At 32.3% G+C, this 72,089-nt stretch overlaps 4 protein-coding genes and 1 pseudogene across 7 annotated transcripts in view; 3 read left to right on the top strand and 2 right to left on the bottom strand.

The window, feature by feature from the left end:
- The window catches only part of LOC145934299 (uncharacterized), a 31,243-nt gene extending 27,028 nt beyond the window's left edge, over nucleotides 1-4,215 (top strand). Inside the window, exons 3-4 of the mRNA XM_083034661.1 lie at nucleotides 3,846-4,046; nucleotides 4,199-4,215. Of these exons, the coding sequence (XP_082890787.1) occupies nucleotides 3,846-4,046; nucleotides 4,199-4,215 (218 nt within the window). The remainder of the gene's footprint in view (nucleotides 1-3,845; nucleotides 4,047-4,198) is intronic.
- A 10,233-nt stretch (nucleotides 4,216-14,448) lies between these two features.
- Nucleotides 14,449-16,501, top strand: LOC145933387 (uncharacterized; annotated as a pseudogene).
- A 19,922-nt stretch (nucleotides 16,502-36,423) lies between these two features.
- LOC145933381 (uncharacterized) lies at nucleotides 36,424-62,174 on the top strand. 3 transcript variants are annotated; one of them, XR_014424847.1, is made up of 9 exons: nucleotides 36,424-36,593; nucleotides 37,263-37,395; nucleotides 37,473-37,665; nucleotides 37,994-39,159; nucleotides 39,862-40,519; nucleotides 41,511-41,679; nucleotides 41,771-42,172; nucleotides 59,634-59,802; nucleotides 59,906-62,174. XR_014424847.1 is itself a non-coding variant. In XM_083033033.1 (8 exons), the coding sequence occupies exons 3-7, from the start codon at nucleotides 37,552-37,554 to the stop codon at nucleotides 42,169-42,171; spliced, it is 2,508 nt and encodes an 835-aa protein (XP_082889159.1). In that variant the 5' UTR covers nucleotides 36,424-36,593; nucleotides 37,263-37,395; nucleotides 37,473-37,551; the 3' UTR covers nucleotide 42,172; nucleotides 59,634-62,174. The 3 variants fall into 3 exon arrangements, 2 of the variants coding, with proteins under 2 accessions (XP_082889159.1, XP_082889160.1); XM_083033033.1 differs by having other exon boundaries at nucleotides 59,634-62,174; XM_083033034.1 differs by lacking the exon at nucleotides 36,424-36,593 and adding an exon at nucleotides 36,613-36,763 and having other exon boundaries at nucleotides 59,634-62,174.
- Nucleotides 62,175-62,417: 243 nt separating this feature from the next.
- Nucleotides 62,418-66,100, bottom strand: LOC145933389 (ubiquitin-conjugating enzyme E2 G2). Of its 2 annotated transcripts, none has more exons than XM_083033053.1 (4): nucleotides 65,806-66,100; nucleotides 65,637-65,718; nucleotides 64,119-64,237; nucleotides 62,418-62,714 (listed from the first exon to the last, which is right to left on the bottom strand). In XM_083033053.1, exons 3-4 carry the CDS (start codon nucleotides 64,150-64,152, stop codon nucleotides 62,458-62,460), a joined length of 291 nt encoding a protein of 96 aa, XP_082889179.1. In that variant the 5' UTR covers nucleotides 64,153-64,237; nucleotides 65,637-65,718; nucleotides 65,806-66,100; the 3' UTR covers nucleotides 62,418-62,457. The 2 variants fall into 2 exon arrangements, with proteins under 2 accessions (XP_082889179.1, XP_082889178.1); XM_083033052.1 differs by having other exon boundaries at nucleotides 65,875-66,100.
- A 5,488-nt stretch (nucleotides 66,101-71,588) lies between these two features.
- LOC145933386 (uncharacterized) overlaps nucleotides 71,589-72,089 on the bottom strand; it is a 1,441-nt gene continuing 940 nt past the window's right edge. Inside the window, exon 4 of the mRNA XM_083033046.1 lies at nucleotides 71,589-72,089. This exon is cut by the window's right edge and continues 65 nt beyond it. Within this exon, the coding sequence (XP_082889172.1) occupies nucleotides 71,801-72,089 (289 nt within the window). The 3' untranslated portion in view covers nucleotides 71,589-71,800.

Below are 72,089 nucleotides of genomic sequence, written 5' to 3'. Positions count from 1 at the left end.
TCTATCCCTATCCCCCCTTTCCTCTCGCTTCCCCCCCTTTTCTCTATCTCCCTCTCTCAAACATACGATGTATGGAGATTAATGTTACAAATGATTTATGGCTCTCTAAAGGAATTCGATAACAACTAAACGAAGACCGTCTTTCAAGAAATTTGAGGCATATTTGTCACAACAGATATATATGCTTGACTTAGACACTCTGTGTCTTCTTGTCGGTTTAGGCCATTTATCTGGCGCCTGATAAACAGCATCTCTGAAACAAGTCTCTTCCTTAGAAACGGTTCCTCATCCAAGATCTCAACGTTATCCCAATCAAATTCGTGGTTATTCAGTCTGTGATCCGTGATCACGGATTTTTGCGCGGTGTTTCTTTTTATGTGATTTCTGTGCTCCCTAATGCGTGTTCTCAACTGCCTGCTGGTCTGACCGACATAAGAGGCATTACAATTTTGACATGAAATTTTGTATACAACGTTATTATGCCAGTCTTTCTGCAGTGTGTCTTTATGCACGCGGATAAACGAGCGTAACTTATTCAAATCTGTGTAGGACATTTTTACATCTAGATCACGGACCACATGGCTAAACCGCTCGGACCATTTGGGTATGTATGGGACATTAAAATATGCAACGCGAGCCGAATTAGTATCAGGTGTTCTGTTAGCGTCACCTGAATTATTATTTTTATTTCTCGCAAACAAAGTCCTAAGCCTTTCGTGAAATGTTTCAAAAATCAGTTGTAATGCATACCCATTATCACGTAACACCCCAATGACCAATTCGAGGTTCTTTTGGTGATATCTTGGATGTGATAACCAGAAAGCCCTATCTATTAGGCCAAATATTGTGCCTCTCTTGTGGCAGAGAGGGTGACAGGAGTAATAATTCAGATATCTTCCCGAAAATGTTGGTTTATGATACCAATCAAATTCAACGTATCCCCGGTTTAGAATGAATGTAACATCCAAAAAATCGAGTCTATTGCCCTCCTTTTCCAAAGTAAACTGTAATCTATTATGACACGCGTTAAACTGTCTTAGTATCTCCTGGCTCGTCCTGGGAGGGACGGCCAACGCGATATCATCAACATAGCGTACGTAGATCGGGAGTTCAAAAGGAAGGTCTCCTATCACCCTGCTCTCCAAATCGCGCATGGTTAAATCAGCTACTATGGGAGACAGCGGAGAACCCATGGGCGCTCCGAAGGTTTGTTGATAGATTATGCCATCAAAGGTGAAAAAAGTTGAGTGAAGAACAAGCCGGACTGCCCCCAAAAATTCCACGCGTGGTATCGTACAGTTATTTTCTATGAAATTCCACCTCGCGGCTATGCCGTCGACTGCCAAATCCAATGGGACGTTAGTGAATAGAGAGACCACATCCAGTGAAATAAGTTCACAATTATCACCAACGTAAGTTCCATCGAGTTTGTTGACCAGTCGAAAGCTATTCTCCACATGACTGTCCGCCGCCGGGACCGACTTGTATATGATTTTGTGGAGAAACGTCGCAAGACGGTGCAGCGGCGTGTTCAGTAAGGAGACGATGATTCGCAGGGGGCAGCCCGACTTGTGAATCTTAGGGAGCCCATAGGCTCTCGGCAGTACTCCCTCCGAACAATTCAACGACCTGTATGTCGTATCGGATATATAATCTAAGTTTTTCCACCTTGTAAGCAATTCATGCAAACTGTTGATAATTCTTCTGGTGGAATCCTTCTTTACTCTAATGTAAGTATTTGTATCACCAAGGAGGACTTTCATCTTGTCCAAATAAGATGTCTTTTCTAAAGCGACTGTTATATTGCCCTTATCGGCTCGCGTAAAAATGATATTAGGATTATCGCGTATAAACGTTCTCGCTGCTAGGGACGCGCCCGAGAGCTCCTTATCAAACAAAGATTCTTCAGGGTTGCAACTGGTCAACTTGTTAACAATTGCCGACGACCTCTGGCGAACCAAAGGCCGAACGCCAACTTCCACTCTGTCGATACTATATTCTATACTTTTGATAAATTCCATAAGAACTCGATCTTTATTCTTACTTGGCAAACAAAAGTTGTCGCCCAGTTGCAAAACTCCCTGTATTTCTAATGGAATATCTGTTGAGGAAAGGTTTTTAAACCACTTCTCCCTGATGTGCAAAGGGGAGACTGTGTGGTTGTCAAAGGATAAGGGGTTCAAGTTAATAGTAAAGGAGGAGGAAGTAGAAGGAGCGTTTAGAGGTGTGAAGGAAAATTCGGAACCCCCGGACGGTCGCGCACGACGCCCGTTAAACGGGATCAATGACGCGCCAAGATTAACTCCTCCCTGCTGATCACGTGCCACAGAAAAATATTGGACTGGACGAATATTAGCTCTAATCAATCGTTCTTTTTTGGCAATGAGCCAATTTAATTTCTTATCCAGTCTGCTACTTTCACTCACAAAGTGGAAACGAAGAGACCTGTTTTGTCTAGCAAAAAACTCATTGCAGATGGTGATTGGTAGTGCGCGCGCGACGCTACGTGCCAGTCTGCAACTATGCGTACGCATCGCCTGAATACGCCTATGAGCATTACAGATCTCTACGTGTGTCATACTTTTGGTAAACCGATCAATAATATGATTCAACTTATTTATTGATCTAAAATGGTACAGATTGTTTTTGTAGCATGCACCTCGTTCTAAGTGCGGCGGTGTAATGTTGTAGTTGAGGCAACTTTTTAGAAATTTAATCCCCAATCTAAATTTTGAAATAGACTTCTGTAAGTCTATCCACTTCTTCATACGCGTGGCTCCATATAGCCTCCTTTTGAATTTGTGATATAATTAATCTATTAGATTTTTATCTCTAAAAATATATGTATATATTAAAAATAATTTTTTTGTTATATCTGACATATACTATGCTATCTATATGCGATGATTTATGAAATATTATTTTAGTTTCTACTCCATAGAATTATTTTTATCAAAAATTTTTTATGGATAACTGAAAAACAATGATATATCATATTTATGTTATGGTCGGCTTTTTATTTGCGATCTATCGTTTGTTTGAACCAATACGCATGTGTATTGAGATACCGCCAACCATGCGCGTGCGGTACAGTGAACAGCGGCACGCGGCACGAGGCACAAGGCACAATAGCCCCACGAGCCACGAGCCGCACGAGTCACAATACAAGCAGCATCCAGCAGTACGATTCACGTTGAGTCGGCGAGTAATCGCAATGATAAGTACAGCATATCTCTATAAAGTATAATTATTATATATATATATATGTATATATATATACCTATATATATATTCAATTCCTTGAGCAAACAAAAATCTGAATTATCAAAAGGTTATTATCGAAAAGCAAATAAAACAAAAAAAATAAAAATCTTATTCGCTCTCATGTTCATTTCATTCGATTTTTATAATAAACCATTGACAAAATTAAAGTAAAAACTGTAGTTAAAACTAATAAAGTCGACAATAAGTCGAGGATTATTAATTTGATGGAACGTTGTAATCTCAATTCGAGATACCGTGCCGAAAAATTAGAAATTAATTTTCGGGCTTGGCTCTGTGGCCGATTTTAAGAATCACATTTTAGTTATTAAAAACTAATAAACTATAGTATTCACAATTTTGTCAATGGCTCATTAAAGTGAAATAAAAACGAGAGCGAATAAGATTTATATTTTTTTCTTTTATTAATTTTTGATAATAATAAGCCTTTCGAAAATTTAGATTTGGTTGCTCAAGGGATTTAATTAGTCATAATCTTTTATCGACATAAAATGAGACATACTTTTTTTACTAGGCATTTTTAGTTTACAGTAATTTATATATTTTTTCCAAATTTTTGTTAGGAAACAATGTCTGGGTCCACGACGTCGACGGCGGTGCCGACGGCAACATTGACATCGACGGCAACATCGACATCGACGGCGGTGTCGGCGGCAGCATCAACGATAACATCGGCATCGTCAACGGCGGTGCCGGCGACAGCGTCGACGTCGACATCGTCGTCGGTGGAGGCGGCGACGGGAGGAGAATTAATGACATTAAGTGTAAGTAATTTTATATATTTCATTTAAAAATGCATTATATATTTTATATATAATAATACACATTATATATAAAATATATAATGCATATTATATATAATATTTTATATCAAAATAGAAGATTTTATTAGAATTATATTTTAAATACATTTCAGTATTAGAGAACGCGTAAAACATTTTTTTAAATAACAATTTCTTTTAAGTCACATATATTACACATGTCTTTCTGGTTTTAATTAATATTATTTATGCTATAATTATTTGTTGTTATTAATTTAAAGAAATAAATCTTTTAAAATAATTATTACAATTTTTCTGCTTTTTTTATTATAGAAATTTTATTGATAATATATGAGCTTTTTCGATTAATGTATACTTTAGATATTTTGTATAAATTGCCAATTTCTTTAAGTATCGACTTGTTAAATTATATTAATAATATTTTACATACGCCAGCAATGCAAGAAATAATTATACCATATTTATAATTTTACAAGTCGATACAACTAAATGATAGCAAAAGCAAACTTCTGTCATTAGCTGGTATAATTGTTATATAATTATATAACTTGGAAATGCTAAATTACTTTTCTGCGAGCAACATATAATAAAATCTAAGACAACATATTTTATATGTTTTTATTTATACATGTCAATACATTTGTTAGGTGTCTTTTTATATTTATTATAATATATTTTTTTTGTTTTTGTTTTTGTTTTTTTTTTTTGTTTTTGAAAGAAGAACTTGGCACGCTAATAAACTCTGCAGTAGAAAATGCTTTAAAAAAAGGACGCGGAGGATGGAGAGGACGTGGGACGCGAGGAGGAAGAGGACGAGGTAGAGGAGGACGAGGAAGAGGAAGAGGAAGAGGAGGACGAGGAAGAGGACGAGGGGGAGTTTCCATTAATTTTTACAAATAAGAAATCTATAATGTCTACAAAAAACATATACGCAGCGGATTCTGACATTAATAATGAAAGAGGGGTTTTGGCAAAATTTTTTAGTTTCATGTTTTTCTTTTGGTTTAGCCTTTAATGCAGGATAACAAAATTCCATTTTAAATTCCTTTTGTTTAAAATAATTTTTATATTAATATATTAAATTATATTAATATACTAAATTATATTAATATATTAAATTATATTAATATACTAAATTATATTAATATATTAAATTATATTAATATACTAAATTAATATTATACTAAAAATTGAGCCAAAGAAAAATATCAAACTAAATAATTTTTTTCAAATAATATAAAATTTTTTATTTTTTTACATCTTTGAAAAAGTTTTTTTATTTAAATAATTTTCATTGACTGTTTAACTGTCTGTTAAATGTCTTTATTACATATTATTTTATCTTAAATATCTTCAAGATATATATAAAAGGTCTGTTCGTTTTCGATTAACTAACTTGTACTGGTTGTATTAGTTCAGAGGTTGTCTTTTTTGCTCGATATTAGAAGGAAAAAGACAACCTCTGAACTAGTGCAGTCAGTGCAAGTTAGTTCATTGAAAACGAACTGACCTAAAATCTGATCGAAAATTATTATTTTTTTTTTTTTTTAGAAGAAAGAGGTTTTTTAATCCCAAAGTCCCCTTTCAAATCCACACTAGCGTACATACACATATAACATGTTTAAAAATACATATAAAAGAGGCACACATATATAATAGAGACACATTACACTCCTATTATGTGTCTAAATATATATTTATATATATATATAAATAAAAAAATATATTGATAAATTTGATATAATTTAATACCTTCCTATACATTCCCTTTCTTTTCTCTCAATAATTCGTTTTTCTATCAGTCTCTATGAGAAAGAGAGAGAGAGAGAGAGAGAGAGAGAGAGAGAGAGAGAGAGAGAGAGAGAGAGTGCGTGCGTGCGTGCGTGCGTGCGTTCCGTAGAAAGAGGCTTTTCTTCTGAAAATTATTATTACATTATATATTATTGTATATAAAAAAAATTAAATTATATGCCTTTAATTTCAAAAATTAATATTCTTTAAAAATATTATTTTTATTTTTAAATCGCTCGTTAAATATTAAACTCAAATTTTTTATTAAGATAAAATTCGGCAGTACGAGCCATACGCGGATGTTCTTGCGCTCAGCGAAAATAATTTTTTCGCTATGATTCATTGGAATAAGAAATCCTATGGTTGGGATTTTAGGATAGTTGGTAAGAGCAGTCGCCCGGAAAGCGAAAGACGCGGGTTCGATTCCCGCTTCAGCGACTTTCGGACCAATATTTTTCTCGACTACACCTTTACAGGGGGTTTAGAGGGGAATTAGGAATTAAAAATCCCAACCATAGGATTTCTTATTCCAATGAATCATAGCGAAAAAATTATTTTCGCTGATTAGCGCAAGAACATCCGCGTATGGCTCGTACTGCCGAATTTTATCTTAATAAAAAATTTGAGATTAATATTCTTAATTTATTCTTTTCTTAATTTATATTCTTTTTTGTTTCCACATGTTTAATAAATCCTCTATATTTTTATTGATTTTTTAATAATTTTAAATTTAATGAACATGTAAATATTTTTCAATTTATGAATAAAGAATATTACATTTAATCAATTGCTTTATTTTAATTTTATTATTAACAACTATATTCATTTCATTGACAAATATTTCAACTCAATTAACATTATTTCATTAGTTTATTGTTTTACAATTTACAATTTACTTATCTATATGAAAATCTAAATATCTATACTTAATTATATTTTTTTTATTTATAGTGCTCTACTTACAATAAATATTTTTCTTCATTTTTTTAAATTAAACTTTAATGAATAAATTTTTAAATTTAATAAATTTTTACTTTTATTTAGAATATAATAATTTTTATATTATTAATTTATAATTTTTATATATGTATATATACATATATATAGTATTAATTATACAGCTTTAATTTTTTAATTAAACTTTTAATTTAACAAACTTTTAAAATTAATTAAAATATTGTTTCAAAATACTTAAAATCTTTATCTGTATCCGTTAAATAATTACAAATAGTACAACAAACTATGCTTTTATAATTATACATTAATTTTAATTATTCTTCAAAATATTAAATTGGGTTAATTAATTCTTAATATTAAAGGAGCCACAATATTTTTCATCTATATATGGTGCATATATTTTCACGTTTTAGGAGTCCACCTAAAAATGAACTGCTTGGGATCTTAAATAATCTTGAAAACATATGTTAATGCACATATTGTATAAAGTTAGAGATAAAAAAAGTATTAAGTATATGCCTTACAAGATATTGGAGATATGTTTTATTTTTAGAAATTTTTCATTTTTTGACTTTTGTAGCTAAAACCATAAATTGATTTTATTCCCTTTATTCTATCTTTTATTATAACAACAATGATAATAATGCACTTATTTTTTCTTTATATAAGAGGTTCATCTAATCTCCTACAAACAAATGGACATTTAAATAAAATTCCTTTTCATATTTATTTTACTTCAAAATATATTATTGGTTTTATACTTTTAATTTTTTATTTTTCTTTATTAATCTTAAATATTCTTATTTTTAGAGACTTTGAGAATATGCTTACTGTAAATTCTATAATAATCCCAATTTATATTCAACTATAATCATACTTTTTATTCGCATACAAACGCTATTCTTCGCAATTCTTATTCCTATCATTCATAAAATAAATAATTTTATAACAATAATTAAGTATAAAAGCATTTTTTTCTATTTTATGTTTCTATTATATCAAAAAATTATACATATATGTACATCTTTTTCTCTTATTTATATCTTTCTTTTATTTATATCTTAAAAATAGATATTTTTAAAATAAATATTCTGTATTTGTCAATATTTTATGTTAATTTTGTTTATAATTTTTTTTGATCATAAAAAGTTTAATTTTTATTATAAAAATTTTTATAATAATTACATGCATAAAATAATATATTCGAGCGAGTTATGTAACTATACAGGGTGTCTCAGACCACCCGTATCACCCTATTATATCGAAAACTGAGCGCGGCAGACAAAAATGTTTCAGACAAAAGTTGTAGGGCTTCAAGTAATGCATTACATAGTAATATTAGTATGACCTTGAAGAGTGTTGTCAAGGTCATATAAAAATGACCTTGAAATTTTTAAATGGAAGTACCTATATTTCATTCCATATTCTTGTAGCTTATCTCAAGAGCTTTTCAAAACACTATATGTAAGTCTCTTTTTATTAAGTAGTTTTCGAGTTATGGAGCTTGAAAGTTACAGTACCGCCGGCGTTAGCATTACTCAAAGTCTACCGCGCGGAGGTTGCCCGGTCGGATTTACATTTCTTTTGTATGTGCGCGCGCGTATGTCTGTGTGTCTGTGTGTGTGTGTGTGTGTGTGTGTGTGTGTGTGTGTGTAAATGTATGGCTAGATGCTACATGTGATTAGGCCTGATGTTCGAAATGTTTACCGTTTACTTCAATACAAGCACGTATTCTTTTCTTGAAATTATTTGTTGCATAAAGAATATCATCGGCATCTAAAGAACGAATAGCGTCGCGTATTCTATGAATCATATTATCTCTTGTCGTTGGGGGTTCGCAGTATACCAGATCTTTTACTCTTCCCCACAAATAGTAATCGAGAACACTGAGGTCCGGTGATCGTGCTGGCCAATGATGTGGGCCATATTTGCCTATCCATTTGTTTGGAAACATATTGTTCAATCGTTGACGAGCAACTATAGATGTATGCGCTGGGCATCCATCTTGCTGAAAAAACATGTTTAGGCGTAATTGTAGAGGAATATTTTCAAGCAAAAGCGGAAGATTATTTTCAATGAAATTGGCATATCGAGCACCGTTTAAGTCCTCTTCAAAGAAAAACGGCCCAAAGAAAAACGACATGTTTTTCAATAATTCCGCATCAAACATTGACTTTCCAAACATGTTGATGGTCAATTTCTCGGAACCAATGAGGATTTTCTTGTGCCCAATAACGACAGTTCCAAGTATTTACAGACCCGTCACTTTTAAATGTGCTTTCATCAGAAAATAAAATTTTCTGTTGAACCGGATTTTTCATGAAAACAAGCTGCATCCGTACAGGATGAGTCTTCACCAAGCATTGACGATTGTCGATTTTAGAAACAGACTTGAATTTTGCAATTGGATACGTCAACAACATCCTGTACGGATGCAGCTTATTTTCATGAAAGATCCGGTGGATCGTGGCACGACTAATACCAGAATCTCTTTCTCTACGCCTTAATGAATCGTGGGGATACAATTGAGCAGATGCAAGAATTTCTGGCGTCCTTTCCTCTATAACTGGGCGTCAAATTTGTCTACCTTTATTGTGATCAGGTTGAATAATGCCTTTATTAATAATTCGTTTACTTAAGCGAGAAAAAACATTGTATGAGTGAGGAACGCGATCTGGGTATCGTTCTCGCCACAATCTTGCAGCTGCTCTAAATTGACCACCACATTCACCTAAAATAAGCATCATATCCGAAGCTTCTGCGTTTGAATACGACATAGCTGATTAATGAGAATTTCGTTACGTGCTTTTCTGCAAGAGAAGATCATTTTTCTTCGCTGGAGAGCCTGTTAATAATTCCGCTTAAGTGAATTTTATGTACAGATTAATTGTTACGCCATGCGCCGCCTAGCGGTGCTTTTTGCCGATGAAATTCTTTATGCAACAAATAATTTCAAGAAAAGAATACGTGCTTGTATTGAAGTAAACGGTAAACATTTCGAACATCAGGCCTAATCACATGTAGCATCTAGCCATACATTTACACACACACACCCACACACACACACACAGACACACAGACATACGCGCGCGCACATACAAAAGAAATGTAAATCCGACCGGGCAACCTCCGCGCGGTAGACTTTGAGTAATGCTAACGCCGGCGGTACTGTAACTTTCAAGCTCCATAACTCGAAAACTACTTAATAAAAAGAGACTTACATATAGTGTTTTGAAAAGCTCTTGAGATAAGCTACAAGAATATGGAATGAAATATAGGTACTTCCATTTAAAAATTTCAAGGTCATTTTTATATGACCTTGACAACACTCTTCAAGGTCATACTAATATTACTATGTAATGCATTACTTGAAGCCCTACAACTTTTGTCTGAAACATTTTTGTCTGCCGCGCTCAGTTTTCGATATAATAGGGTGATACGGGTGGTCTGAGACAATATGACTTTCAATATACATACAAATATATGACTTGAAATTTTGATTTGTTTTGTATTTTATAAAAAATTAATTTTGTTTTTTTTTACAGGAAATTTATTTTGTTTTTTTACAGGAAATTTATATTGTTTTTTTACAGGAAATATAAAATTAGAAAAATGGTCTGCCAGTTCTCTTCGACGTGCGGGATTGTGCGAGGACCACTTTTCCGAAGATTCGTTTACAAATACTGCTACAAGATCATTAAAACGCAACGCAGTGCCGATTCCTTTTGAATCTTATAATATTAATGTAATTAATGAAGGCAATATAGAAAATAACGAAAGCAGAAAAAGAAAACAAAGAGAGCAAGTGTCTCATGTGCAAAAAGAACAAATCTATGGAGAAGAACAATGCATGGAAAAAAGTATTGCATCAACATCATCTGCTACTTTTATTAACGAGAATATAACGGAGAATGCAGTTATAGAACAACGTTCACTGCGATGCTATCGCCCGGAACATTTAGATTTTAATATTTCTATGGAAGAAGAAGATTTTACGGAATGGGTGCATCTTGAGCCATCGGTGCATCTTGAGCCGTCTGTGCATCAAAGAATCCCTATTACGCCTATTTTGTCGAATAAAAATATAAGAAGTACAGAAAATAAGAGTACAGAAAATAAAGGTACAGAAACTAATACAGAAGATACGAGGGTTGTCTGAAAAGTTTCCGACCTAATAAAGATACAAGACATTTTTTCTTCAAATTAATTTTTATTTTTCTACATAGTCTCCTTGTAAGTCTATACACTTCTCACAGCGATGCTCCCATCTCTTCAACCCGTCCAAATAGTACTCGGCGTCTTTCTCTGCAAAATAGTTGTTTACGAAGGTGATGGCCTTCTCATTCGACAAAAATCTCTGTCCTCCGAGCGCAACTTTTAGCTTAGGGAACAAAAAAAAGTCGCTTGGGGCTAGATCTGGTGAGTAAGAAGGGTGGTCAAGCAGTTCAAACCCTAATTCGTGGATTTTCGCCATGGCAACCGCTGAGGTATGAGACGGCGCATTGTCTTGGTGAAACAAAATTTTTTTTTTTCTGCAAATGTGGCCGTTTTTCCGCAATTTCTGCCTTCAGCTTGTCAAGTACTAATGCGTAGTATGCTCCTGTAATGGTTTTTCCTTTTTGAAGATAATCGATTAAGATAACTCCTAAGATGACTATCCCAGAAAACAGTTGCCATCACTTTCCCAGCCGAAGGAACAACCTTTGCTTTTTTTGGAGCCGATTCCCCCTTCGCAGTCCACTGTTTTGACTGTGTTTTTGTTTCTGGAGTATAATGGTGTATCCAAGTTTCATCTACAGTAATTAATCGGCGCCAAAACTCTGATTTATTGCGCCTAAACTGCGCCAACAGAGCGTTGGAAATGTTCATTCGAACACGTTTTTGGTCCAAAGTGAGCAAACGCGGCACCCAACGCGCGGACAGCTTTCTCATGCCTAAATCTTGATTCAATATGTGACAAACACGTTCTTTGGACATGTTCATAGCCTCTGCTATCTCTCTAACTTTAATTCGACGGTTGTCTAGCACCATTTGGTGAACTTGAGCGATATTATCGTCAGTGGTTGCAGTTTTTGGACGTCCCGAACGTTCATCGTCACCCAAGCTGATACGGCCACGTTTAAATTCAGCAGCCCAAAATTTCACGGTGGTAAATGATGGTGCAGAGTCCCCGTACACAGCGTCCAACTCGTCTTTGATTTGCGTAGGCGTATTGCCTTTCAAAAACAAATATTTAATGACAGCTCGATACTCGATTTTTTCCATTTTCACAAAAACACTCACATCGACTCACTCAAATGATTGTCAAACAACAACTGCGCGTCCAAAATGGCTGAAATTTTGGTGAGTACCTTTCAAAGCATGCGCAAACACATTCCCCAACTTTTGTTTACGAGTGCTGCCATCTTCATGTTGAGGTCGGAAACTTTTCAGACAACCCTCGTAATAGTATAATAATACATAAATTATATATAAAAGTTCAATCTCTAAACTCTGAAAATATTCGTTTACGAAAGCAAGTAAGAGATTTGAAATATCGTTTACGTCATAACCCACGTAAACTACATAAAACACCAAAAAAAGATAAACAAAAGAAAAAAATATTAAGGGGTAAGGCCACCTTGAAATTTTCAAAAAATCGAATTTTTTTTTAGCTTAAAACCTTCCTTAAAGCCTCAAGAATACGGTGCAGGCATCGCAGATTAAAGGTATACTATACTTTTCGACCGTAAAATGTTACTTAAAACTTTAAACGCGTTTTTCTCAAAACTGCATTTTTACAATCGGGCGTAACGATAGCGGCTACAAATCTTTATCGATTGCCTTCAAATTTGAAGGGTATCTTTTTACATATATAATCTAAAGTAGTACGTAGAGATTTTTCGATATGTTATAAACTTTTTTTTTTATAAACAATTAATTATGAAATTTTTACGTGAAAAAATGAATTTTGGGTTCATATGCTCACCATTTTCCGAAAAACCGGTATTTTCACATTTCCCTACGTACTTCACTAGTTTATGGTATGTATTAAAAAAAAATGTTTGGGTTTTTGTTCCACATTCAAATCTGCGGGAGCAAACGTTACGCCCGTTTTGGACCTCGAAAAAAAGGCATCATAGAAACCGGATCCTGGAGCCGCCATTTTTTAATAAAAATTTTTTAAAAAAATAATTTTTAATACCTCAAAACATGTATAATAAAGAACTTTATACGAAAATTTGACAGCATTTACTATACTCTTTAAAAAAATTCCCAAAATTGGCCTTTTTTTACTGCCCAAGGTGGCCTTACCCCTTAAAGAAATTAATAAACGAACAAGATTTACATCCTGTTGCGAAGGCGATGATAAATTTGCAGCTGCATGTACCCAATGCACCATATACAGAAGAAGAGAAAAATCTGTCAAGACAGCTATATTATTATTCAGCCGCTGCTTTCTGCCGTTTAAGAAAAGCGGGTTGCCAATTTTCCTGGCCAGCGAACTATTCAAAGATGGTTAGAAGAATATAATGTACGGCCAGGATTTTGTAACTTTATATTTGAAAAATTGAAGGAAAAGATTTCCCAAATACCAATGGAGGAAAGAATATGTGCTTTAAAATGGGACGAAATGGCCATAAAACCTTATGAAGAATATTCGCGAAAATTAGATCAAATAGAAGGCCTTGTTGATCTTGAACCTCTAGGAAGAAAATCGGAAAGATCAAAATGCGTATTTGTCTTTTGCTTAGATAGTTTAAATGCGCGTCACCCATGGCGACAGCCTTTAGCATATTTCCTCCCTGGAAAATGCATGAAAGCAGAAGAAATAGTAATATTACTGAAAGAATGTTTAGACAGATTGAGTGCAACGGGTGCTGATGTACAACTTGTAACATGTGATCAAGGCACATGTAATCAAAGCGCTTATACTCAACTCGGGATTAGTGCAGAGAGACCATTTTTTATATTTAATGGAAAAAAATATAACGCATCTTTTGACTTTCCTCATTTAGTAAAAAGATTAGCAAGTTTTCTTAGAAAACATAAAAATATATATTGCGATGGAAAAATAATCGCATCATTTTCAGATTTTGAGATGACATGGTCTATTGACAATGCCACAACAGGAGGTTCAAATTTATTGTCCCACATAACCGAAGCACATATTCGTCCAAATAATTTCCAAGCGATGAATGTAAAAAGAGCTTTTCAGTTATTTAGTCACACCTTTGCAGCTGCAATAAAAACAGCCGGTCAAGAAAAAGAGTTAAATACAACTACATGGGAAGCGACAGCTAATTTTGCACAGCGTTTGAATAATATTATTGACGCTTGCAACACTTACAGCCTGAATATTACATTTGGCGGAAAACGACCCTTATTCCCCAAAAATCCGGATATTGAAAAGCTGTTAACAGATTCTATCGAATGGTGCTCAAGATGGTCTAAATCAGCAGAAAGCATAGTTCAAATTCCTTGTTTCAAAGGTTTTCCTTTAACTATTCGAGCTATTCTTGCAACATATAAAATACTTGCAAATCAATACGAAGGATTTGAACTTGCAACAGGATTGTGTAATCAAGATTCTGTCGAACATTTGTTTTCTAAATTGAGACAACGCGGAGGTTTTAATCCCAATCCAACCGCAAGAATGATCCGATTATCCATCAGACATATACTTTCCACGGGATATACGAGGGTGGTTTGAAAAGTCCGTGCAAAGTCAGAGAGATGGCACCACTGGTGCGTATCGGGGTTATTTTTAGTTAGTAGCATCTCTTGGAAGAACACACACCAAGTTTCAGCCAGATCGGTCTATTTCTCTGTGTTTGGCGTTTGTTTGAATCGAGAAAGTCGAGTGATTTCCAAAAAATGGATGAAAGAGAATTTCGTGTGTTGATAAAACATTACTTTATGAAAGGCAAATCGCCTCAGAAGACTAAGGAGAAGCTTGGTAAACATTATGGTGAATCTGCACCTTCGATTAGAACAGTTTATAAGTGGTTTCAAAATTTTCGGAGTGGCCATATGAGCACAAGTGACGCTGAACGTTCTGGACGCCCTATTGAGGTCACTACTCCAGAAATCATTGATAAAATCCATGATATGATGATGGATGATAGAAGAGTGAAGGTGCGCGAGATTGCTAGTGCTGTGGGCATCTCGAGTGAACGGGTACATAATATTTTGCATCAACATTTGGGCATGAAAAAACTATCCGCAAGATGGGTGCCGCGATTGCTCACAGTTGACCAAAAACGAAATCGTGTGAGGTGTTTCAAGGACGGTTTGCAGCTGTTTCAGCGGAATCCACAGGACTTTAAGCGTCGTTTCGTCACTGTGGACGAAACATGGATACACCACTACACGCCTGAGACAAAGAACAGTCCAAACAATGGGTTGCCAGCGGGGAGTCTGCACCAAAGAAGGCGAAGACCGTTTTTTCGGCCGGGAAAGTTATGGCGACTGTCTTTTGGGATTCGCAAGGAATAATCCTCATCTACTATTTGGAAAAAGGTAAAACTATTACAGGTGCATATTATTCATCGTTATTGGACCGTTTGAAAACCGAGCTGCAAGAAAAACGTCCACGATTGGCCCACAAAAAAGTCCTTTTTCATCACGACAACGCATCAGCTCACTCATCTGTAGTTGTAGCCGCAAAATTGATGGAATTAAGGTTCCAACTCGTTCCGCATCCCCCCTATTCTCCAGATTTGGCTCCCTCGGACTACTACTTGTTCCCCAATATGAAGAAATGGCTGGGGGGAAACATTTTATTCAAACGAGGAGGTGATTGCGGAAACGAATGCCTATTTTGCAGAGTTGGACCAATCTTATTATTTGGAAGGGATCAACAAACTGGAGCAGCGTTGGACGAAGTGTATAACCCTAAAAGGAGACTACGTTGAAAAATAAAAAAAGTTTATCCCGAAAAATTAAGTAGTTTTCATTTTTGCACGGACTTTTCAAACCACCCTCGTATTCAAGCCAGTAAAAAGGGCAATGTTCAATGTAGAGAAAGCGAAAGTCTTATAAATCGACCAAGTCAGCTCGTAAAGACGATAGAAAATGTCATGAATACGAGCAATACAATTGTAGAATATGATGAACATGATGAAAACGAATTACTTGATAAAGATGACGCTCTAATTCTTCTCGAGGAACATGATATTGAACAAATGGAAAATATAAATTCGATTGATAGCAATTATGACGAAAATGCTATCGCATATTTTGCCGGATTTGTGGCGCGGCGAAGTATTGCTAAAAGTTATTGTAACGACTGCCGCAACGCTATGATGAAAACACCAATGGATGATTGCACATCAAATGAAAAATATATTGAATTTCGTGAATATCCAAATATAGATGAAGATGCTCCAACGGTGACAAAATTGATACGACCAACAATCTTATTCATAAATATTACTAAAACCCAATTAATGGCATTTAATCGTACATGGCAGTCTCATTGAGCATCTACACAGATTCTTGATAAGATAGTGACAGAATGTATATATGCCACAAATAAAATATATCCTGAATGGCTAAATAAAGATAAAGAATGTTACAATCATCGAATGCAAACATTAAAATATCTTATTAGCATAAAAATATATTCCCGTACGAGATATAATAATCGTACTGCAAAAGTAGCTAGTGCACCGTACAAAAAAGTTATGAGGTTTGTAAATAAATAAGAAAAATACATAAGAATAGATCATCTTGAGCACCATATAAGCATCATATAAGAACAAAAATGAATAGGACAATGATAGAGAAAGGAAATGACGGAGGAAGGAAATGACGGAAAAAGGAAATAACGGTGGAAGGAAATGACGGAGGAAAGAAATAACGGAGAAAGGAAATAACGGAGGAAAAAATAAAACTAGAAGAAAAAGGCAGAAAATGATATCAAATTTAAAAAATTAAGGTAAGCAAAAAGGTGAGCTAATGAAAAAATAAAGAAAAAAATAAAATAAAATAATAGTAAAAAATAATAAAATAACGTAGAACACAATATGAAATTTAGAAAAAGAAAAATATATATTTGAATACGAATACTTTCTTTTACCTTTTTATTGTTATATATATCTTGCACAATTTTGTCATTGTGAAAAGAAATACTTATTGTACAACTGTATCATGATATTACAATCATTAAAAATATGATTGCAAATCATGTTACACTGAACAATTAATATTATTTTTTTGTAATAAGAGAAATAAGTATGAATTTTTTAATTTCTTAAAAGATTGCAATCACAAATGAAATAATTGCATAAATCGTTAACTAGCAGGTATAATCACGGAATGAATAAAAGGTTTTAATGCAGTCATGCTAAGAAATTGTAAAATCATACATTTTCTTATTACTAATGACATAACACGAGATATATATACATATAAGCAAGATTTAATAAAATACAGTAATATGAAATAAAATATATTTTCTAAATATGTATCAAAATATAATATCAGATAATATGTATGTAGCTCATGTGTTGGCATATGATATTCTATAACCAATATAGAACAAGGAACATACCAAGAGAATACCATAAATAAACAAATACTATACAAATATAATAAACAGATACTATATAAGTAATATATACCGTAAGTAAAATATATTAACAAATACTATATAATGTTATTAATATATATATACAAATATATCAATAATATATAAAAATATATAATACAAAAAATGATATTGATAAATCATTTAAAAAATAAAAAGACATCTCAATAGAAATGGATAAAAAATGGCAAAAATATAAAACTAATTTTTTTTAGCCATGTATAGAAAATCTATATTATATAGATTTCCCGTGATAAGACCTGCTAGTTTGAGATTTATGTAATTGTTTCAATTATGATTGCGATCTTTGCGTCATGCTTATGTAAATGCCAACTAAAAAAACATGCATATATAATATACATATGCATAATACAATATACAAACATATACATAAATATTTATTACTTATGTGAATTTTTTAAACAATTTTTGTGTTCTACGTAAATAAATTTTATTAAATATAAATTATTTAACATTTTTTATAAATATGTTTTTATAATAATATGTTTTTCAATTATAGCTTTCGTAAAAATAATTTATACAAAATTCAAATTCTTAATTTTTTAGATACTGATTTTCATATTGATTTTTGTTATAAAATTGATTTACAATAAAATCAAACGTTTTCTTAGAAATAAAGATTTTTTAACTTATACTAAATGAAACTGGTACCTGATTTTACGAATAAAATATTTGTTATTTTTTATATCTATTATTTCCAAATGTAAATAAAATAGTTAATGCAAAAAAAAATAGTTATAATACAATTTTGTCCTTTAACATTAATAATATTATATTGGTAAAATTGGTAACTAGTATAATGTTTTTAAATCTTTACATGTAAAATATATCCTATTATCCTCCCTTACATATATTTCCTTTTTTTTAATTAAAAAAATAGCGTAATAACATAATTTAACATATTATACTTATCACGTACTTATAATCCTAATGTATTTAAATATTTATATTTCTCTAATACTTTATATTGAATAAAAAAATATAAGAATATAATATTTATAATAGAATGTTTTATATAATTTATTTAAAGAAAAAAATTAATTTAAAGAATTAAAATATCAAGCAGATATATAATTATATTTTATTGAAATATGTGTACATATATTAGAAATACTTTATTAATTTTCACGGTAAGTTTTAAACTTAATATTTTACATTATTCATTACATAATATATTTTACATTATTTTACAATATTCATTCAATTTTTTTGTATTTGTATTTAAATTTTTATTTTATTTTCAAAATTTTTTTGCAAGAAATAAATATTTTTTTATGTGTATACAAAAATATGTATATTAATAATTTAAATTGTACTAAAAGAAGTATTTGTTTTTGTTACTTTTTTTTATAAAATTACTTTTTACATATCATAAAGTGTAAAAATTATACTATTTGATAAAAAACAAATAGTTATTTAAAAAATTTGATTATCTTTAGAAAATAAAATATATACAAGTCATTTTTTAAATTATAATTAATATATTATTGTAAATAATATATAGTAAAAATAGCATTAAAATGTATATAAATGTGTGTGTGGGAGTATGTGTGCGTATGTGTGCATACTAAAATTGATCAAAACAATTGATAAAAATAATACAATCGGTTTATGTACAGATATTTCATTATGTAACATATTTTATTATATATATATACATATATTAACAAATTTGCCTTTTAAACTGTTATTTGCAAACTATAATAACAATAATTTAATTTTTAAATCGATTTTATTGTACATTTATTTTTAAATAACATAAAATACATATATATTAATAAATGTTTCTAATACTAATAATTGCTATAAAATAACTATTAAGTATATAATTTAAATAGTTCTTGCTTCTGTAAAACGACGAAATTTATAAATGTGTAGTATAGTGATGTATTGTAAATTTAAAAAAAATTATAACTTAAAAAATTAGTAACAAAAACCCAAAATCGTTCGTCTTGAATTCTGGTCTTCATCGTGAAAAGGCGAACGTTTTCCACCCATCTAACACATAGTACAAACGTCAATGCTATCGGTACTTGTAGTAAAATTACATAAGATTGTGCTATATCTTTTCTAAATAAAAATTATTATTTCGCATTTGCTCTTTATGATTAATATTCTGTGCTTTAAAAATGGAAAAAAAGAAAGAGAATGATTTATGCAAATAACTTGTATATTAAAAAAATGTATATTTTTATTGTGCATATATATATAATTTTAAAAACATTTAATGAAGGTTACAAAAACATAAAAAGAATTATTTAATCTAAAAAAATTGTCTTATTTAATTCTTATATAATCTTTTTATCAAAATTTAGTTCATTATTTAAGTATATAATTTATTTTATCTCTGTTTTTTATATATTACGAGAATAACATATTTTACATGTGCATATCATATATAATTATTTCATTAATAGCATATATTGATGTTTATAGTATATATTTGACTGAAAAATCGCGCAGTTAACAAAGTTAATTAACTTTAATCACATTTTTATGCGGGACATATTCTGATCTATAAAATTGTGGATGTAACACGGACACGAACCAAAAAATTGTGGATGTACAGCACGGACATGAACCAAACTTAGCTCTTTTATCGACATCGAAAGTGGATGTGGCCATGTAGTTCCGGGCGACCGTAAAATGGATGTACGTGACGCTAGTGTGCGGCCTAGAAAAAGCGTCGTACGAAAAATGACGGCGTGGCGCCTCTCATTCTTCTCTCTGGTTATATTTTAAAATAAGTACCAAACTTATTAACTATTTAAATATATTTATACAAAAAATTGCATTTTACTCAAAACAAACATACATACTTTTGTTTAATGCCTTTTTAGACGCAAAATTTTCTTTGTCTGGGTTTTGTTGAGTGTCACTATAATTTATTGCTTTCGTGATTTCTAACTCCGACTTCGAACTATAAACTATCTCTATCTTACTACTTGAACAGCTCGGCTTCGAAACTATAGAATTTGCTGGCTCTTGCTTTCTGTCTCTTTCTCTTATTACAAATTTGTCCATGGTCCATGATGAGTGATCAAGAAAGAGTGACAAAGAAAGATATATTTTGTTGGGTTAGGGGAAGAACCGCGATCTCAGGTCAATAGGAGTTTCGTCACGAACTGTACGGACTTAAGGGTCGGCAGGCGACCCAGGCAAACTCCGAATTGATGTTGGAGACCTCGCGCGGTGACAACGCGAAACTCCGGTTTCAGTGTTACCAACGTTGAAAAACCAATTTCAGGTTCTATGTAGTGGTGTATATCCGTACACGTACACACTATTGCATTGCTCACGCGGACGCACGGTAGAGAGACAAGGATCGATAATCACGTTATCCTTGTTCCTCTACCGTGCTAATCACGTGACATGCTACACGCGAGATACGACCTGAAAATGCTTTCTGGCCTTCCGTAGCAGAAGGCAGGAATGTAGCAAGGCTAATAAGCACCCACTTTTTGTAAATTTTATATATGCTTATGCACATATGTGCGTATATATAACAAATAGTATCAAAAATTTATATATATGTCTCCAAATTGTACAATGATAAATAATAATGATAAAATAATAATTCGCAGAGTGAACTAATATACAACATGTAAGACACGGGCGCTTATTAGACTTGGCAATTTATTGTTTTTTTACTTCTACTTTTTTATCGATATTTTATGTATCGTCAGCGCGATAGAGAGACAAGGAGAGAACGAGTATTTTAATTCTTGTCTAACATGTAGTGGCAATTGTAGATTTATAGGCTAACAAATATGTATTACTTAATTACTTTTTGATTATATTGATGTTACTGTATAAGAATACTTGCTCCATATAAATCGTGATGTAAAGAACATACGAGTAACATATTATAAATAGCTCAATGCAAGGTGTTCGGTCTGTCACCCTGAAGACTCAAGTTCAAGTCTATCAATATGATTTTTTTTAATAATATATTAGAATATATAAAAATTATTTTAAAAAATATATTTTTAAAGGCGATTAACTTTAAGAATTTTTAAATATTGAAAAGATCAATTATTTTACCATCTATACGAAACGTTTAGTACAGAGAGAATTGTAACATGTTGAAAAAAGAAAAAAAATTTAAGTAAGGTATTTTAATCATTTACTTTATAATAATTGTTGTTTTCAACTTGGTTTGCGCTATGCTTTTATAAAATGATTCCTTCTATATAGTATTATCCTTTAATTTTAGACTTGATAAGGACCTGAACCAAAGGTCGAAACGTAGTCTGTATATTTATATATGATATCGAATTAAGAAAGATCAATTAAGCTAGTTGGGTCGTTTACAATAATTGCTTAATTATAATTATTTTTTAAATGTTCTGAAACGTGTATGTATTATCGCAATAATGATAGCTGTGAAGATATTATATTTTCTATTTTATATATATATATATATATATATATATATAAAGTATATATAAATTATATTACTTTAAAAAATTATTATTAATTTTTATGACATATGAAAATATATTTATATATGTATCTATATTATATATACCTATATCTAAATATATTTTTATGTATAATATGAAGTGTTGTTTATTTATGTCATAAAAATTAATAATAATTTTTTAAAGTAATATAATTTAGAAATTAATTTAATTAGAAAAACAAAAAGTAAAAATTTTTAAAAACCGGAACCGTAACCGAAAAAATCATAATTTAAACGGTTTCGGTTTTTTTATTTATCAAAAAACCGAAACTGGAACCGGAACAGTTATTCAATATTTTATTAAACCGTAACCGAACCCTAATTTTGTTTCGGTCCGGATCCCTGATATATATATATATATATATATATATATTGATTACTGATTTAGAGAGATAGATTTATTACTGGATTAATTTATTTACCGAATTTTTTGCATTTATATATACAATGTGTTTGTAGTTGTAAAATTATTGAAATATTTTCAATATTTAAAAATTCTTAAGTATCGCCTTTAAAAATATATATTTTTAATAATTTCTATATATTCCAATAATAATAAATATAAAAAAATATATATATATACCGATAGACTTGAACTCGAGTTTTCAGGGTGATAGACCGAACACCTTGCATTGAGCTATTTATATGTTATTCATAAGTTCTTTATATTATTCTTTATGAAGCTGATATTTTTATACAGTAACATCAATAAGAAATCAAGATAACACATACTTGTCAATCACATATATATATATATATACATATATATATACATATATATATACATATATATAAACTTATAAATATTTTAAATATTCTTTCTAAATTATACATATAATAATCCTTAAAAAAAATATATATTTTAATATTTAATAAATCATTATTCTATAATTTGAGATACATAATATATGCGAGATACGGCATACAATAAGATACAATTATTGGAAGATATTGTTAGGAGCAAGATCTAAGATATCGTTATCCTCGTTTTACATATACAGAGAAACAAATACGATAGCCGGTTCTTGTTGACATTATCTTTCAATCACATCCGTGTGCTCAACATATTAGTATTTGTGCCTACATGGTCGCTACTACATACGTAATGCAAGAGAAACAAAGACAGAACGATTATCTCTCTCCTTGTCAAGCTGTCAGTATGTTACCAGAAAATGTCCCCATGAGCTGCTCTTAGATATAGATCTAGTGAGATTCGTTCATATAAGATTTTGCATCGAAGAAGTCACGTAGCTTCATGAAATTTTTTTTATATATTCTTTATATAATGAAGCAAAGCGCTAAAGAGTCGGATTTTGCATTTTCGCTCTTAAAAATTTATAATAAATAAAATACGGACTCGCGGCTAACCCAACCTTACCCGCTGGCTAGTTGCGTATTTCACAAAATTTATTATAAATTTTATTTTTACGTTTTTTCCAAAAAATCGCTCTTTGGCGCTTTGTGGACAATCCTACTAATTAAGAATCTCCTAAATTTAATGAGATTCATTAAGTATTTTGGCTAAAATCTTATATAAACGAATCCGTAGTTCCCGGCCGGCCGACAGGCGTCTCCACCGTGTCACCTGCCGACCCTTAAGAGGAAAGGGCATCAATTCGGACATGAACAATGAGACGCCTACAGAGACCACACGCACATCTAACGCCCTCTACCTCTATCATATAATGTTATAGTCTATGGCCACACGCACATCTAACGCCCTCTACCTCTATCATATAATGTTATAGTCTATGGCTACACGCACATCTAACGCCCTCTACCTCTATCATATAATGTTATAGTCTATGGCGGCAGCTTTCGTCGCAATTCCTAAATAATTTTAAAATTTTAGAATAAATTGATCAAATTCCGAGTGTGGAATTTCCACACTCAGATTAATCCGAGTGTGGAATCCTCCACACACTCCATATATAAGTTGCCGGCCCTGCCTTAGAACATATATACATGGAAGGGGAATGCCTTTATTCTCGACAGAAAAACCAAGTGCCAAGGAAGTGAGTCAGAAAATATGATTGCCTCTCTCTCGTGCTTAAGTAGCCGCGCATGCGCACTTTCGAGCAATAAGCGAAGAGAGAGACGCAACCATGGTTGCCTCTCTCTCTTCGCTTATTGCTACTTAAGCACGAGAGAGAGGCAACCATATTTTCTGTCTCACTTCCTTGGACACGTTTCAGCCTGCTATTTCCCCTTCCATGTATATATGTTCTAAGGTTAATACTACTAAAAGTACTAAAAAGTGATTTTTGGAACATAAAATATTTATAATATACAAAAAAGTATATCAGATTACGATTAAAAGATTAAGGAAATCTGTTTTAGATTTAGACAGGAAGTAACAATAAAACATTAATGTCATTTTTATAATATAAAACATATTTTATTAGATAAGATAAGAATGTACGTTATAAAATTTATATTAATTTGTATTAATTTATATTAATATTAATTAATTTATATTAATTTATATTGTCATTAAAAAGAAGTAACACAAAAAAATAAGTAAGTGAAAAAAATAAAAAAATAACCTTAAAAAATTACAAAACTCGAATATTTATTACAAATAATTGCATTCTATTTACCTAAATAAGTGAAAACCATCTGTAGTTCTATTTTTGCACTTCGGAATACAATACCTTCTCGACATTTTTCCGTAAAGGCCATTGCACGTACAAAAATTTTAGTCGTAATCGCAAGGCCGTAAGCAAATCGTCCAATCACAGTCAAGCATTCTTATTACGTTATGATAATTCTTCTCTATGATTGGACGATTTGCTTACGGCCTTACGATTACGACTAAAATTTTTGTACGTGCAATGGCCTTAATTTTTATATAGCTTAAATACGGATCACCACGCCGGGTCACTTTCACACACACACAGAGTAGTGTATAAACATCAGTTGCTTACACATATAGGCACCGTGGCCATTTTGTTGCGATGTATCATGGCCGAAACCGGATATCCTGCCGGCCTTACCTTTTTCGTCCGCCAAGCCCCAAGTTAGCGATCTAGTAGTGTATAGACATATGTGCTGTTGGGATATATCAGAAAAATTAAACTGACAAAAATTAATTATGACATCTTTTTGATCTTAATAGTCATTTTTTGTAAGCTTTATATAATTCTCATGACTGAAATTTAAATACGAGATAGCTATAGAGTCCATAGAAATAAGAGTCTGGCATATGTTCTAGTTTGATACAAAATGGCTACTGAATAGTGTGAATTTGAAAGCAGAATGAGTTCTTTTTTTTTAGAGTGTAGTTTGTCAATGATATTGTGATATAAATAATTGTGGTTAATAAATATTTAATAATATAATTATATAAATAATTAATTATAATTACAATAAATATAAAATTATTAATATCAATATAAATTGTACAACTGTTATTAGACAGAGGTAAGCATATATTTAAGAATATAATAAGATATATATTAATTTAAGAATAAATATATAAAATATATATATTGTTACGTCCGCGGAACCGATTCCGCGAGAGATCGCTAAGACCGCAACGCGTAACGCCGTTCAACCGCGTGAAAAATGAATTAACTCCCGAATGAAGGAAAGGACCTTTAATATGGCGAGCCAATACACGAGGACAATCAAATATAAAAGGAATTGCATGTAATATGCGAATATTCTCGAATACGTCTGTTCTTGACAGCCGCGGTACTCCGACTCTCCGACGACAGCTGTTGATAAACAACCCTTAGCGACGCCTTGACAACGCGATGTTCCTTGATTTCACAGAAGACTCGATGTTCATAGACAGATTCAGGGACGTAACGCAATACGGACGTAACACGGACGCAACACTTGCTCCCCTCCTCAAGATTGTTGTCCCAACAATGAATTCAGTATCTGGAATAATTCTGAAGGATTTCTCAGGAATTTCGTCGCTTTTCAGTTCCCGATATGTCTCCATGTTCTCCCTGAACTGCTATTCTAGGTAATCGAACTGCACACCTTCCTGGATTCAAACGACTTTCCAATCCTGGGAATCTTCATTTTAACAATCTTCAGGCAAGAGAGGGGTAACTTTCCGTGGACCCAACGTTCTTCTAAAAAAAGACTTCTCAAGCCCCTGCCTCGGCATTTGCCCAAGCCCCTGGGAAAAACCATGGATCAAAACAACCGCGGGGTGAAGTAGTCTTCGTCCCTTTAATTGATATTCTCCGTCTGTTCTTTCCTTTTTGTTTTTAACATCGTCTTCATTTATTCTCTGCAACGTTGTCAGGTGGAAGATGGAACTTCTCTGCGTCATTGCCAAATGGAAGATGAAACTTCCCTGAAAAATAACTCACGGCAGGAAATTTGAAGAATGTTAGACTCTTAAACTAAATTATATTAGTAATCTATCGTGGGCTCCGATTCCTAATTCAATCTTCTATTATAAAAAGGAGCTAATCTATCAGAATGTACAATTTTACATTTGTGCCTATTCGATTTCCTAATTCTAAAAACTACATCACTAAGCTTTTTGATTATTTTATAGGGCCCCTCCCAATTACTTTGTAATTTAGGAGATCTACCTCCTACTCTACGAGGATTATAAAACCAAACCTCTTGATCAACATCAAAATTAATTTTCCTAACTCTACGATCATACCGTATTTTGGAACGAAGAGATTGTAGATTCAAACGTTGACTAGCACTTCTATGAATATTGTCTAACTTTTTCCTCAACCTCTGCATATATTCTTCAGAAGAACTATTCTCTTCATCTACTGGAGGACTTCCTCGTAATAAATCCAAAGGTAGTCTCAGATCTCGTGCGAAATATAACTCAGCAGGGGAAGCACCTGTAGCTTCATGTTTCGAAGAACGATAGGCCAATAAATACATGAAAATCCAATTATCCCAATCCTTCTGATCCTCTGAAACAAACTTAGCCAAATAATTTAGAATTGTTTGATGATGACGTTCCACTTGTCCATCCGACTGTGGATGTAAAGCAGTCGTTCTTGTCTTCTTAATCCCTAAAAGACGCGCCATCTCCTGAAAGATTTTAGATTCAAAACATTTTCCTTGATCAGTATGAACCTCTAACGAAACTCCATGTCGAGAAACAAATTGTTTTACGAATATATCGGCTACCGTTCTTGCTTTGAAATTTTTTAACGGAAAAGCTTCAACTCATTTGGTGAAACAATCTATTAACACCAATAAATATCGATTTCCAGCTGTGGTAGTTGGAAGAGGGCCAAGTATATCCATTTGTACCCTCTCGAATGGAAAACCAGCATTAAAAACTTGAAGAGGAGACTTCCCTTTTCCCGTCGGACCTTTCCTTGCTACGCAAATTTTACAGGATCGGCACCAATCTTCCACGTCATTCTTGCAAGTAGCCCAATAAAAACGTTTTCGGATCTTTTCCAACGTCTTATTTATTCCAAAATGGTCACCAGATGCAGAATCATGTGCCTCTTCCATTACTTGACTGATAAAATCCCTAGGAACGATAATCTAAAAAAATTCTGATTTAAGATTAGGATTTCCCATTTTTTATACAAGACTCCATCCCTAACAATCAAAGCATCCCAGTAGGACCAATAAATTTTCGCAGAAACATCTCTATTAATCTCCTGCAAACAAGGACGTTCATTAATTTCTTTCCCTTGTAAGAACATTGAAATAATGGAATCTTCCATTTGTCTATTTCGCCATTCTTCTAAACTATTGTCTGCAAGAATTATTCGAGCAACAGAATTTTCTTTCAATTCCATCTTTGCACAATAACCACAATCGAGTTCTGAACAAGGGCGTCTTGACAATCCATCAGCATTTTGATGTAGTCGTCCCTTCCGATGAATTATTTCAAACTCATATTGTTGTAACCTTTCTAGCCAAAGCTAATTAACTCGAGCTAATTAGCCTTCCAAATCTTTAAAAGATAAGAGCCATTTTAAAGAAATATGATCTGTTCGAATTTGAAATTTTCTCCCATATAAATAATGGTGAAATGATTTCAAAGATGCTACAATTGCCAATAATTCCCGACGTGTGATGCAATAATTCCTTTCTGCTTTACTCAAAACTCTACTAAAATATGCGATGACCTTCTCCGAACCATCTTGAATTTGAGACAAAACCGCTCCTATCCCATGATTTGAAGCATCCGTATCCAAAACAAATTGTCCTTATTCCTTCGGGAAAGATAGAATTGGCGAAGAAATTAGTCTCTGTTTCAATCCTTCAAATGCCTCTTGACAAGATGAAGTCCACTCAAATTTTACATGATGTTCTGTGAGTGTGAATAAAGGTTTCGCTATTAAGGAAAAGCCTTTAATAAATTTCCTATAATAGGAACAGAATCCCAGAAAACTTCGAAGTTGTTTTCTATTCTGAGGGACAGGCCAATTTCTAACAGCAGAAATCTTCTCAGGATCCGTAGTAATTCCTTGTTCAGAGACAACGTGACCAAGATATTTTACTTCTTTTCCAAAGAGCGAACACTTCTTAGGGTTTATTTTCAAATTCACTGAGCGTAAGCGAAGAAAGACTTTTCTCAGGTTTTCTATCATTTCCTCGAATGTCTTGCTGAAAACAATGACATCATCAAGATATACCAAACAGATTTTCGATAAAATTCCCTGAAGAATTTTCTCCATTAATCGCTCAAAGGTAGCTGGGGCATTGCAAAGTCCAAATGGCATGACGTTAAACTGCCACAATCCATTTCTTACAGAGAAAGCTGTCTTCTCTTTATCTTTGGAGCTAAGCTTTACCTGCCAATACCCGCTCTTCAAATCCAGAGTGGAGAACCAGGAATTTCCGGATAGCTGATCTAAAATATCTTCAATTCGTGGCAGAGGATAAGAGTCTTTTACCGTCACCGAATTAAGTTTCCTATAGTCCACACAAAATCTAAGCGAGCCATCCTTCTTCTTCACTAATACAACGGGGGATACCCATGGACTTCGAGATTCTTCGATTACTCCCTGTGATTTCATTTCTTTAATGATTTGATCCACCTCTTTTCTAAGATGTATCAGAACTCTTCGTGGAGCTTGTTTAATCGGCTTAGATCCGTAACTTGGATATCATGTTCTAAAACTCCACAATTTCCTGCAACTAAATTCTCAGAAAAGACATCCTGAAATTCTATTAAGAAATTAGCAAAAATATCTTTTTGAGTGGAAATCAAATTTTTGGAATTTTCTTCGAAAAATGACTCAAGAAAATTAGGCACTTTCTCTTTAACAATTCGTGAACAAGAAAATTCATCTCTATTATCCTTTCCGAAATTTCCAAATTGAGATTCAAAAATTCTCTCCAAATTTACTTTTTCAAGAAAATCTATTCCCAAAATGCAATCATCAGAAATATTTGCTACTAAAACTGAAATCTCTACTTCATGTTTTCCTATTTCAATTAAAACGTTTACTTTATATTTTATTTCAATTGTTTCTCCCGTAGGATATCTCAAACAAGAATTCTCTATCTCGAAACGTTCTTTCGGCCCTTTAACAAATTTCTCACTAAGAATCGAAACATCGGAGCCCGTATCAATTCTAAATCGACAAATTCCTCCATCTAAATTTCCCTTATAATAAAAATTATTCTTAACTCTACTTATTCTAGAGCATCGTATAATATATGGGGCATTCACACAATTAGTCAAACCTGCCCCGCGAAGTTCGACTAATCCTTGTTTCCCGAAAGCGATGGACATTCGGAACGGAAGTGACCCTCTGCGCCGCATTGCCAACATTCTTTCTTAGCCTTCGAACCGTTTTTATGGAAATATTTATTCTTATTCTCAAATTTCTTTTTACCGATTTCTTTCTCTTTTGTTTCATTTTCCTCGCTCTTTTGTTTATTTCCGAGTTTATTAAATTTATTGAATTTATTATATTTTTCGAAATTTTCGTTTTGATAATTTTTATTTTTTTGAAAACTGTTTTCTTGAATGACTTTAACTGCCATTGCTCTTTCTATGACAGATTTTAAAGAAGAAACGCTCTCTAATTGTAGAGTTCTTTTTAAGAAGCCATCAGATAATGCGGCTATGAATTGCACACAAGCGATTTTATCCCTTACCTCGTGGGAACATTCTGGGTATGCTAAACGCGAGAGTCTCTCTAAATCAGAACCGAGAGAAGCTAGATCTTCCGAATTCTTTTGTTTTCGATTCGTAAATTGAGTATAATATGTTTGAGCCAAATGCCCTTCTCCAAAACGTAACTCTAATTTTGATTTTAGATCCATGAATTCTAAATTTTCAATTTGGAGAATTCCGTCTAAAACGGTTCGCGCCTTTCCTCTTAAACAAGCTGCTAGAGCTAACGTTTTCTGGCAGGAATTCCACCCGTTAGCCCGCGCTATAAGATCGAATTGGGCAAGAAATTCGCGCAAGGGAACACTTCCGTTAAAATTCTCCGGTTTGAGCTTATACCCGAGCTCAATATTATTACGCGCGGAATTATCGGCTATTCTAACTCTATGTTGGAGAGGACTTAGCTGGTTTTCTGCTGGATTTTCTCCTCGCTCTTGCTCTCGCACGAAGAATCTCTCCTCTATGCGACGCAACTCCTCGTCTCGCTGTTGCAACATTGTCTCGAAGCGAGCCTGCTGCTGGAGGCGCTCCTCTCGCAGTTGTCTAATGCTCTGGAGCCTCTCCGCTGGTTGTTGCTCGAAGCGGAGATCGGGTGATCCTCGGAGAATGAACCAAGGACATGATGTTCTGCTCGTTGTTTCACTCTCGCACAAAAAGTCCGTTCACAACACGACTCGTCGCCCGTACAATCCCGGACGAGCCCCCAAAATGTTACGTCCGCGGAACCGATTCCGCGAGAGATCGCTAAGACCGCAACGCCGTTCAACCGCGTGAAAAATGAATTAACTCCCGAATGAAGGAAAGGACCTTTAATATGGCGAGCCAATACACGAGGACAATCAAATATAAAAGGAATTGCATGTAATATGCGAATATTCTCGAATACGTCTGTTCTTGACAGCCGCGGTACTCCGACTCTCCGACGACAGCTGTTGATAAACAACCCTTAGCGACGCCTTGACAACGCGATGTTCCTTGATTTCACAGAAGACTCGATGTTCATAGACAGATTCAGGGACGTAACGCAATACGGACGTAACACGGACGCAACAATATATATTTATATTATTTATATATATAAATAATATATAAATAATATATATATAAATAATTATTTATATTATTTATATGGCTATGCACTCGATGATTAAATAAGGATATTGTTATTGTCATATGTATAAATTACGTTTCTGTCTGTTCATGTATATGTAATATTTTATAAATATATTGAATATTTATTAATATGTATTTTAATGTAATATCTAGAATAATAATAATAATTAAACTGTTAAAATGTATTTGTACCTTTTATTTATTATTTTAAAATAATATAACAATAATAATATAATATAATATAATAATTATAAATAACATAATAATATATATATATTATATATGATATAATATATAAATATTTATTTTTATTTTTATAATTTTTATTTTTATTTTTATAATACAAATAAAAAAATTTCTTTTAAACTTATTTTAAATTTATTTATATATATATATATAAGTATATATGTATATAAATATATATATAAATATATTTAATTTTTTAAAATATTTTTATATTATTTTTTATAATTTCTTTCTTAATTTTGTTTTATTTTTTTTCTTATTTTTTATAAGATTATTTAATAATTATTTAATAAACATTAAATACTATTAAAATGTAGTTGTATCTTCCTTTGTCACATTACTGATTACTGCTTTTCAAATTTTTCGCCAATTCAGTCATCATCATTGATTGGTGCCGCCATTTCGTATCAAGCCAATCCAAAATTAGACAACATATGCCAGACTCTTATTTCTAGGGACTCTAGATAGCTAGATCATCGCGCGTCGCATAGCGGTAAATGAAAGAACTAATGACTATACTGAATATTGTTATTTTTGGAATATTGCTGTAACATTTCTTATAAAATATTAGCTCCGTGAACTTGGCCCCCCAATTTTGACTTTTTGAGTTTTTTTTTTTTTTAATCGTTTGTAAGTCGTTTGTAGGTGATTGTTAGATTAATTAAAACGTTTGTTAGATTAGCCTCGCGCTGCAAAATAAAAAATAAAATTGACCGTAAAGTTAGCCCCCGGTTTTTTATTTTGATCCTATTTCAGTTTTGCAGAGGCTGAATCGATGCCGAATCGTTTGTTGGTCACGAATATGCTAATTAAAACGTTTGTTAGATCGTCGTTTCTTAAATAAAAGCAAAAAACGATATTTGATAATTTTCTAGGGAAATATCCGCAAAGTTAGCCCCCGGCTTTTAATTTCGATTATTTAAGTTTTGCAGAGGCTCAATCGATGCGGAATCGTTTGTTGGTCACGAATATGCTAATTAGAACGTTTGTTAGATCGTCGTTTTATAAATAAAAGCAAAAAACGATATTTGATAATTTTCTAGGGAAATAACCGTGAAGTTAGCCCTCGGCTTTTAATTTAGATTATTTAAGTTTTGCAGAGGCTTAATCGATGCGGAATCGTTTGTTGGTCACGAATATGCTAATTAGAACGTTTGTTAGATCGTCGTTTCTTAAATAAAAGCAAAAAACGATATTTCGCGTGTCGTTAATCGCGCTGGTCTGCAGAAGCCATAACGCGTACCGCGTAACCAATCAGAGTCGTTCCGCGTTTTCTATTACGGCTCTGATTGGTTACGCGGTACGCGGAAAATATCAGTCCATGAGATCGCACTCTAAGGTAAAGCAACTTATCAGCTGATTGGTCAATCCACAATTGTCAACTGGTAACGAGAACATTTGCAACCTATTGTGGAATGACCCTAAGAGTGCGTTCACATGGACTAATATTTTCCGCGTAAGGGTGCCGTCACATGGGGCGTAACTTGCGTAAGCGTAACCAGCGGATCGCCAATCACCGAGTTATTCCGATAGAGCCCTTCGTCGAGCTCTATCGGAATAACTCGGTGATTGGCGATCCGCTGGTTACGCTTACGCAAGTTACGCCCCATGTGACAGCACCCTTACGCGGAAAATATTAGTCCATGTGAACGCACTCTTAGGGTCATTCCACAATAGGTTGCAAATGTTCTCGTTACCAGTTGACAATTGTGGATTGACCAATCAGCTGATAAATTGCTTTACCTTAGAGTGCGATCTCATGGACTGATATTTTCCGCGTACCGCGTAACCAATCAGAGCCGTAATAGAAAACGCGGAACGACTCTGATTGGTTACGCGGTACGCGTTATGGCTTCTGCAGACCAGCGCGATTAGCGACACGCGAAATATCGTTTTTTGCTTTTATTTAAGAAACGACGATCTAACAAACGTTCTAATTAGCATATTCGTGACCAACAAACGATTCCGCATCGATTAAGCCTCTGCAAAACTTAAATAATCTAAATTAAAAGCCGAGAGCTAACTTCACGGTTATTTCCCTAGAAAATTATCAAATATCGTTTTTTGCTTTTATTTAAGAAACGATGATCTAAGGGTGCCGTCACATGGGGCGTAACTTGCGTAAGCGTAACCAGCGGATCGCCAATCACCGAGTTATTCCGATAGAGCTTGACGAAGGGCTCTATCGGAATAACTCGGTGATTGGCGATCCGCTGGTTACGCTTACGCAAGTTACGCCCCATGTGACGGCACCCTAACAAACGTTCTAATTAGCATATTCGTGACCAACAAACGATTCCGCATCGATTCAGCCTCTGCAAAACTTAAATAATCGAAATTAAAAGCCGAGGGCTAACTTCACGGTTATTTCCCTAGAAAATTATCAAATATCGTTTTTTGCTTTTATTTAAGAAACGATGATCTAACAAACGTTCTAATTAGCATATTCGTGACCAACAAACGATTCCGCATCGATTCAGCCTCTGCAAAACTTAAATAATCTAAATTAAAAGCCGAGGGCTAACTTCACGGTTATTTCCCTAGAAAATTATCAAATATCGTTTTTTGCTTTTATTTATAAAACGACGATCTAACAAACGTTCTAATTAGCATATTCGTGACCAACAAACGATTCCGCATCGATTAAGCCTCTGCAAAACTTAAATAATCTAAATTAAAAGCCGAGGGCTAACTTCATGGTTATTTCCCTAGAAAATTATCAAATATCGTTTTTTGCTTTTATTTATAAAACGACGATCTAACAAACGTTCTAATTAGCATATCCGTGACCAACAAACGATTCCGCATCGATTGAGCCTCTGCAAAACTTAAATAATCGAAATTAAAAGCCGGGGGCTAACTTTGCGGATATTTCCCTAGAAAATTATCAAATATCGTTTTTTGCTTTTATTTAAGAAACGACGATCTAACAAACGTTCTAATTAGCATATTCGTGACCAACAAACGATTCCGCATCGATTGAGCCTCTGCAAAACTTAAATAATCGAAATTAAAAGCCGAGGGCTAACTTCACGGTTATTTCCCTAGAAAATTATCAAATATCGTTTTTGCTTTTATTTAAGAAACGATGATCTAACAAACGTTCTAATTAGCATATTCGTGACCAACAAACGATTCCGCATCGATTCAGCCTCTGCAAAACTTAAATAAGCTAAATTAAAAGCCGAGGGCTAACTTCACGGTTATTTCCCTAGAAAATTATCAAATATCGTTTTTTTGCTTTTATTTATAAAACGACGATCTAACAAACGTTCTAATTAGCATATTCGTGACCAACAAACGATTCCGCATCGATTGAGCCTCTGCAAAACTTAAATAATCTAAATTAAAAGCCGAGGGCTAACTTCACGGTTATTTCCCTAGAAAATTATCAAATATCGTTTTTTGCTTTTATTTAAGAAACGATGATCTAACAAACGTTCTAATTAGCATATTCGTGACCAACAAACGATTCCGCATCGATTCAGCCTCTGCAAAACTTAAATAATCGAAATTAAAAGCCGAGGGCTAACTTCACGGTTATTTCCCTAGAAAATTATCAAATATCGTTTTTTGCTTTTATTTAAGAAACGATGATCTAACAAACGTTCTAATTAGCATATTCGTGACCAACAAACGATTCCGCATCGATTCAGCCTCTGCAAAACTTAAATAATCTAAATTAAAAGCCGAGGGCTAACTTCACGGTTATTTCCCTAGAAAATTATCAAATATCGTTTTTTGCTTTTATTTAAGAAACGACGATCTAACAAACGTTCTAATTAGCATATTCGTGACCAACAAACGATTCCGCATCGATTCAGCCTCTGCAAAACTGAAATAGGATCAAAATAAAAAACCGGGGGCTAACTTTACGGTCAATTTTATTTTTTATTTTGCAGCGCGAGGCTAATCTAACAAACGTTTTAATTAATCTAACAATCACCTACAAACGACTTACAAACGATTAAAAAAAAAAAAACTCAAAAAGTCAAAATTGGGGGGGCAAGTTCACGGAGCTTAAAAATTACAGTTATATATTCTTAAAATGTCTCTACAATATTACATTGCAACTTGTAAGATTATAAAAACATTGCTGTAATGTAATTTAAACAATGTTCTGCGCTTATGTGATGTAATATTTATGCTACGTTGTTGTTATGTTAAGATAGCTAGAAAATTATAAAGTTACAAAAAACAATTATAAAGCACAGTTATATTGTAACTACCAAAAAAATTATATTATATTATTGCAATGTAAATAAAATATAACATTTATATTATATTGCGTGTTACTCCGACGTTATATAGCGTTTATATTCTGTGTTTGCTGGGAAGTTACATGATCGCTACCCAGAAATGGAAAGAGCAGAAAATTTTACGTTCGAAAATGCTATATATGTCATGTTATGTTAAACTACTACGTTCACGTCGTTGTTCCTGAATAGTGCTGAAAATTGTTTGTTTGCTCTTTTTATTTCGGGAGTCCATTTTAATCGACGATTCCATAAAAAAATTATGTTGACTTTAAAATAACCCCTGGGATTAATTTGACCCCATAACATGACATAGCATTTTCGAACGTAAAATTTTCTGCTTTTTCCATTTCTGAAATAAAAAATAGGGGTTTCCATTTTAAAAAACAAGTTGACCTTGAAATGACCCCTAAGTTTAACTTCAAGGTCAAAGTTAAGGTCACCCTCAAGTGTCCTTCTCTGAACCCTACAACTTTTGTATAACAACACTTTTTGCCATATTGCTAACCTTACGAGATAACTGCGTACGTCGATTAAAATGACTCATCCTGTATACATATATGTATAAATATATATATATACTTAATTATTAATTATGTTGTATATAAACTCTATAATTAGTAAATTGAAAGACCGTATGACGGGCCCACTTGGCGGTCACGTTAAATCCCGTAAGGCTGGCCGTCTTTAATAGTATTCTCGTCGGTGATGTAAGTATACTGTGGCTTAAATCACCTATTGTGGACCCAGCCTAAGGGTGACGTGTACTCATTGGATGCTAGAAGCTAGGCGTGACTCTAGGCATCAGAACCCAACCAACCGATCATTAACCGATCATGGTACGAGATGATATAAGGCGAGGCTGCTCCGCCGCGGAGCCTCCGCGTTGTCTCACAAATATCGATTGGTCCCCGGCATGAGCCTCGCGCGCGTCATGCGACAATCATGAGTAGCGTGTCTTCGCACGACGACGTCAGCGAGATTCTGATCGCAAACGCGTCGCGGCCAATTCAGCGCATAGGTAATCAGCTGTCGTGTCGCGTCGTTTACTTGTCACTCTCCCCATACGTTAGAAAAGTTTCTCCCCTGAACAGAAACGAAGAGATGCGAATCTCGAAACACGATTCCCCTGTCAAATCTTTTTACATTAATTCTTGTTGAACCCTCTGCTCGGTGATACTTTGTACTCCGGTTGGTTTATTATATGCATTCGAGGCCTAAATTTTTTTCTAGCACTTTATATTTTGCCCTTGCTTGTTTTTCGTTACGTTTATCGTTGAGTCGATAGACTTGGTTAGAGATGTTAACTTCCCAGAATAAATGGCGAAAAATTTGTATTCATATATTTATAAAAGATTTTTTATGTATTTTTTTAAAAAGATGTAAAGTTTCTTGTATATTTGCTTATATAGTTGCTGATGTATGTGTGTGTATATATATATATATATGTATATATACACATATATATATCCACACACACACACATATATATATATATATTAAAGATTTATAGAGTTGAAAGTTAAAGTGTTGTTTATCTCGTATGCAAAATAATAAAAGCTTAGACTTTCATGATTCGCGTCTGAAATTATGATACATTTTTAAGATACTACAATATCATTTTACGCATATTTCTACATTCGCTTGGAATTGAAACAAATGGTGCTATCATTGTGTTTTTTTGTTGCAGGGTTGTCAGCTATGTCACTTTAGAATGTCATTGTAATTTCTTATTCATAATGGACCATGCGCAAAGTACAAGTCAATATATAAATATAAAAATCATAAGGCAGTTATATATTGCCTATGATACTTTTCTTCAGGTCAGCCATTTAGCAACAACAGTCTTTGTAAAGATATATTTCAGCATCGTAACGAATGTATATATGTTAAATTTTAGAGAGTAATATGGAAATGTCAAAAATTCTGGCTACTTTAGGCATTTCCAATACATACAGTTGAAGCGTACGAAATCTGAAATGGACTCACCGCCATCATGTTCACTAAGTGCTGGGCCTCTCAGTGATCTTGGTAGCAGTGGCCTAGGAGGTTCAATATCCAGCGATTCTGTTCGAGCTCATCTTGCAATGGAGGTAATATTTCTATGCATTTTTCTCTATTGTTTTAAATTACAAAGAACCCTGCACTAATTCTCTACAAAATTAGATATCAGTAAAATGAACTGGTTTTCTCATATATCATAGCTTATGACCTGCTGAACAATAAATGTAATAGGTTTAAAACTAAATAATGGACACTTACAGCCAGTCAAAACACGAAAAACTCGAGCTCTGCAAGTGACTAAAAAAGTTTGATTATGAGTCCATGATTTTACAGAGATCTAGAATTCCATATAGCACTGAATTTACTTTCTCGATTTTATGTGTACAAAACTCTTGAAATAAAATCCAAATTTTACAGATGCAAGAAAGTGACATAGAAAGTAAGTCTCTATCACAAGATTCTTTCGATTATTCGGACGGTATGTGCGGCGAGAATTTCAACACGTTGAAGAAGGGTCCAGGCTGGAATGATGCGGACGGCAAATTGGAAGTCGAGGTGGTCGACGTGGCGATCAAACCGCCGCCGGAATTTCAAGACAGTCCGTCGCCACCGGACTCGGAATCCCTGTCGACGCCAATCGTGAATTATGCGCGATTGATGAGACATAGAATGCCGTGCTGGGTCGACGATTACGCCGAGAATCTAGTGCAAGCTGCGATAGAGGAGGCCCTGGTGATTTCTTGTCGCATTTCCTGGCCGGAAGGAAGAATCGCGCCCGCTGCGAATCCGATTTCCGTGATAACACGGGCCCAACAGATCAATTCTAAATGCATATGGGACCTAATGACGCCACCAGTATGCCAGGGTGCCGCCACCATCGCCATCACTCCGTACAATACGCTGAATCGGCCGAACTCGCGCTGCTCCTTGGCCTCGTCAAGGCTGTCCAGTTCGCATAATTCCATAAATACCTCCGGTCTTGGTCACAAGGCCGACGACAGCAGCTTCATCACGTCCGCCATGTCGCACGACGTGTTGACCACCAGTGAAATCAGCGATATGTACAATGTGCCGTTCGATTCGGATATCTACACGGTGCCTATCGACATGGTACGACCGCTGCACGATCTGCGGACCCCGCAGAGGCCGAAACGGCACCGGCATCATCGCAAGAGACGGCGAAACGTTTCCGCGAGCTCGCAAAGCGAGCTGGAGGCCCACATTCAGCAAGCACGCCACTACTGCGGCAAATCCCGCGCCATCACCCACGTCATCAAGTCCCAACGTTTACTGGCCGATGTCTGCTGCAACGAGGGCAACCCCTGTAGCGGCGGTGGCAAACGACACAGCGTACCAGGCACTTCCGGCCGTCACAATATCAAAACGTCAAACGGACACGCGCACAATATCGGCGAGCCGATTCACATGACTCTGCACGAGGTGCGACAATATTTGCAGACATTATATTCCAGCTCGAGCGACTCCAGCGAGAACAAGATCAAGCGGGACAAGACGCCGCTACTGGGACATACACCGGTACACCTTGCCGCGACAACCAAACCCCTTAGTATAAATAATAATAGGTAAGTGTAATAATTTCTATCTGATAAGATCAACATTTTTTTTTTTAATAACAAGCTTTGAACGTTTGCTCGCTTCTGAATATTCTAAGTCAAAGTAGTTTGTAATTATTATCAAAGGAGGAAAGTAGATGAGGGCATTTATTGGTCCCTTCAGGATTTTCAAAAAACAATTTTTTATACAGAGTGTACAATCAAAATTTAAATATAAAAATTTGTAAACTATTCATTTTTTGGCTATCTTACCCTTATAACTTTTTATGCCAAAAATTACGAGGAATCGATTTATATAAAAAAAATTATAGTAGTTCCATTTAAAAAAACAAATAATCTTCAAATGACCTTGAAAAGCGTCCTTAAGAAAAGAAATAAGTAGCGTCATTTTCTATCCCCCTTTAAATCAAATAACTTTTGTTTGAAACAATTTTACTGTACAATCAAAAATAAAAGTTTTTGGGGGTGATCGACTAAAACTGGACACCCTGTATATTGCATGATCATTAATGTTAACAATAATTATTAGGTGAAAAAAAAACTCGACCTATAAAGCCAAAATTAAATTATTAGTATAAATAATTAAATTATTAGTATAAATAATTAAATTATTAGTATAAATAATACCACTATGGTACCTAAACTCTTAATATTTTATAATAGATAATAATATTTAATATTATAAATATAATATTTAATGTCTAATAATAGGTATAACAGTAATGTGCATACGGATTCGTCCACGGATACCCCGGTGTCCAACAAGAGCGCCAGTAACGGAATGATGATTCATCATCATAACAACAATAATAACAATCATAACAATAATTCTAATAACGCAAAGAAGCATAAAAGGAACGCGTTCGTCAGCATCAGGCATAAGAAGGCGCGCGATGAGTCGCACAAGGAGAAAAGCGAGTCCGAGCGGGAGAAGATGAAGAAGAGTCAACGTAATTTCTCTTTAAATCTCAAGCAAACACTCTGCAATATCTTCCGGTTTCGGCGACTGGGCTCGCCGGATCATTTCGTGGAGAAGCGCAGCAACAGCATCGTTCAGGCTGAGATCGTCGAGGAGGAGGAGAGCGTCGATTCCGATCAACACGCGAATAACAACAACACCGCTCCATCCGAGATGGAACCGACCGCGCAAAAGTTGCCATTCTTCAAGCGAGCGTTGCCACCTCTCCCCAAGAGTAACAGCCAGGCGAATGTCGAGCAGGCGGAAGAGGCTCTCACAGCAATGGCACCCAAGTGCGAATCTCCGAATTTGGTGCAGCAGCAAGTTTCGTCACCTGCCGCGCGACTCGAAGAAGATACCGCGGAGGACACGAATATGGACTTTGCCGCCAGTATCGAAAAAGTCAAGGATGTACGTATATATATATTTTTTTTATCATCAAAGACTTCGTAGAGAATACACAGTCTGCTATAAAAATAAGTGTACTAGATTTTTCTCTTTTTATATGAAACGTCACTTATGCATATATTCATTTTGAAGCTTGAACCTTTATCTAGTAACCCTAAATATAATACTATTTCGGTATTCTCAATTGTCTGTGGGGCAGGATTCGTCGAGTTCGACTAGAATATTGACAATGAGAACAAGATCTTGGTCACTACTGCTTCGATAATGCTCCGGCGCACAAATAAAAAATTTTATGCGACTTCCTGGACAAGAAAGGCATCGTAGTGTTCGTAATGACTACCTCATATTTGTCAGATTTAGCTCCCTGCGACTTCTGGCTATTCTTAAACTAAACATGGCCATAAAAAAAAAAGCGTTACGACACGGTACCAAATATACAAGAAGTTTCGACCGACATTTTGAACACAATTACGGAAAACAAGTTTCAGAAGTGCTTTGAAAAATTTTATATGACCACTTCCAACGTTGTATAGACTTGGAAGAGATATATTTTGAATAAGAAATAATAATAATAATAACAAAAAATTGTCTCCTTGTATTTTATTTTTTATCAGTACACTTACTTCTATAACAGACTGTGTATGTAGAGAGAATATACGATGATACTTGGAATGATGAGTGGCTCAATGGCAGAGTAACTGCCTACTGAGAGAAAAGATCCTAGGATCCTTGTGTCCAGGTAGGGCTTTGATATTTTTCCTCTGCTCGAGAAAGGCTTATGGATTTCAGAAGTGGATTTAATCAACGTTTCCTCAGAATTCTGTGTGAACCGAGAGAAAGAGGGTTGATAGTTCTAAAGGAACTGAAGCATTGTTTACTAATAATAAGAGGATTTGAGTTCTGATAGAGTTCCAATATCTTTCCTTTTCTCGAAAAAGCTTATGATATAAGAATCAGCTGATATTAATACTGTCATTTTCTTTTTCCAAAATAGTATGGATGGTACTGGGGACCTATATCCGGCGAGGCGGCGGAGAAGATACTATCCAACGAGCCGGATGGTTCGTTCATCGTACGGGACAGTAGCGACGATCATTACATTTTTTCCTTGTCATTCAGACTTAACAGTTGCGTGCGACACGTAAGGATAGAGCATGACCAGGGTAAGTTTCATACTATATATATAGCTGCAGAATTCGCGATATTGTTGTATGACATACGTTTTAATCAAATTCATCTCTTACGAATATGCAGGTAACTTCAGTTTCGGTAGCTGCACAAAGTTCAAGTCACATACCATTGTTGACTTTATCGAGAACGCGGTCGAGCATTCGCGCAGCGGTCGGTATCTCTTCTTCCTGCATCGGCGGCCAGTTTTGGGTCCGATGCGAGTGCAGCTGCTCCATCCGGTGTCGCGATTCAAGCAGGTACAGAGTCTGCAGCACACCTGCAGATTCGTCATCCTGAAGATGGTGCGCAGAGATTTGATCCCGACTTTGCCGTTACCCCGGCGACTCATCGACTATCTCAGTACACCCCATTACTACAGCGAACAGCTAGCGGCCCAAGAGCAGGATGACCGAGCTGAATCACCAGTCAGTTCATCAACTGGCGAACTGGAGAAGATCTGCTTCACGCCGCAGGGTCTATCGTGAGGTACAGCCGTGTGATTTTTTCCTCTTCCACTTTGCTCTTTGTGCAAAGACATACCTGCACCAAATGTTGCCCCTGATGTTAATATACAAATATATATATGTGTGTGTGTACATATATATACATATATATACAGGGTATCCCATGACTCGAGGTCCATACATCAAAGGCGTGTTATTGAAGTCGTTTAGAATTGAAATTGTTTAATAAACATATGTCCGTAAATGCTTTTTAACAGAATTACAACCATTGAAAGTTTATATGAATATTTGAAACATTTTCTATCAGTCTGGTATTGCTTATATTTTCTCATATTAATAATTTATGCAGAATAATCTCGCAATATAAACTTGTGAACAGAATTATGGATGCGGCAACGCAAATAAGAAATTCTCCTGGCGTGATGAAGTGAGCTGTTAAATCACTTTTACATAGAATAAGACTTTGCATCTGTAGGAGATAATTTTGAACAGAATTTGTAATACATTTCTAAATAAACAAGTTAAATGTTTTTTTTTTCTTTTTTTTTAAATATTTACATTAATTTTCAATGGTTGTAGTTCTGTTAGGAAGCATTTACGGATATATGTTTATTAAACAATTTTATCTTTAAATGGCTTCAATAACACGCCCTTAATGTATAGACCTCGAGTCATGGGACACCCTGTATATATATAAACACACACACACACACACACACACATATAGATAATTGAAAACTTAATTAAATTTTCATGTAAAAAATTCACAAACGTATATATTTAAATTTATATTGAATGAATTCAATTTCTGTCAATGTGCAATTTTAATATGTCGATTAATTTGATTTAGTTTTGGGGGGAAGGGGGGGGGGGATAATGTATCTGAGAGAATATGAATGTATATGAATAATTCGTGACTACATTACTAATGCACAGTAATTTATTTTGTAGAGCTTAAATGATTATTTGCTTATATGTAAAAATCTATTTTTATTAAGTTTGCAAGAATTAATTTAATTTTTTTAAATTAATAAAAACGCACTAGAATTTAATTTGTTATTAAATAATACGAGAAGAAATTAAAATCAATGATTTAATTAAATTATTGCTGATGCACTCTGAAATTTAATTTATGATTAAGTTTTTATTTATATGCAGAAATTAATTTTATATTATCATCGTCGTATGTGACGTCTGATTAACGATTTTGCGCCTGTGATTTTGATTTAGTCGATTTATGGCGTGTCGATTCGTAAAGTAAGTATTGTGATTAAACTTGAAAGTAGAAAAATTTTCGTGTATATTTAAAGCTGCAAGTTATGGTCGTCTCAAGTTACCTGATTGATTGTCGAGGAAAAAAAATATAATTTATTCTATATCAATAGAAGCTGTGCAATACTGCGTATTGCAATATCCGTTTTGCTATGCTGATATAACAGAGAGACATACTGAGATAACCATAGACATAATAAGTATAGATTGCACGATATAAGTTTTTTTTTTTTTTTTTTACATAGGGTATGAGCTTTAATCTTAAGAGGCCACTTCTATTCAGCTTTATCTACATCATTTATATATCTCATATCGTCTGAATATAACTATATCCCATTACTTACAGATTGAAGAGAAATTTTACAAAAAATACTTACTGATTCTCTGAGAAATTTTTTATAAGATACATTAAGGCTACTGGCTACTCGCCGATCATGTTGGAATTGTGACGTCAGAGGCGAAAAAACACACGCTAAAAATTCTTAGATGCCATTTTCAAATAAAAAGATATTTCGATGAAACAGCACTTCATGGCTTTAGCACTCTTAAAATGTGAAATCACAAAAAATTATCCTTTTCCTTTTATAATTAATCAACAGCTGTAAAATGACCTTAATATGAGGTCTAGTCTTTGCACATGCGCAATCATTCCGCATGACAAAGTCTGATATCACAGTCATTTTACGGTTGTTGATTGACTGTCAAGGAAAAAAAAATAGTTTTCGAGAGATATTTTAAAAGTGTGCTAAAGCCCTCTAAAGTAATGTTTCATCGAAATATCTTTTCATTTAAAAATGGCATCTAAGAATTTTCAGCATGTGCTTTCTCGCCTTTAACGTCACAATCCAACATGGCCCCGGCGAGGACACAAGAACCTTAATGTTTTTCTTTATTATGTGAATAACAATATAACAATTAAAATTTACTTAAAAGCACTTATTATTTTTAAAATTATAATTTTTTCAGTAATGTTTAATTTACAAAAATAACATTTATTAAATACAGGCCTAGATTCATGTATGCAGCGATTATATTAAAATTATCAGATTAAAAATCTTATCGATTAAATGAAGAGAAAGACAATACACACACGCACGCATTTACAAATAACATATAAAATAAAAACGCTTAATCTTTGGAGATAATTTAGAATTAATTTACTATTTGTTAATTATACTAAACTGAAATATATATATAGTGAGGTTTTTAAATTTATATTTTTTAATGCAAAAACAATAGAAAAAAGATCACACAAATTGTGTGGGAAATAAAAGAATATTATTTTTAAGAAAAAGAATAAATTAAATAACAATTTATTCAGAGCTTTAAAACCAGACAAAAATAGCTTATAAAATTAATTTTTATTGAGAATTTTTAGAAACATCGTAGCCGTAGATTTAATAATTAAATTTGGATGTTTATATATTTTTAATATAGTCTCTAAAATGTATGTGATTTCTGATTCTAAATCAATTAATTAGGACTCAATTAGCGTTGACAAAAAAATTGTAATGTTTTTTACAATAGCTTTAGTCAATTTTTTTTGTAAAAAAAATTATTAAAATAAAATGTGCCATAGTACTCAACCGTATTCTGTGACACCAGTGAGAGATATTAATCTTTATATAAATTTTATTTTTCCAAAGATTTTTCTTTGGGATGTCTTTATTTAGATATTAATACTCTGCATAGTGGCTTTTTTTATTTTTTTAATATGCCAGCCCATTATTTAGGATCCCACAATGGCTGAATATCCATATAAACTTAAGTGTTTCTAATTTTGCTTTCTTTTTTATGTAAAATTGAATATAAACTCTTATTGGAAAGAATAGTACTTAGGTAGTTACTAAATATTTTCAGGCAGAGGCGAAGCTTGTTTTTCCTAAAACAAAATTAACGCAAAAAGTGGTTTTGCAGGCCAATTAGGGCAATTTTTGAATCTTTTAAATTAAATAGTTTTGTTAATGTTTTGTTAATATAAAAAGATGACTTTTGAAAAAAATATGAAAGAACTAATCTATACAAGATCTTAAAACAGAATATAAAACTTGTAATAATCTTGAATCTGCTTCGAATATTTCAAACCTAAAAGAAACAGTTTCTTACAAAGACACATATGGAAGTGTTCCCTCTTCGATTTTGATAGGCTTTGAATATATTATAGAACAATTCAAAATAAGAATCATATTTTTTATAAGATTTTCATGTATTAAGAGATTGAAACAATCTTTCAAAAGTAACTCGATATGATTTTGAGCAAGAATATAGGTGAAACAATGAAATAAAATAATAAAAATATTTCTAACAAAAGTTTTATGGTTTCTATAATGTTTTTTATATACATTTAAATTTTTCGAAAAATGTGATATTTTTTAAAAATATTCCCACTTTATACTAGAAATTTTATAAATTTTGAATTTTTATAAGCACAAAAATTAAAAAATATTTCATCAAAATTCATATATGATTTTCCGAAATCGTATTTTTGTAAATGAATTCTAGAGATGGTGCTATGTTAATTATGCTGCATAATTTTTATCGCACAATACTTTATTCTCTTGACAGCTTGTTCTTTTCCATATTCCATACAATTGTATACATAATATATATCATATTATTTAATAAATTGAATAGAAAAATATATAAATAAATAAGAGAATAATTATTCAATATTTCTAAGATGATTTTCTATTTATTCTACACAATGTAGAATATAATATAAAATAAACTGTATATTGTCAAATATGGTGCAGCATAAATACAAAGCGCCATCTGTAAAGTTTAATTGCTAAAATGCGCGATTTCGAAAAGTCATATTATCAAAGTTTGGCGGAAAGAGGCTCTTTAATTTTTAGGTTATAAAAAAAACCAAATTCAAAAAATGCCTGGTGTGGAGATATTTTGAAAAATCTAAATGTTATAAAGAGCATTATAAGAAACATTTTTCATTGTTTCACCGATATTCAAAATCACATTATCTAATTATCTTTGAATTGTTTCAATCCCTAAATACGTGAGAATGTGCTATAAAAAAATATATGTTCTTTTTGTATTCTTCTATAATATATTCAATGTCTATTTAAATGCAAAAAGGACACTTCGGTATGTTTCTCTGTTAGACAAATTCTCAATGGTTTCGTATATAAATCATATATTCAAAAATTACATTATATATTGAAATCAATACATAAAAATCTGCCACATTTGCAAAAGAAGCTCTAATTATTAAATATATTCTTTGAGTGTACTAGTGACTTATTTTATTCGCAATTGGTTACTCAATAGAAAAGAAGAGTTACAGAAAATTGCAATATTATCTATACATATTATATCATTTTGCATTTTTAAAAGTAGCGCTCAATATCGGATACAGGATTATATAAAGAAAAGGCTTATAAAATAGAATAGTTCTATGACAGACTTTTATAAGCCTACAACTATAACTCTTTATCCAGTTCACCAATATATAAGTGTGCGATATATCTGTCCGAAAACTGACAAAAAACACTATCCAAATGTCCCTCTCCGTGTTTGAAGAATTTTAGATATATTGTAGTCTCAAAATAATCTGTGAGTGAGCACACTCTTTATGTGCCCATTTATGACATTTTGCACACTGAACTCACTTTGGATGAATTCTTAAATTTTGATTTCTTCGATTTTGATCCTTTATTTTTGCATAGATTTTTTTGGAAGTGCAAGCAATTTTCTTGGGAGTTTTCTTTTTATTGAGATATCTCTTCAGGGACACTGCTGCCCTCAGGATGGATTTTTTTAAAAAACCTTTAGATTCATTTTGTAAGGGGAACTTGTGTGCTATGAGCTCTTCTTTTTCTTTTTCGATGGCGCTACAGCTCAAATCGAGCCCTGGCCTCTTCTATTCTTCTCTTTCACTCTTCCCGGTTTCCCGACGCACTTTTCCTGTTTCCAACATTCAACCATTCTCTGGCATCCCTGGCAACACCCTCCTTCCATCACAGTCTTGACGACAGGTCGTTTCCCTCCTAGCTGCAAAGTTAGGGCCGCCTTTTTTGGTACTCGCATGTTTGGCATTCTTTGAACATGTCCTGCCCACCCGAGTCTCATCAGCTTGATGTGAACTACTGAAAGTCTAGGTTCTTTATACAAGTCATGTAGCTCGTGGTTGAGTCTTATTCTCCAGCGCTCGTCCTCGTTTACAGGTCCATAAATTCTGCGCAGCATTTTTCTTTCGAAACTGTCCAACCTGTCCGCCGTTTTTATCGTCCATGCTTCGCTTCTATAGGACACTACAGTGCGGATGAGAGTTTTGTAAAGACGTTTAGTTTCTCTGTGAATGTTCCTCGACTGGTTTATTGACAAAAAGGTGCGGTTCGCTGCAGATATTCTCTTTTGTGATCTCGCTGGATTCATCATTGCTTATATTGACCTCTGATCCTAAGTAAGTAAATTCCTTTACCACTTCAAAGTTGTATTTGTCAAGAGTGACGTTCTGTCCCAATCTGACTCTTTGTTTTCTGGTTTGCATCAGTAATTTGGTTTTGTCTTCGGTCACTTTCAGACTCACCTCTTTCGCGGCATTTCCAAATGCTTCCTTGATTGATGGAATTGACTTTCCTAGTATGTTAAGATCGTCCGCATACCCCGTGATCTGTTGCGATTTTTGGAGTATTGTTGTGTTAACGTCAACTAAGGTGCCGCGTATAACCTTTTCCAAAACTAAGTTGAAGAGAGTTGGTACTAGGTCGTCCTTGTTTGAGGCCCTGCATCACTCCAAAGCTACTTATCAGCTCTCCCATCACCCTAACCCGAACTTGAGCTCTTCTAGTCTTTGAATTTTGTGTTCTTGATTTCAATTTTGATGGTGAGATAATCTGAACAGGCAGAATGAACTTGCTATTCATGGTTTCCATTTGGTCTCGAGATGTTCTTCTCAGCTGAACTTCTTCATAAACATTCAACATCTTTGAATTTCCTGTTTCAGATTGAGACGCCTATTCCTCTTTTGTATTTTCCGTTGTAAAAAATTCGTGTTTGAAGATGTCTGTTACAAAAAAAGAGACCGCACTTGACAGCAATTTCAGCTGTAGTGGCACATGAATATACTGGTAGACAATAACATGATTTAGATTATTCCTGAGCCAAGTTCCGATTTTTTTAGCATAGTATGTTTTAAGAGAACAAGGTGCCGAGATGATAAAAACATTCTATTGGCTGCATCTTGTATATGTATGTACAATTGTAGTGGTATGCAAACAATATATACACAAAATTCCTTCGAGCCATATTTATAATGTCTATATTCCTGGCATGTAAAAAATGTTCATTAAGAATTAACAAAAAGGGTCATCTTCGATTGGTTTCGTATGATCTATGAAATATTGACACTATTTTGTGAACAGATGACTTTAGATCCATTCAAAAGTATGACAATCATATATAAAAAATTTCTGGTGACGTTCCATTTATTAATTCTATCTTCATTTTTTGGAATTAACATGGTGAAATGTAGTGTTTTGCTGCATTCTTGCGTATGTTATGTCAGTATTTATAGCGCTCCTCGTTTAGCTAAAGTAAGTTTACTCAAGGTGATTACCTTGTCAACATATGTCAAGGTCAAAGTCATCGGAGTTAAATTTCTTTTTGTCAATATTTGCTATATTTTTTTATTTATTCTCTAATTACCATTAAAAGGTTGAAACATCCCTTTCTAAAAAAGGCATGTTAAGTCGATTCTCGCAAGTATTGTTGCCTCTTTTCCGCGATGCTAAAATTAATTACATTATTGCTGAAAAAAATACACAAACACATTTTTTTCATATATTTTACTGTTTCGATGATATTCGCTCAGAAATATAAGAACCAATTGTTTTCTATGTGTTTTATTCCTTTAATGGCAATTGGAGATAAATAAGAAAAAATACGTGTCTCTTATTTTGACTATCAATATATCCAAAATTCATCGAAATTGAAGAGACGAATAGTGTTCTTTGTGAGATATAGGATTAGAGTGATGAAAAATAATATGTTAGGGAAGAACATTTGGATCAAATAATTTCTTAACAAATATATCATAAAGGAACATGTGCGTGTGCGTGTGTATACAGGGTATATAAGTAAGAGAATAGTAAAATATTTTTAAAAATTTATTTTCGAAGAAAATGTTTCAGATAAAAGAGAGTTTTGAGAGTTAAAAATATATATTTTGTTGCACAATTCGATCTTAAGTGGCACTACCAAGGTTAATTCAAATTCAAGGTGACTAAAATTTTTAAATAAGAGCCTATTTTTTTTATTGCATACTTGTATAGCTGATGTCGAGATTGAGTTTCAAAATAATATAAATAAATCCTTTTTTGTTTCTAAATTACAAATTCTTGAAGTTTGATTTAGCCGCCAGCATTCGCATTATCCGATGTACATCACGGAGAGATTGCTCAATTGAGAATTATAAATTATAGATTCATGAAGAGTTTATTTATACCATTTTAAATTTACGCCTTGACATCAACTATGAAAAAATGTAATTTAAAAAAAATTTTCATTAAAACAAGATCACAATGAAGTCAAAATCATCTTAATTTGAGTAAGTTGAAACGAGCAACTACATATTTTTTCTTAAAAACAACTATCTGCTTTCTTTACATCAATTAATTTCTCTTATTATTTTGTGCATAAAAGTATTGAGATAAAATAAATAAAAAATGAATATTTTATGAGATAAATCATATGAGATATTTCATAATGTATGTAAAATTATATGAAATTAAAGATTAAAGTATAAAATCTCTAAACTATTCAATTTTGGCTGTACTTTTATTCTTTTTACACAGTTTTCTTAAACAAAACTATTTTTTTTAAAATAAATTAATTCCCCGTAATATTCGGCATAAGAAATTATTAGGATAGGATGCCCAAAAATGAATGGTTTATAAGATATTTTATACTTTAGTTTGACATAATCTTACATAAACTATGAAATATCTCGTAAAATATTCAGTTGCACTATCAACTAAAAATGAATATTTTACGAGATATTTTCTACTTTAATTTAACATAAAATCTTACATAACTATAAAATATTTCGTAAAATATTCATTTTCCGATTATCTTACCTCAATACTTTTATGCACAAAATAATAAGAGCTGCTAGTTGCAATTTACATACTTTTTCTTGGGAACAATTATGTTTTCTTTACAATTGATTTCTCTCATTATTTTATGCATAAAAGTATTGAGATAAGATCATCGGAAAATGAATTTTACGAGATATTTTATAGTTATGTAAGATTATGTTAAATTAAAGTAGAAAATATCTCGTAAACTACTCTTTTTGACCGTCATACCCTTATAACTTCTTATGTCAAATATTACGAGGAATCAATTTATGTAAAAAAGTAGGGTAGTTCCGTTTAAGAAAACTATGTTGACCTTTAAAGGACTTTGAAAAACATCACCAGAGGCGTATCTAGATCACGATATTGTCCCTTTTGAAACCTTACACCTTTGGTTTGAAACATTTTTTTCGATAAAGCTTAGTTTCCGAAATATTTTGCTGTATAAATTAAAATGGAACACCCTGTATATTAATTTTTTCAAGACATTGTACAAGAAGCTAGGAATATAGCTTCTGATAATTTGCTTTTGGTGTAAAAAAATAGCAAATGTTTTTTTATTATATATAGAAATATAATTTAGAAGAGAATATTTTATTACATAAGGTGAGCAATATTTCTTTGGCAAATATTGACAAAAGGGGAGCCAGCTCTGATGACTGATCTTGACGTACATATATTGTCATGATCACCCTGAGTAATCCCCAAAAGATTTTAGCCACCATTGTTGTTTGCTAAAAAATTAGTAATAAATAAAGTTTTACACAAAGCAAGATTCTAACATAAACTAGCCATGAAAAATTCAATATTAAACAGAATTTATATGAATATTATCCCGATGAACGGAGTCGCATCAATCAAGAATCCGGTCAGAAGTTGACGATAAGATAATGATAAGGCTCGCTATCCGTCAAATGATGAACGGATTGATCTTGAATAATGAAGGTTTAGGATCAATTAGGATCTTTTGCAGGACAAAATTGTAGCAATCCTCGTCGCAAACTTCCCGCAGGAATCTCTTCTGAGTCGGACTCAGCTTATTGTTCTTGATCACCCAATAGATAAGACTTATGGCGAAAAGCTTTTGGGAGTCGTATCTCACGCAAGAGGACGCTAGTTGTCTAACATGATCTTCCTTTTTCTACCATTTTCACTTTTAAATAAGAGGGTTGATTAAAGAAATCATATAGCAGAGAAATAATTTCTTCCGATTCTTCTTCCAGGCTAGTTTGGCTTATTTCCCATTATATTCTTCTTTTCGCGTTTATTATTAAGTATAAGGACAATTTAACATTCCCGAGAATATTAACATTATTCCCAAGAATTATATTATTAAAAAATATGCTTAACATCAGTACTCAAAGCTCTAATTTCATTTCTTGCATTGTTTCGTATCTCTTTTCCTATTCTTTAAAGTGTTATTTTGAGGCAGAAAGTTAATTATCAATTTTCATCTTCATTTTTAGCCTTCTTTTTCAATCGTTAGCATTGCTAATAGATATCTATGACTTTTTCTATTATTTCTGAAAAAGAAGAGTCAAGTCTTTCAAACTTCTTTTCTTTTCTTAATTTTGATGCAGAACTTGTAATCGTACAACGCAGTTTATATGTATTATGTCTATGGAAATATCGTAAGAATTATATTTTGTTTTTTTAGAGAGAAATAAATGCAATTTTGTGCAGTTTGCGTTGCAGCTAAATCGATAATCAATAAAGTAAAGTTATTTGCGGAATAATCTTTAGTCGAAATGGTTAACAAGAAAAAAAGAAACAAAAAAATTTGCGAAGAAACCATTTTTTGATCTCTTATCAAATATCGCTTGATGATTACGTCTTTGTTACCGGTTTTATGTAGTACAATTTCAGTGGCAAAGAGAGACGCACAACCAAGCTGAGCGTAAAGAAATTCTGTATAGTCACTTCTAACTCTTAGTTCCTTTTTATTAACTATAATGGCAAGATTAATATAAACAACGCACAATATTTGTTTATATACGTACACTTATAAGTACATATATAAATATATAAATATATAAAAAAAACCACAGTGGTCGGATAAAAACTTCTTGCGTGCCATATTTGCATTTTTCATTTAAGTTTACATAATTAAATTAATGTCCGATTTTGTAATATTGAAGAATTCAAGTTTCTTGAATTGCTTACTTTTAATTAAATTCGATTAGCGGAGAAAATATATCATTCAATATATACATATATATATATATGTATATATATATATATGTATATATATTTAAAATCGATTTAGTTAATTTAGACTGCTAATAAAGAAGGCCAACTAAATAAATAACATATAAAAACCTAATAATGCGAATTACATTTTGCAAATTCTTTTTAAACTTTTTTCTTTCTTTCTACAAATTTAGTTATGTAAAACTATGAAAGTTATCTCGATTATAAAAATTGTTAAAAACTCTTACAATATTACCTCATTAACAGAAAGTTACGCAGGATATATTGTTTTTTTTGTTAATAAAGCAGCAAACTTGTTTAACTTTCAAAAAGTATTTTACTGTTTCATAAATTATCATATACATATATTTTTCTATAAAGTGTTTCAATAACGAGGTAAATTTTTAAAAAAACTTAAAACTTTGAAAAAGCTATGTAAAGTGATTGCTCTGCACTCTAGCGGTGAAATAAAAAAGTTAAACAGCGTTCGACAAATAATCGGGCAAACTTACACAAAAAAGAGGGAGAAATATCTTTGTTCTTATTAATAAAGAGGAAAGTCTCTGTTAACGAGGAAATATTGTATGTAACTAAAAGTAATTTTGGCGCAATATATAAATAGTTAAGAAAGGAAAAAAGCTAAAATTGCGACACAATTCGAATATTTTATTATTTCATCACATTTAAATTATCAATTGAAGACTAATTAATGTTTGATGGAAATGAAAGAAACATATTAATACTATGCAAAATATAGATATTTTTTAACGCAGTTACGCAAGTTAAAGTAATCACGCGTTTATTCTTGTGCTCAAACAAGTTTGAAGCATCGTGCAATAATTGTTTATTGACATTCATTGGATCATGCAAGATATCGTAACGTTCTGTTTATTTTTATATATTTTTTAAAATCTTTTGTGAGTTTTAATTATATTTTATTATGATTTTAATTGGACTGTTACGCTTAAAAATATATATAATTAAATTCCAAGCTTTTTCAAAATAGAGATTTATTCCGACCAATTTTCATCTTTTGATATTCGCTAGAGCTTACATAATGTGGCATTAGTACAGCAATAGATCTTCCAAAGAAAAATTTTTCTCATATCGAAAAGTGATTCATTAATTGATTTATATATTACTTGGAAGGACAAGTAGATACGATTAAATTTGGTTTAAGAAGCGCCTAATCGCTTGAATTATACTTTTTTTTTCCTTGTTTGGTAAATTCGTATATACGAGTGCAGTTCGATAAGTCAGTGACTTTTACAAGATATGGTACTCAAATCGCAATCTAATTTTATTTCTGATATTTACCATCTTATTTAAGTATACACACCAAGTTTCAAGTAGATCTGTCAAATAGAAATTTTTTGACAGCGTTCTAAAGCGGATAAGTTTGTGTTTTTTGCTAAAATGGAAAAAAGTGAATTTCGTGTGCTAATAAAACATTACTTTTTGCGTGGAAAAACCATTAAGGAAACTGAAGAAAAGCTAAAAAAGTATTATAGGGACTCTGCTCCGTCACAACGAAATTCAGTGAACCACTTGTGAACCATTCCATGCGACGGAGCAGAGTCCCCATAATACTTTTTTAGCTTTTCTTCAGTTTCCTTAATGGTTTTTCCACGCAAAAAGTAATGTTTTATTAGCACACGAAATTCACTTTTTTCCATTTTAGCAAAAAACACAAACTTATCCGCTTTAGAACGCTGTCAAAAAATTTCTATTTGACAGATCTACTTGAAACTTGGTGTGTATACTTAAATAAGATGGTAAATATCAGAAATAAAATTAGATTGCGATTTGAGTGCCATATCTTGTAAAAGTCACTGACTTATCGAACTGCCCTCGTATATGTACTCCATTCAACAAGAGAACATGCATCAGATCGGACGAAAATTCCGTTTTGGGCAGGTTTTCCCTTCACTTTCCTTCACTGCTTATTTAACTTGTCAGTGTCTACCATATAGGGGTGTGTTCAGATTCCCAACCCAACGACTGGGGTTAAATTGTTTAGAGTTTCGACTCTAACCCGACCAGTTTACTCCGAGTAAGACTGTGGTTCTGAACGGTCCAAGTTACTTTTTGTGTTAGATAAAGTGGTGGGAGATAAACAAAGATGGATAGTCGAAGAAATACTATTTTTACGGTTATTTATGCGAGTGAACAACTGTTCAGATTATTGTTCAGTGAGACGCTGGAAAGTAGTAACGAGTAGGAAGAATTAATTAATTTAATTAATTAATAATTGTATTTTATTAATTATATTATTATATTTTTTTTTATTAATTAATTAATTTGAAGTAGTGGCGAGTCAGGTCCGTTTCTACATTTATCTCAGTGATCTCACAATCAGTCACGTTTCGGCTTGAATGTATCATTTTCAACAAGACTTGTCAAGCTTGCCGCCAAAATACGTTGAGTAATTTTTTGATCCGCAAAAAATGGCAGGTTGAGAATTCGATTCTAGAGTTAACTCGTTTACTTCAACCCACCGATCTGAACGCAGTCTATCGAGTCAAAAAATACTTATTCGGGTGCTATCTGAACGCACTCGGGTTAATATTTCTACTCGGAGTAAGGAATCTGAACACAGTTAGGGGTGCGTTCGGTTTGGGCGCTCATGCTTATAAGCGCTGTTTTCAATCGTTCGGTTTGGTATCTGAGCGCTTACACAACAGTTAGGAATACCGTTCGTTTTGGCTATTGTAAGCGACTATAAGCGCATCAAGATGGCAGGCGATAAGTTAATTATATTTGCGCAAATATACGCTTTACTTCATCTGCCGTTTCATATATTATGTACACGCGGTCGGTTTCCGCATCTTTTAAAAAAACTTTCTATCATAATGCTTGTCATAAGCCAAATTCACTGATACCATGCGCTAACAATGCGTTCCGAAATAAACGTAAGCGCTTACGCTCACGCTGCCCTACCTCGCAGGAATAAGCGTTTGTGAGCAGAAGTTATGACGTCACGATGACGTCATTAGTCGATCTGTGAGCGCTTACAACTCCAAAGCGAACGATGTGAATAACGCTTAAAAGCGCTTTAAGCGTGTAAGCGCCCAAACCGAACGCACCCATTATAGTATCTGAACGGCACGTTAGTGGTGGGGGGCTGTTGCCGAATTGAGAGACAAAGATAGTCTAAAACAGCATGTGATTGGCTACATTGGCCCTCGAGGGGTCAATTTTTTGGTCACACACATGGTCAAACAATCTCTATCTCTTCCGCATAACTCGACAACAACCGAACATTGGAAAGATAGGGCGCAATGCGCATTCCATATACTATATGGTTTAAGGTGCCTACAATGAATGACATCAGGTTCCTGAAGTATTAGACCGGTATCTTTCCCTATTTTGCCCGTTTATGCGCAGACTGATGCACGTTCTCTCGTTGAATGGAGTATATATATTGTATACATATATGCACAGATACATTTACAAAACACACACATACATACCCGTACATGGACAAATTTTGTACTCAATATTCATCAAGTAGTTTTTGCAATACCATTACTATTAACATTAACGAAATCGTCCAAGGGACTAAGCGAGTCCTGTGTGGAGTTTGCAAGGTATGTGTGTATAGTTAATAAGAGGGCGCCACAATACCTCACAGTATAAAGGGAGGTATATGTATATATATAAAGCAGGATTAATAAGATTGGTGAATCTTTATATTAGTGTACCCTTTCTCTCTCCGATGATCTTAATTTCAACCGTCGATTGTTTGATTGTTTCGTAAAAAGTTATTAACAAATAAAAAGTTCAACTTTGTTTGAGTATTCTTTTGTGAATAAAAAATCTATGAAAATCCACAGAACAAAGTTCATTTTATACATCACCCTGTGAATTTCAATGCGAAATGAGGTCTATATAATTATACAGTTTTGTTGCAACATTTTTTAATATTATATATAAAGATATAAGTATATCTGTAAAAAATGCACATGTGTGTATGGATAATAATACCTATATATAAATTACACATATGTGACAACATTGAATTTTTCATGTCAATCTAACAATACGTTTAGATCTCGCTTTGCATGCATACTTATACTTGTTAATAACTTTTTTATAAACTCCAATCGCTAACTAAACACCTTTTAAAAACCATTCAAAGTCATGATTTTTATATGTCAACATCAAGGTTATGGGAAGAGAGGACGAGGGAATGTATAATATATACTAATGTAAAAATTTATCATAAAATTTTATAACGAACATATTTACGTCATAAGGTCATACAAAAAAAAACACACACATACAACACACGAATGTATGATGTTACTTGCAAGGAAATTCTAGTTTTAAGGGAGCGTGAGCGTCTTATTTTATAAACACATTTTAAAGATCATAGTTGCATTAACAGGCTTAGTGAATTAATGTAACAGTAATTATACATAATTCGAGTTAATAATAAATTAACGGGAAAAATTTTTTTAATTACGTTAAATTTAGTTAATTTTAATTAAGATAATTGTTAACTTATTGTTAGTTGTTCTAAATGAATTTAAATTAAATTATGTTTAAGTTTAATTAATCTTATATATACATACATATATAGTTTATCTGCATATAATTTCCGCATTTCTTATTTTGGAAAAAATAAAAGTTGATAAAATTAGAAAATATTTGCCTATATATGTATAATCATATATAAATTTATATATAATTATATTTGAGCAATTTTTTTCTTATTTTAAATTTTAGTTTTTCTAAAAAAAATGCAAAAATTATTCTAATTATTTGTCAATTTTTTTTATTTTTTCTAGATACGATAAAGATTATGCAAGAAAAAGAAAACATATATAGATATATTTTATATGTAATTATGTATGTATATTTATACTTGATTATATATGGATATTTTTTTCTCGGGTAATCTAAATTAATTTTATATATAAATCGAATTAATTTAAATTGATGCAAATTAATTCAAGTTAATTTCAAATTACACGTGAATAGCGTTAATTTTAATGCAATCGTCCCTTAATTCTACTTTGATTAATTAAAATTTTATAAATTATAATTCTAACAAATAATATATGTTGATAAAAAGAAATAAAAATTTATTTAATCGCAGTTGACGCGACGGATTTTAAAAGTTAATTATAGTTATTTAAATTAATCGTAGGAAAACCGCAGCACATTCAGTGTCAAGCAGGAGCCCTTGAAGGCTGCAATATGTCGAAGCTAACTGTAATAATGGAATGTGATTTTTAAAATGAACGGGAGATTTAGACGAATAATAGCAAAATTTGAGTTTGCTACCAAATGCGGCACGTTCGCAGCTCGAGCGAAAGGGAGCGCGTTCTCAAGTTTTCATTGATGATTACGTGATTAACCCATTAACGCACATTTTCTTTTTTGCAACAAAATGACAAAAAAATTTTTTTTTTCATGATATAAAATAAAGCGTTGCCCGAGTTAACTCGGGCTTGCACAAGTCTGTCAGTTCCGATATATCCCCGAGTTTCCCTCTTTTTTTTTACGTGAGAAAAACCTTCAATAGATCCCCTTGGTCCCGGGAAGGACCAAGGGGTATGTCAAAGAACTTCGCCTATTTTTATGGGGGTTTTTGGGCCCTTCGAGTTCAGAAATGAGACATATACCAAATTGTAGAGCATCATGCATGAGAGGATTGTCTAAAACATCCGCCGGTCAATGTTAGGACGTCATCAATGTTGGTGTATAAAGTGTATTCATTTTGTTATCTATGCTTACACGATGCTTCCACGCTTGCAATAAACTGATGATTTTTTATTTTATAGTTGAACATGACTGCCAGAATTCGTTTTTGTATTCATCCTTTTCTAAAGATTTCTTTTTGGGTCTACCTCGTTATGGAGGTGCCGTGAACGTAAAAATGGTGCTCGTACCATAGACCATAGGTTGTTGTTCCCATATCATGTCGGTTATTTGATATCTAGGATATGCTAAATATTTTTCAAAAGATATACAGATACCTTCTGAACACAGTAATGACGTATTTGTTATCTTAAGGCTCCTGACTCCTCGCCGACTATGTTGGAATTGTGATGTCAGAGGCGAGAAAACACACGCTATAAATTCTTAGATACCATTTCGAAATAAAAAGATATTTCGATAAAACAGCACTTCAGATGGCTTTAGCACACTCTTAAAATATCTCGAAAACTATCCTTTTTCCTTTATAATCAATCAACAGCTGTAAAATGACTGTAATCTGTAATATGAGGCCCAGTCCGTCTGATCTATACACATGCGCAATTATTCCGCATGACAAAGTCTGATATCACCATCATTTTACGGTTGTTAATTGACTATCAAGGGAAAAGAATAATTTTCGAGATTTTAAAAGTGTGCTAAAGTCTCTCATCTGAAATAGTGTTTTATCGAAATATCGTTTCATTTAAAAATGGCATCTAAGAATTTTCAGCGTGTGCTTTCTCGCCTCTGACGTCATAATTTAACATGGCCACGGCGAGGACCCAGGAGCCTTAAACAGCTCTGATAATGAGCTATCAAACGAATAAATAACATCATTAGGAGGTCAGAATTACTTCCGGCGGGGGTTTGAAGATCCAAAACTATTTTTTTTTTTAATATTACCTCTATTATCTACAAAATTATGTATATGTTTAATGACTGGGCTCGGAGAGCTCAAAATGGGCGAATTTCTTTCTACAGACTAAAAATCTTACGGGTGTCCAACTCGACGCTCATGGTGAATCCTTGAAAGAGTGTATCTTTATTTTATCCGGATGACCTTTCCCCGAAGATCAGTGCTGTAACTAGAGAGAGTCGTTTGGTGTCCTCGATAAAAGTTTTTAAAAAATTTTTTATTTTTGAAAAAATTTATGAAAAAATATTTCTTTGTATAACAAACGTCCTTTTCAATTCAGAAATTCAATTTTTTTATTGTAGGTGTTTGGGAGGGGGGACCGCAAAATGTTGAGCTTGCACTGGGCACAACGCAGGCTAGTTATGGCACTATCGAGGATCAGGAAGATCTATGCAAGATTTTTCTCCCTGTTACGAAAAAAAAGTTCTCTTGCGAGCTTGCGTGTTAAAGGATTAAAGGACAGCAGTAGATGTATGTATCAAATGTTTTTTATATATTTATAACTTTCGATGTCGACGCGCCGCGAAGAACGATTGCTTTCGAATATATATATATATATATATATTTCTTCTAGCAAAATGTGATATTATTGATAAACAGACAGCTGCGATATTAGACCCGTCTCGCATCAAAAAGTAAAAAACGAAATATTACAAATTGAGCGTTCTACAGAATATCCCGACATCCATTGTATATATTTTGCTTTAGGTTTTCCGATTAACTAATGTAATGAAGTTTTAAAATGCGATTCCTAGGGCATATCTTGTAAGCAAAATAAATTTTTGCTTGTAAAAGCTGGTAGCTTTTCGTTTCGAAGGATCGAGCTTTTTGACCAAAGTTTGTTGTGACTTTGATTGATATTACACATGCTTGATACATGTAAAATGCATCTTCTCTTTCACATGCCAAAGTATAAAACTGTATCCAGAGTACAACATTTGTACATATTCTTATGATCACTATTAAATATATAATTTTGCGTATAAAAATTTTTATATTATATAATTATATTATTATATAAATTATGTTTTTAGACTAGATATTTGCATAGTATTGGACATACAATATTGCACACAGTTTATTTAAAAATTAGAGAAATAGATAAAAAGATTAACTGTAGAAATTTTTTTTCTATAGATTTTTTCCATCGATTGTAATCATATATGTATTTCTGAGTTGTATATGTTATGTTGATATAAATGAAAAAAATGCGCAAAAATTATATTGAGATAATTTATTATCTAATTTATAATAAATGTTATAAGTAACTTATACTTTTTAAAATTGGTTTTTTCGAATTCTTTTTTTTTTTTTTTTTAATCAAAGTATTATTGAAAGATTGAAATCTTTTTGATATATGTATATTAGCGGACCGAGAAAAAAAATAATGTGAATATACTTATCTCGGGTATAGATAGCATTTTTAAAGTTAAAAAAAATGTACAAGATGTACTTCGGTGAAACAGATATACATACATTAAAATTTTATCATTCAGATATAATTTCTGAATGCTAGTCACGAATATTCTATTTTTTAATTGAATTTATGTAAATATTGTTTATCGTAATAAAATAAATTGTAATAAATTTACACATGCGCGCGTGTACAAAGTTTTATTATTTTTATTAACTTTTAATTCAAAGAAACGGGAAAGAATAAAAAAAAACAAATTGCAAAGATTTTTAAGTGCAAGAAACAAACAAGTTTATTTTTAAAAAATGAGAAAATTGTTGAATTTTTATCATATATTTTAGATTTTGCCAAATTGATTAGTTAGTCATGAAGTCATACATATTATCCAAATATAATTAAATATTTGATAGAAAACTGATTGTTGTTAGAAAAATAAATTTATTTCATCCTTAAAATCGCAAATGCAATTCAATCACGAAGATTACTTATTATATATGACAATCTACTAATTAATTTTTTCTAGTCTAACATGCCAAGTGTTTTTCATAAAGTAATTTGAGCCTATATTTTAAAAAAGGCATAAAAAAAGGAGCAAATTATTGTATAATTCTTCTGTGTGGAAAAAGATTTCAGTTTTAACTCAATTCTTTTGGGAATTATTAAAGAAAACTTTTTTCTTTTCGAAATAAATCATTCGACTATTCAGACTGGGACATCCTATATTTTTGTCACCAAATTCGATTGTTATTAAAGAGAAATGTGCACATGATAATCAGACATAATCGCTGCGAATCGATGATTTAATTTTAAATATGATATACGTTCCGAAATTTCTATCAGGATTAACTCGATCGGCATTCGTATATAATTTCAATAAAATTTGTATAAAAGTAAAAGACACACTCACACACAAAAATACACAGAATAACTGACTGCGAAAGCAATCTAGTTTGTCCCTGATTTTTTATTGGCAAAATAATTCGTCTAAAAAAATGTTTTCAGTGAATGAATCACTACTTCGTATTTATTTTTATTACACAAAAAATATATCTTTATAAAATATTACAAATGTATTTAATTTATATTCCCTTCTGAGAGGGAGGAGGAGAAAATAAAGTATTAGTTGATAATATCATTAAGTTTACACTGATGTACATTTACACAAAAATGAACGTAGCACCATATATGATTGTGATAATTGTTTTAACATCATCGAAAAATAATTTGTGGGATCAGTTGATAATAATTTTGTTTAAGTGCTAACACTTAACGTCAATCACGTACTCAAACGCAAGAAGCGAATCCTGTCCTTTGTTAGCGGTTCGTCACAGTGAAATGATATATGTAAGTGTATAAGAGATAATCGCGTATGTATTTGATTACCCATGTTTGTACTACAATGTTGAAAATAAAACATTTTTGAAATTAACCTCAATTCTCCCTTAAGTCATCAAAATCTGAAATCTGAGAATCTGCGCAACCGTTATTTAATTTAAATCTCTTAATAAGATCAATCACACATTATAGCGCGAGTAATCAATAAAATATATACGATGAGGAATAATTTGCACATAAAAAATATTTTATTGCACAGATAAAAATTTATTGTTTCATATAGGAATGTGCCATCGAGAAACAAAAATAATTATAATAAGCAATTATAATTTGAGCATTTCCTTTTTTTTTAATTAACAATGTGCGTTCTTTCTATCTCAAAGGATACCCAGGGTTTTCCTTACGAGTTTTTGAGCTATCCTTTCAAATTCACTGCGATCCTCCCTCCACATTTTGGCAGCATCCACGTTAGCACCACTCTCGTCGTTTGGTTCTGCTAGCATACTTACTACACTCAACAATATCTTCTCGACACTCTGTACTGGACTCCACCTTTCTGCACTGCTTTCGTAGCCCATCGGATCATCGCCAGGTGCATGTAATATGCTTATGCAGACTCTTCCATCGGCATAAACTTTTAAAAAAAAAGATATAATTTCATATATGGTTAACACAGCTAACATTCTTAGCCTTATTGTAACTTTTAATAGCTGGAATCCATTTCAGCTTATGCTTAAGGCTCCTGGCTCCTTTCCGACCATGTCGAAATCGTGATGTCAGAGGCGAGAAAACACCCGCTAAAATTTCTTAGATGCCATTTCGAAATAAAAAAAGATTTCGATGAAACAGCACTTCAGATGGCTTTAGCACACTCTTAAAAAACCCCGAAAACTATCCTTTCCCCTTTATAATCAATCAACAGCTGTAAAATGTAATATTATGAAGCCCAATCCGTCTGGTCTTTGCACATGCGCAGTCATTCCGCATGTCAAAGTCTGATATCTCGATCATTTTACAGATGTTGATTGATTATAAAGGGAAAAGGATAGTTTTCGGGGGTTTTTAAGAGTGTGCTAAAGCCATCTGAAGTGCTGTTTAATCGAAATATCTTTTCATTAAAAAATGGCATCTAAGAATTTTCAGCGTGTGCTTTCTCGCCTCTGACGTCACGATTTCGACATGGTCGACAAAGAGCCAAGAGCCTTAATAACCTGTAAGTATCTGTATTATAACCTGTTTTTGATAATCCGAAAAGGTGTATGATATTAAAAATATTTATTTCTAATATAAAAATTAACATTCTATTTATTTATTTATATAAAAACTAACTTTACATTTCACTCTGAGCATTCAAATTTAAGCGGTGTATAATTTTCAATGTAGTGATGGGTCATGTGACTTGGGACAACTACATCAAAGGTGCCGACAGCTCAGTGACGCTACTGTGTATACTTATACTGTGGTAGTGTTTTATCGAAATATCTTTTCATTTAAAAATGGCATCTAAGAATTTTTCAGGGTGTGCTTTCTCGCCTCTGACGTCACAATCTAACATGGCCGCGGCGAGGATCCAGGAGCCTACAGCCTATTCATTTAGTTTAGTAATAAATGCACTTTTTCTATTCTAAAAAAGAAAATAATAGCTAAACATATACAATTGCTAACTTGACCAATCAGTGAATCAGCGACCGTTTACAAAAAAAAAATATAAGAGCAAAATTATCAGATACAATTTTTGAAAAAATTCCCTGAGTTTCAATCAAATTCCATGAGAATTCTTGGATTTTTCAACATAAAAAAAAATCTTATAATCCCCAGTTTTTCCAAAGAGTAGACACCCTGCATCCAATAACAATTTACTTTTCAAATCTTTATTTTTTATAAAAAAAGATATCAAATAAGAGTGTTTACACACAGAACTCTGCAATGAGTTACACGCCCTATATATAAGAATATTCAGTTTTATATTTTTATCAAATCTCAGTGAAATGGATTAAATTAAGCATATAATCATAATTTTAATAGCACAGTATCTTACTGTTAGGATGAAACATTTCACAAGTGAATTGCATCTTTGGTGGACTTAGTGGATAATCAGGTGGAAATATTAATTTCGCTGGAAACACTCCACCTTCGAAGCATGTTCCCTCTGGGCCGCTAAAAAATATTTAGCTGCACTAACATTTCAACAATGAATGTATCGAAAAGATTATATAAAAATGCTCGTATAAAACGCGTATATAAAAGTACTATTTACACGACATTAATTATGTTTTGATATTTTATTTAAAACCTTAGGCTCTGCACACAATAGAAAAAAAATATTAAAAGCAGGAGCAAACATTAAATATTAGGAGTAGAAATTAGGAATTATTTTATTTCAAAACAAAATGGACTAACGCACAATGCGTTAGGAATAAGGAATAAAAATGACAGAATATTAAATATATATATAATCATAGTTGACTAAGTACACAAAATCTAGATATTATATTAAGAATGAAAAATATTAATATAACAACAGTATAAAGAATGATGAGTATGTGAATATGAAAAATGAATATATAGAAATTTATTATAAAATTTTATATATATATTATTTATAAATAATTTTATTTTTACAAAAATATTTATATTTGTTATAATTTTTACAAAACACTAGTTTACAAAAAAAACAGAACATTCTCGAAAGAAAATGTTTAAAAATTACTTTAAAAAATTAAGTAATTTTTAAATGAACGACTAAAAAGCATTTTCAACTTTTTTTTGTAGAAACTATTATAATACAAAATGTTAAAAAATTTAAATAAAAATCTTAACGTCATTAATAATGTCTTGGAGTTAAAGGTTTTTCTTAAATTATAGAAATGGAAAAACTTTTTCCGAAAGATTATTATATAATTTTTCTGATGTCATTCTGGTATAGCAAAAAAGATCAATTTTGTTTAAGCTTTTTCAATTTTGTTTAAGCTTTTTCAAAAAAGTTGAAAAATCATCTAGATTATCTCTTTGTAAATTGATAGGACAAATATTTATTTAATATTTATTTCTCATAGTTTGTTTTTTTTCTCTTTAATACAAGCAAAATTCCGATTAATTAAAAAGCTAAATTGCTAATAAAAATGTTGCTCTGAGATTTCTTTTTTAGCTGAATTGGCTGCACTAGTTCAGGGTTTATCTTTTTTACTCCACATAAAAAGGATAGACCTGAGATTAAATTTCCTTATACTGTATACTTGATTAACAATGTTTAAATTTATATTATTGTTTAAACTTATAAACTAAAATATTAATATTTTTTGTATTTTATGTTTGCACGACAATTTCTATATTTATATTTTAATATTTTCTTCTTTTTCATTGTACGTTACATTTAATTTCTATTCCTCATTCCTATTCCTAATATTTTTCCTATAGTGCACAAAGCCTTAAAATAGAGACAAATTTTAGGTTAGAAAAATTATATATACAATATGTACAAAATAATGCAGTAGTTAGTGATAGTAGAAGACGATAATTTTCTCGATTAAAAATCCGACTGAAGGAAAAAGCTTACGTGATGAGAGCCTCCCATTCGAAGAAGTTTTCCTCATTAATCGGACCGGCGATGATGCCTTCCGGTGGATTCAAGGTTAGCTCTGCAAGTTCGTCGCAATAGCGCGGACATTATTGTTCGGCGGGGAAAAAATGTATATCGCAATGGCGGGAAAGCCTCCATTACGTACAATGTCATTAACAAGTGCGAACTAATGTTTACTGCGATGTGACTAAAAGACTAAAAAGCCGATCCTCACGTTTGTACTCAGCCATCAGTCGTCTGAGAGCCGAACCCGCCATCGTTCTAACAACACGCAGCTGATCCGTCTCAACTTTGTAGAAACGTCAAATCAACGAAGGGCTTCGAAGGGCCCCTCTCTCTCTCTCTTTCTCTTTCTCTCTTTCTCTTTCTCTCTGACGAGGCCCCTCTTAAACCTGAGGTTAGTTCTTTGTAGCCATTTGTAGCTGCACTGTAACTGCACTAGCACTGGTAAGCAGTGTTGCCAACTCGTTTCAAGTCTTTTCTACTAGGGCATGTTTAAAATCCTACACGCAGGCATCAAATACTACTAAAATTTTAATTTATGAATAAAAACGTTTTAATAATTAAATAATTAAAAAATTAATTATTAAAATGTAAATAAATGTATATTACATAATATTTACTATTATTCATTTTATATATTTTCATATATAATATAAAAATATAATTTTTTTATATAACATTTTGTTAAGTACGTTATTAATGTTATTATATGATTAAATATATTAGTTTTTCTTACAATTAATGAAATAGAATTTCAAATAATATTTTAAGAAATAAACTTTATTGCACATTGAAAATTTGCACATTGAAAACTATATCTTTGTCTCTTTTTAAAGAACGTATCTGAAAAGAGACAAAGACAGTTTAACCGGAAGTTAAAGTTAACCGAGGTTGGTAAAATTGGCTCTTAGGCCGGTATTCATAGTCCGTTCTTATATTTAAGATCGTCTTAAGACCTCGTTTAACCAATCAAATTCTCGCATAGCATCTCTTGATTGGTTGAACGAGATCTTAAGACGATCTTAAATATAAGAACGGACTATGAATACCGGCCTTAGGCCGGTATTCATAGTCGGTTCTTATATTTAAGACTGTCTTAAGTACAATCTTAAGATGTGATTAACCAATCACAGAGCCGTATTTGCATCTTAAGACATTACTTAAGACGGTCTTGAAATAAGAACGGACTATGAATACCGGCCTTAAGGGTCGGCAGGAGACACGATGGAGACCTCTCGCGGAGAGCCGTGAATTACGGATTCGTAATTTTCGTATAAAAACTAAAATAAAGAATAAATCGCATTTTAATTATGATATTCGTAATCCGTAGCATCGTCTTTCTATGGCTACAACGTTATTTTTTGGAAAAATGGACAAAATAAAAATTCGATAATAGACAAGCAACGTAACAGCTAACTACGGATCAGGTGTAGTTGCACCTGAATTCATATTGTATTTATTATTAAATTTTTAAAAGTCAAATTGTTAAATTTTACGTTGTACGCATAATTATAACAATATAAAGAATACGTCAAAACAAATTTCATGAAGAAACATTAATTTTTTGAAGCATAAAACGAAAAGTACGAAATGACTAGGTTTGTATCTAAGGTGCAGTTAACAGCTGAATCTGGGGAATATTGCGTGGTAGCACACTGACCGTGTGACAAGGAGAGAAGATTGCGTCGTCTTTGTTTTTCTTGCACCGTATATGTATAATATATCCGTGTAAGCACACAACACCGAATATTCGTGTGCTATCCTTGTCTCTCAACACGAGCGAAATTTACACATAAATTATATAAATAAATAAACTCTCTCTAAATGATTGAATTTCAGAAACAGATAAATATATATATATATATATATACATATATATGAAACGAAAAAATAATAAGTAACATAAATTACATTTATTTTTAATTATATACAGGATGTCCAGAAAATCGCCTGCAATACTTTGGGAAGTGATTCAGGATCCAAAAAGAAGGAAAAAAAGTTAACCTAAGGTCCGGAAATAAGTCATTTCCGAGTTATAGCCACTTTTATGTTAAAAAAATTGTAATTTATAGTCCGTTTGGCATCCCTCTTTTTTAATTTTTTTTTAATTTAAAATTATTTTTAATTTTTAATTTTTAATTTTAATTTTTAGTTTTTATTTTTTAATTTTTTTTTCAATTTTTTGATATTTGTTAATACGATTACATTATTTTAAAAATCAAGGATAAACATGAACAGATATTTAAATTGAATAAGATGTGCACTTTTATTTCCGGACCTATGTTTATATAGCTTTTTTTTCTTCATTTTGGGTCCCCAATTACTTCTCAAAATACTGTAAGCGATTTTCCGGACACCCTGTATATAGCTTCTTTCTCTCATCTGTAATAATTTTGATATTTTTTTATTAATAAATATTTTTTTATAGATTATTTTAAAATAATATTTATTTTAAATATTCTTTTTCAATTTCAATAATCTGTAAAATAATATTTTTTAATATTTTTATATATTCAAATATACTATTATATTATATAAAAATAATTGTTGATTATTATATTCATTGGATTATTAATTATCGATTGAAGCTTGAGCTTTTATATAGCATGGCATAGACTGAACATCTTGTACATTGTCTACATTATATGCATTCACTTTTTAAATATTTATAAAATATAAAATATATAAGTTTTTATATATATATACACACACACACACGCAACATACACACACACATATGACTGACAATCGTTATCTTGATTTCTTTTCGATTATTGATGTTATTGTATAATCTGCTTCATAAATACTTATAACGTGAAAGAATTTACGAGTATGATGGCTGAATGCAAAGATGTTCATTCTATCACCCAGAAAACTCGAGTTCAAGTCTATCAATATAATAATTTTTCTTTTTTTTTATAATATATTAAAATATATAAAAATTATTTAAAAATATTTTTTTTTCAAGGCAATTTATATTAAAAATATTTTAATAATTTTACAACTATACACACACATTGTATATAAATGCAAAAAATTCTGTAAATAAAAATAATCTAGCAATAAAAATATCTCTCTAAATCAGTACTATACATACACACACACACACACACACACACACACACACACACACACACACACACACACATATATATAGCTGCTATATATATTGATTTATTACAGGATACATTAATTTATTAACGGAATTATTTTGCATTTGACACATACAATGTATGTGTAATTGTAAAATAAGTGGTTTTATTAAAAAATTATTTTTTTTATAATTTTTATATATTCCAATATATTAAAAAATATTGTACCGATAACTTGAACTCGAGTTTTCAGGGTGACAGACCGAACACCTTGTATTGAGCTATTTATATGTTATTTATAAATCCTTTACATTATCATTATTTATAAAGCAGATATATTCTTATACAATAACATCGAAAAGTAATCAAGTAATACATATTTGTTAGCCTATAAATCTACAATTGCTACAACATATGTTAGACAAGATACTCGTTCTCTCCTTGTCTCTCTATCGCGTTGACGATACATAAAGTATCGATGAAAAAGTACAAGTAAAAAAGCAATAAATTGCCAAGCCTAATAAGCGCCCGTGTCTTACATATTGTATATTACTTTACTCTGCAAATTATTATTTTATTATTATTATTTATCAATTTACAATTTGGAAACATATATATAAATTTTTGATACTATTTGTATATATATACGCACATATGTGCATAAGCATATATAAAATTTCAAAAAGCGGGTGCTTATTAGCCTTGCTACGTTACTGCCTTTTGCCACGGAAGGCCAGAAAGCATTTTCAGGCCGTGTCTCGCGTGTAGCATGAGCACGTGATCAGTACGGTAGAGGAACAAGGATGACGTGATTATCGATCCTTGTCTCTCTACCGTGCGCCGTGCGTCCACGTGAGCAATGCAATGGTGTGTGTACGTACATACATACACCACTACATAGAACCTGGGAGTTCGTTTCTCAGCGTTGGCAACACTGAAATCAGAGTTTCGCGTTGTCACCGCGCGAGGTCTCCAACATCAATTCGGAGTTTGCCTGGGTCTCCTGCCGACCCTTAGGGCCAATTTCACCAACTACGGTTAGATTAACCCACGGTTAAAGTTAGCAGGATGGCCAACAGTCATGAATATTTTCTCGTAACCTTGTCTAATTTGAAATTTCATCAGTGGGAATACAAAATGAATGATGATATTATAAATTATATATTTTTTGACGAATTTGCTGGTTACAATTTACAAAAGCGTCGAAGGCCACGTAAAATCAAACCACGTATAAATTATTTGGAATTGTTTGACGAAGTAGATTTTAGTAGGTTTAGAATATCAAAAAATCATTTTATGATATTGTTAGAAAAGATAGAAAATAAAATACGACAAAACACTGATTGGTATGTACAAATATACACACATATAATATAAATATAAATATATATATATATATAATAGTAAAATTATATAAATAATGTTAATTAATGTAAAATAATATGCAAAACAATTTTTTTTCCTACGATATTTTAATTTTGTTTTGTTTCCTAACAGTAACGATGCTATTCCATCTATTATACAATTGTTTGTTGCCCTACGATTCTATGCAACAGGATCCTTTTTACAAACTATTGGAGATTTTTGTGGAATTAGTATATCAAGTACTCAAAGAATTGTTCATCGTGTATCCTGTGCTATTGCTGCGTTAAGAAAGGAGTTTATAAAATTTCCAATATTACCTGAAGAAATTCGTCGAAATGAGGAGGAATTTTATCAAACTGCCAAATTTATTCGTATTATTGGCTGTATGGATTGTACTCATATAAGAATACAATCGTATGGTAAGTAGAATTTAAGTGGATTTTTTAATGTAAATATACATTCTTTTACTATATAACTTTCCCTAATATTATAGGTGGAAAAGAGAGTGAATTATTCCGCAATAGAAAAGGATGGTTTTCCATTAATATACAAGTTGTAGTTAATGCAAGATTAGATGTTATAGATATTGTGGCACGTTGGCCAGGATCTACGCATGATTGCACCATTTTTGATCATTCAAGGATAAAAACTTTGTTTGAAGCAAGCACATTCGGTGACCGTGTAATTATAGCAGATTCTGGATATCCAAATCTACCATATATTATGTGTCCATTGCAATGTCCGACAACAGCTGCAGAGCACCTCTACAATGAAGCGCAGATTAGAACGCGCTCAAAAATTGAACGTTTTTTCGGTATTTGGAAGAAAAGATTTCCAGTTTTGTCCATTGGAACGCATTTTCGTACACCTGATAAAATGCTTCCTATTATTATTGCAACGGCAGTTTTACACAATATTATCCAACAAGATAAAGAGGAAATTAGAACTAATCCTGAAGCATATAATAATGCTATTGAATTAATGCAAAACGTGGATAATGCTAATAGAAATATTACTGATGTACGTCATAAAATAGTGAAATATTTTGAAAGGTAATGATGATAAATATATTAATCAGAAAAGTATGTACTTTGATAACTAACGATACAACTTTTATACTAACGATATTAACTTTTTTAATTTTTAAAAATAATAACAGGTTAATTTAAAGCAAAATGTGAAATGTTTGTAAACACAACATTCCCGATAGAAAGACAACACGATGTGAAGAATTTCGATTCAAGGATATACAAAGTTGATTGATATGAACCAAACGATTTTACCTAATGGAAACGTATTAATTGAATAATAATAAGTTTGTTATAATTAAACGAAATTTTGTTTTATTTTGCATTTTTTAAACTTATGCATACATTTTGTACTTATAATTTGCATTGTATACTTAAAATACTGAGTAAAGTAATATCCTATAATATTTTGTATTTATTCTCATCGTTCATTTACATAAAATAAACAAAAAAAAAAACGTAATCCTTTTCTTCTTATATGCATAGAACAAACAAAATAAAATCAACATATTTTATCTATAACAATTATTTATAAAAAATAACGTTTAAATGCAAAACAAATTAAAAATTAATACTATTAAAAGAACATCAACTTAATGTCAACAAAATATAATATTAGTAATACTGCGAGATTATTTGTAACATATTTGACTTATAATGTAAAAATTGCCCTTTTTTCTTCGGTTTCTTGTGTTCCTTTTTCTTTATCAATAAGTATTTTTAATAGTTCGATTTTAAGCTTTTCTTTCTCTAATTTAGCTTGTAATACTTGTTTCTCATACTCATTTTTTTCTTCTACATTTACTTTCAAAGTACTTGCTAACTCAGTTTTTACTTCATCTAATGTTTTCTTTGAACACTCATGGCTATATTTTATTTTCTTACGTGTACTATCCGATGATGTTTGCATATCTTCTTCATCTTTCAATGGAGAACTTATT

Source organism: Prenolepis imparis, unplaced genomic scaffold, assembly GCF_030444845.1.
Source record: "Prenolepis imparis isolate NDT839.2.m4 unplaced genomic scaffold, iyPreImpa1.0 SCAF_3, whole genome shotgun sequence".
Taxonomy (NCBI): Eukaryota; Metazoa; Arthropoda; class Insecta; order Hymenoptera; family Formicidae; genus Prenolepis; species Prenolepis imparis.
Note: the sequence above shows the minus strand (reverse complement) of the source record. Positions and strands in the feature narration are given on the sequence as shown.

Coding starts and splice junctions, on each gene's coding strand:
- LOC145933389 (XM_083033052.1), bottom strand. CDS start 65,917: ATGGCGGGTTCGGCTCTCAGACGACTGATGGCTGAGTACAAAC. Junction 65,719..65,874: donor ACTGATGGCTGAGTACAAAC/GTGAGGATCGGC, acceptor ACGAACTTGCAG/AGCTAACCTTGAATCCACCG. Junction 62,715..64,118: donor TGAAATGTTTCATCCTAACA/GTAAGATACTGT, acceptor TTTTTTTAAAAG/TTTATGCCGATGGAAGAGTC.
- LOC145933381 (XM_083033033.1), top strand. CDS start 37,552: ATGGACTCACCGCCATCATGTTCACTAAGTGCTGGGCCTCTCAGTGAT. Junction 39,160..39,861: donor CTTAGTATAAATAATAATAG/GTAAGTGTAATA, acceptor GTCTAATAATAG/GTATAACAGTAATGTGCATA. Junction 40,520..41,510: donor GTATCGAAAAAGTCAAGGAT/GTACGTATATAT, acceptor TTTCCAAAATAG/TATGGATGGTACTGGGGACC.